Below are 60,948 nucleotides of genomic sequence, written 5' to 3' on the forward strand. Positions count from 1 at the left end.
CAAGGTCTCATTAGCTAGTAGAAATAAGCTAATAAGTAATAGTGATTGGCTAACTAGCTCATAAGTAATTTAGAGCACTGCAGCCCCTGTCAGCTCCCTGGCTGCAGTGAGAGGGTATGAATCCAGATGTCTATGGATTGACAGCAATGTCCTTGATCTTTTTTGCTGTATAAATAAGCAAACAAATCACACAGGCACCCTTTCCTTCAGAAAATGAATGGGAATTTTCCACACATGGACAAGGAGCAATCCTCTGCTCAAGATTTACTCCCATGCATGTCCCTAGGACTCCCACATAATATAGGGGCCTGCTCCATCCTCTGCTCACATCTCTGAATCTCCTCTGCCGGGCTCTGCTGCCATATAGCAGCTGCTACTGCTAAGTTACTTTCTGCACCAGTGGCCTTCTCATAGGCAACACAGATATTTCTTTCCTTAGCAACTGAAGATGCAGTGTCTGACTTCAGTCAATTGATTTTGATGGGGATCATATCCACTTGCACAGGGAGGAATTGAATGTGCCATGAGTGTCTCAGTCCCTGAACGAACAATTGTACTAACAGCAAGGATGCAGAGGCAACAGATTTCAGGCTGTTGCAGGTAGCACTAACAGTCAATCACCTGCATGAAGTGACTGTGTTACAGTAAATCCTCTGCCTAGCCTCTTTGAAGTCAAAGCAGCAGCAGCTCATTTCTTGATGAAACTCAGCTGGCCTTTAGTTTCCCATGGGAACATGTTGAATGGTAGCTTGGTAATCCATGATCAAAATGAAGGGACGCAACCTTGGCAAAGCGAGTGCTTTTAGTTGTAAATCCCCCCGGTGCCCACTCACTGTTCTGCACTTTTATTCTGATGCATTGTAAACCCCAAACTGCTTTTGCTGGGTGTATATTTCTGTAGTGGCTTGACTTCTCAGGCAAGACCCCATTCGTGTTGCAAAGCTGTGGCACAGGAGCTCCCAGAAAACAGCCCCACCATCACGTCCCATGCAGTGAAGGTGCCCCCTGTTCTGTGACAGTCGTGCCATGCTGTGAAGGGGTTGCCTGGGCACAGCCACATCCTTGCTGATCAACATATGTCGAGAACTTGGCCATGAGTCTCCTACTGCCCTGTGATGGGTTTCTGGACACTTTTAACCCTAAAAACACAGTGGGTGAAAACAGGAGGCTCTATGAGCAGGGCTGCTGGTTGGGTTCCCTCTTCTCCATCCCTCACCAGCACTGTGGCTTTTTCCTCCCTGATGCAGGAGCAGCAAATGTATTACCCACCATGGCAAATGCCAGACAAATAAACACAAGTGCTTTTCAGGCCCTGCTGGGTTGGGCACATCTCTCTCCAGAGAATAATCTCCTAGAAATTGACATATAACACTGAAAGACAAATGGGAATGAAAAGGCCTCTCAGATTTAATAGCCTCCATGAATTACATTGCCTTTCATCTACATGGACTGTCACTCTTTCCATTAAAAAGTCACTGTCATCAGTAATCCATTTTAAGATTTACAGACGTGGAGATTTACAGACTTACTGTTCTTATCTGCTTTTTCTCCCCATGCATCTTCATGGGCCCCCAAAAGGTGGGATTCTATCCAAAACCTCCACCCTGCATCTGAAAATATAAACCTGTGATGGGATGGCAGGCTTTTGAATTGGATGCCAACAAAAGTAATAATGCTGATAAGGACAGCAAGGATGATAACGTGGCGGGGGGGGGGAAGAGAGGAGAATGACAACAAGGACAAGAACGGATAAAAGATGAGCAGGAGAAAATAGAAGAGGGATAATCCAGGTTTTAATTTATTTTTCACAAATTCTCACTCTATAAATTTCATCATTTCTTGAAAAAAATAATTAGGTTACCTTTCCTCTTTGGTCATTTTTTACTTGAGAGACAAAACTTTGCATCTTTGAAGTGAATATATTCAGATCCAGCTTTTGCATCCAGGAAGGCCACTTTACAATGCTGACAATAAAGAATATACTCAGGTGGGAGTATACTGACATTACAAAGTCTCTTCAAACACCTAGAGGAATTTTAGTACAAATTATCCTCAAGCTACCTGCTTTGCATATTTTTATCTGATTCTAGTGTACTTGCACAGTTTGTTCTGATAGTAATTGAATACCCATATGTGGATTAATACCTCCAGCGCAAAAGAATGTGAATATGTTCATGCTGCTTCAAAATAGTCTGTTTGCATGTGCAACTTGATACCGGGTAAAATTGCAAATACTTACGTGACTTAGAAATCAAAGTGCTATTCAAAATCTTCTAACTCATTCCAAGGCTGATTTTGGGATGTGTGTGTAAGAAACAGATCTACTTATCCTCACTCCATTATTCTATGTATTACGCTGACAGCAGGTAGTGCTCGAGGCAACTCTACAAAGGTAGCATAGGACAAAATTCCTTTGGTAACCTTTAAAATCTCTTTTCCTGCTAAGTACTGCTTGCTATATTTCTACACGCTTGTCTGTAAGGAGAATTAGGACAAATCTTTTTCTTACTTTTTTTGCTGTGTTAAAGCAAGCTGCTATATTTGGTGAGCTACCAAAGAAACTGTTTTGGTATGGTGTAGATTAATGGAAGTCTGTAGGCAACACTACCCATGTATATTAAAAATAAAGCTCTCTTCCCAAATGGAAATTTGCTTAAAGAAGAGTGAACTGTGGGGACTGAATGTGTAATGCATTCTAATTAGCCTCCTTTTAATCACAGCTATTACCACAGGCTATCGTCATATTGGAAGCTGTGCCTGTGCTGATCCTTTACAACATGCACATGTGACAGCTATCAAAGTAATTATCAGCACAAATTTAGCTTCCTATTTGTATTTTCTAGCTCCAGACATACAGAAACTTTAGTGGTGGATTAATTTTGCTGTGCTCTTGGAGATGTTCTAGCTGTGGGTGGGATAGAGTTAATTTTCTTTCTAGTAGCTGGTATAGAGTGCTGTGCTTTGGCTCCAGTCTGAGAACGATGTTGACCACACACTGATGTTTTCAGTTGTTACTGAGTAGTGTTTATACTAAGCCAAGGACTACAGCTTCTCACGCCCTGCCAGCAAGAAGGCTGGAGGGGTACAGGAATATGGGAGAGGACACAGCCAGGAGAGCTGATCCCAACTGCCCAAAGGGATATTCCATACTGTATGATGCCATGTTCAGTATATAAACTGGGGGGCAAGCTGGCTGGGGGCCAATGCTTGGGAACTCGCTGGGTATCGGTGAATGGTGAGCAACTGCATTGTGCATCACTTGTATATTCTAATTATTTTATCATTATTTATTATCATTATTTATTATCATTATTTCCTTCCTTTTCTGTCTCATTTAAACTGTCTTTATCTCAACCCACAAGTTTTCTTACTTTTACTCTTCCAATTCACTCCTCCATCCCACTGCGGGGAATGTGAGTGAGTGGCTGCATGGGGCTCAGTTGCCAGCTGGGGTTAAATCATGACAGAGAAAGGCAGAACAGCACTAGGACTCATTTTAAATCGATCCTATTCAAGCTCTTCAGCAGATAGGGTTATGACCCATGAAGTCAAGAGCTGGCTTCCTGCGCTCTTGTGTGTTATGCAGGATGGTAACCATGAAGCCAAAGCTATTAGTCTCCTCCTTGAACAAATAGTTTCCCGAATAAGTGCCCTGGGCTCGTTGCCTTTAATAATCCCTTAGCTGAATGTCATTAATATGCCTGCATTTTTCTCCCAACAGCATTGTTCTCTTGCAAAACAGTTTCTACACTGGGTCTTTTATGTTTTGCATGTAACAACAGCTATTTGAGAAATAAAAGTCAAAGGGCAGGACTGCAAATGATGGGAGTTCCATGTGCTTACGCTCCTCTTGTCCCATCTTTAAGGTGACACTGAACAGGGGTCATTTCATGGAGTAACAGCATTGCAGAGACCTTGCAAAGAAGTGGGATGCTCAGCTGCAGCCAAATTCTTTCTCTCTGGGAAGTGCATTATGGTATTTTGAGCCCCAAGGGGATGCTTGTGTTGCTCCATGGGCTGCCTGAGAAAATCAGAAAATAGCACAGAGCTTGCTCACCCTTCTAACACTCCTCCTGCATCAGAAAGAGGCCTATCTGCAGTGGCCACCTTGTCCTCTTCTTCTTTCTTCTCCTCCTCTTCCTGCTCCTTCTCCTTCTCTTCCTTCTCCTCCTCCTCTACCTGAAGACTGTTTGAAAGTGCACAAACTGGCAATTAGAACATCTTCTTAAACCCATTGATCTTGCAGATCCAGGAAGAAAGGAGCCATTGTACCTAGAAGCACAGAAGTTGTCTGCAGCTGCTCCAAAGGCTCTTTCCAGGACCTCCAGCTCCTGCATGACCTGCTGCAAATGAGGAGCTCCCCACTGGCCACCCCATTGTGCTGGTAAGGCAGTCAGACGCCGTTGGTGTTCACCACTTGGATCTGTAGCAGCAGAAGAGGCTGGAGCGATACTTTGGCAAACGGCTTCTATCATTCCCCATCTCATTTGCTCCAAATGCCCCAAATCTCCAGGCAGGGCCAGTTGAGCTGGAGACCCAGGGGAGAGGGATGCACACAGGAGGCAGCAGCCTCTACGCCCATGTGAGAGTTTGCAGATTATCAGCACAAAAGGCGGGAGGACCAGGCGGGGTTTAGTCTGGAGAAGAGAAGGCTCACGGAGGACTTTATCGCTCTCTACAACTGCCTCTACAACAAGGAGGATGGAGCTCAGAGGTGGCTGGTCTCTTCTCCCAAGGAACAAGTCATAGGAAAAGAGGTAATGGCCTCAAGCTGTGCCAGAGGAGGTTTAGACTGGATATTAGGAACAATTCCTTACCCAGAGGGTAGTCAGGCATTGGAACAGGCTGCCCAGGGCACTGCTGGAGTCAGCGTCCCTGGAAGTGTTCACAAACCATGTAGATGAGGCCCTCAGTGACATGGGTTAGTGATGGCCCTGGCAGTGCTGGGGTAATGGTTGGACTTGATGATCTTGAAGGTCTTTTCCACCCTAGCTGATTCTGTGATTCTATGAGCATGTGTGATTAGTTATTAAATACATCTGCAAACAAAGCAGGTGATTGCAAATGCCCTTTCGCAGCCTCCTGGCAGCAGTCGCCATGCTGATGGGTAGCAATGCAGCATCAGACAGTGGCAGAGCCCAAAACTCATTTTTCACACACACATCCCCCCTACTTTAGGTAGTGATTTAGAGATCAGAGGAAGGACTTGACAGTTTAATATTTAAACAATTTGTTTCATGTTTAGACTATCATGTTAATGATCTGTGTGTCACAACAATAATCAAGTGGAGTGGAAACTCGCTTGCAATTAGGCACTTCTTCTGTCACAGCATACAGCATATCAGGCCCATGGCTTCTAATTTTAGCCAAATGCTTGCTTTAAAATCTTATTTACATTCTGTTTCCCCACCTCCGGTCCACAAATACTTGTGTTCCCCATGGCTTTGTATATAAAGGCTCCGGATTGACAGGAGATGAGTCTGTGACAGCTCCCGATGCAGAGCGGGTCCCTTCCCTCCTCCCTGGCCATTACAGCTCCTTCTTCCAATCCACAATGCCCAGACAGCTCCAGTCCTCTCCCTGCTGTCCCAAGAGAAAAACATTTCATTTCTGTGTGCCACACTGCCATACCCCTCATGGCTTCTATCCACGCACCATAGAGGATCCTACAAATGTTGAAGGAGGTCACTGTTATTCCAAAAATTTGGGTATCTATTAGGGAAAACAGAGGCAAAGCCATAAAATTACATCTGCAGGCTGTGTTTGAACTATTCAAGTGGTGAGAAAATAGCCTGATGGGTCCTGCTGCTACTCCACAGCCCTTAAGCAAAACCAGATTTTAGCCTCTTGCACTAAAATATCCTCCTCTTGCCTCTTTAGTCTCCCTCTTTAATAATCTGCATTGTGCTGATACTAATCCCAGCCAGAGGCCTGTTGTGCTGGAGACTGTGCTTACAAAGCCCAGACCAGTGCCCTAAAGAGCTTTAAACCTCGCTTTAATTCTCGTGCAAATTATGTAAAACAAAGTGTTTGCAGTACTGTTCAACAAGCTGGGGAATTTCTTCAGGAATTTGTCTTATGTTGAAAAATGGAGTTGGAACTCTTTTTCTTTCTTGCCACTACCAACAGCTTTTACCAACAGTAACCCGCACCATTCTTAAAACAGAAGAGAGTTTTTGACTGATTGTCCTGTGCATATCAAGTCTCAGCTCTGCTGCGGTGGAGACGTGAGTAACATCATCCAGAGCAACACGCTGCCTGCACCTCTTCAACATCCTTACTAATGACGTACAGCCGAGCCCCTGCTGCTCGCTGGCACTTAGCACCAGATTTATGGCTAACTTCCCAGGCCTGTCCCACTACTCTTAATTTATTATAACCACAGTGTTCACACATGAGTGTTTCATGTTAGGGAGAGAGCAGAGCATCCGGTAGCACCACAGCAGATGAAGCCTATCAAAGTCCTACCGGTTTAGGCAGCCAAAGTCTCAGAGATGCAAGTCTTTCCAGCTAACAAGCTGTGAAGCTGCTTTTTTAGCCTTTGCAAAGTGTTCATCACAGCTGTAAAAGAGCAGTTTGCATCTGGCCACTGACTCTTGCGAGGTGTCTGCAGGAGGGTGACACAAAACTGCAATGCAGTTCAAAGGAAGCTAACCCATGGGCAAGGCAACAATAGCAAAGGCCCTGCATGGTTTATCTGCAATTGCATTTTCCAGCTGTATCCAGAACAAAAAAGTCATACGTGTTTTAATATGGCCTAATAACAATCACTCTATGAATCTAAACTGTTTAATAGCAAATGGTCCTTCCCAGTATTTTTTTTTCTGCCATTCTTACAGGATTTCTTTATTAGTAATTTGTTGTTAAATTTGAGACGGTGATAACAAATGGCTATAGAAAAGTATCCAGCTTTATTATAGTCTACAGTACTTTTCCATAAAGGTTAATATGAACCCGCCACTCCTAATAATTAAATGGCAATACCTCTGCTGAGAATATTCAAACCTTATAGTTCTGCCCTTTCAAGAACAATCCTTTGTTTTATGTTTATGTTCTACTCCACTCTTCTTCTGTGGTGTTCCCTATCAATAAGCTACATTTGCAGAAATTTAGGGATATTTTCTTTCTTCCCCAAGTACTACTGGATACACTATGGTAAAATAGAAAATAAAATCTACTGATCAAGATAATTATAAAGCTGTCAACATATTTTGTACCCTAACTGTATATCCAAATAATCTCAAAAGTATTGTAGTCTTCTCTTGGAGTTGATAAGCCATTTAATGTATTATTCTGGTGACAGACAAGCTGGCGTTTGCTACAAGCATTTTTATGATTCAGTAGTTTTCAGAGAGACTAGGAAACCAAGCAGCAGATTTACACTACAACAAAATAAAAGCAGAGATCTCATCTGCCTGATGAATGACTAAAGTGGCTTTCATCTGCAGATTTTCAGCTAGTTTGCCTGAAGGTGGAGAACTTACTGTTTAGGATGTGATAATGGTACCCGCAGGCTATAATCAAATGGCATGTGTTGAAGAAAGTACATATGCAGGGGGTAGAGAGACTGTTAACTCTGGGACAGTTTCCATCTAAGCAAGACATGTAAGTGCAGTAGGTTTAAAAGAAAAAGGAGAGACAAGGAAAAGAGCAATGCTGTATGAATCTATATGGGCTGACATGCACATATGCATGGCTGGCTGCTCTGCTCAGTCAGTTGGCTTTTTGGTAGGGGTGCCGCAGCAGATGTGGCTTCTTTCAGAGAGAAATAAAAGCAAGGACAACCGCAGCTGAAAGGCCATTACATACATAAAATCAGAGATCACACCAGCTGTCCTCCAGCAAAGGCCAACTACAGGGGACAACTTCAGTGGCAAACACTTACACCATGTTTCATGTGGGAAGGCAAGCATGTCAGGTTTCACCCATGCATTCAAAAGGGCACAGCCTGTCTCTCATCCCAACTTCCACTGAGGGTTAACCAGGCTATTTTGAGCTAAAATGCCATAGGTGGTGTGAAAACGATAGAAAATACATACCATCCCAGTGCCCTCTTATTCTGCATCTCCATCACCTCTTTCATCACCATCTTTCACCTCTCTCCGCTAGGACTTCAAATGTACCCTATCAAAAACCCTCTGAAAGTCAGTTCCTCTCACGACAAAACAAATGACCATGAGGACATGCGGCACCGTCAGGTCTGAACTACAGATAAAGTGGACAAACCCAGTGATTGCATTTTCTATGCATGGATATTTTGGTGCTTTCCATATGGTTTTTAAACAGTGAATAATGACAGTTTCTGAAGCTTTGTCCTGTATTTGACCCTTGCTCACAGTCTTCCACTTGCTTAGCTGTGAACACAATTTTAACAAAGCCATTTCAACCTCTTAGTTAATTTGTTTCTGAGGCCTTTCTCTTTCAGAATGTGCAATTAAACTAAAAGAGCCTGGAAAAGCCCCTTACAGTAAATAATTTACAAGTTCCTCCCTGGGGACATTTTTTAATTATAACTCCACTGGTCAGATCTTACTGAATACTTGGAGATAGCATTCCCTGCTGAGATCCTAGAACATAATTAACTTATTCCTTTGGTAATGCTATTTTTCTTTAGCCTATTCATTTCTTATGCAGGGCAGGCAGATTTGTTTATAAACAAAGTAGAGATTGATAGACGTTTTGTCATGAGAACAGCAATAATGGCATTCACTGCAGCAGACAGGGGCATGTCCGTCTGAGGAGAGATGATACTGTTTTGAAGCAATCTTTATAGATGCTACCCTGACAATCCAGCATGGAGAGATAGAAGAAAGCAACCAGGCAGCCCCAGTGCCTCTCCTTCTTGGCAGCCTGCCTTGCTCCCCAAGTGCCATTTTATACATAGCAAACGTAAATAATTCTGATGCACCTACAAACCCCTAACCTCTGTGCCTCAGAACCACTATGTGCTATCAAACTGACAGTGATTTCATGTTATGTGGCAAAGACAAAAACCCTGAGCGACAGCAGCAAGGTTGGGGATGTCAAGTGAAAGCTGTCACATTTATTTAGCTCCGTGATCCTCAAGACAATATGCATAAATACTGTCTTACTATCCCCACCAGCCAAATGTTCAGAGCTTTCTGCATCAGCCAGGGTCCTGCAGCTCCCCCAGCCTAGCTGATGAGCCTGCTATGATCTTCTCCTGACCCAGGAGAGGCTGGCAAGAAACAAAGTGCCATCTCCTCTTGTTACCAATGACACAGTACATTAAATAGCTTCCTCATCCTTTCCCACTGCAGCTGTAGCTAAAAGGGCAGTTTGGAGTGAAAGCAAAAGAGAATGGCTCCACGATGTATTGAAATGTGATTGTGAAATAAGAAGTTTGGGGACACTCACTGCCTCAACTCCTGCAAGCCTGCAAAGCTCACTTGCTTTTCCTATACCAATTAGTTCCAGCAACTTCAGTGAGCCCACAAGGACAAGGTTTGGTGTCTGAATGTGGCTGTGCTGGACAGGGGCCTGTATTATGCATCCAAACTCTTGCTTTTTACTTTTTCCTCCTATTTTGAACTCCCACACAATGAAACATTGACCTTGTCTCTCTCTGAGCACTTTGTTTCTGTACAGTTGTTAACGCTGGTTTCGAAGCCGCTTCATCATATTCTGGACTTTTTGTACACAGCTGTTCATCTGGTTTCATCTGCAGTGAAATCCATATGAGTCAAGCTAGTGGGTAAGCTCAGACAGCAAGATCAAAAGCTAATCCAAAGGGCTGTAAAGTGTTGTGACTAAACTCATATCTAACTGACCAAAGAAGAAGAATAATAATCAAAACCCCCTTTTCTACAAAGAATGCCTCAGAAAAGCAAAGCCACAAGGCGCAGAGGTTTTGGATAAAAAGTTTGCTTACATGGTAGCTGTTTGATTTATGAGGCACAAGGCATCCTAACAAAACAGAGTTAAAAAGCCCCAGTATTTAGCTTTAAAACCAAACATCATGGCTTCCCCTCAGCTTGAATGAAGCAGCAAGAGGTCATCAGCCACTGATAACGTTCTGTTATGCTGAAATGGCCTCTTAATTTTGTGCCTAAAGTAGAACTGGAGCAGCATTCATGCAGTCAGGCCTAACGTCACACTAACCAAAAACATATAAACATGCCCCAGGATCCCAGATAAACCTCCATGGTTAAACCTCGAGGCAGGACACCACTAAAAGCACCCACTGGTTTTGGTGGGGTGGAAGAAGGTAGCTTGTTGAGTGGGGCTGGACTTAATATCTGCATTTAAAACATTCACCAGATTTAGCATCCAGGTTTCCACTGTGAAAAATAGTGGCTTCAGTGTAGCTTTGTTGATGTCCATGGCAGGCCATGCCATATGGCATAATGCTGAGCCTACTGTGGTAGGTGATCAACCTAGGCATAGGTCTGCCACACACAAAGCCTGAGATGAAGAGGTTCATAGGTACTGTAGGCATGGTTTTGTTCACAAAACCACTTATCATTGAGAAAGTCTTCAGGTCATTCTGCTCCGCAGCTGGTCCTGGAGAATTCATGGATTTTTTAATGATGAAACAGAGTAGTTTGGTGAAAATAAACACACTGATTTATTGATTGAGAGAGGAGTTAAACATGTATGGAAAAAGTGAAGTTGCATTGGAAAAGGAACACAAAATGTGACAGTTTGATTGATCCCGATTGGAAATATTGCGGCCTATTACTATGAGGACTATCTCTTAATAGTGAGGTTTTTTCAGAGGAAAACTCACCGTCTTCTTCCCAATTTCCAGGATAGTCTGGAGAACACACAACCTTCCACCCAAGACCTTACTCAATCCATAAAACCTGCTCTCTACAATTCTTAGCATCTATTTATCATTTAACATAGTACCCCTAATTCACACAATATATTTGGATGTTATGAATAACCTGTGTACAAAATTACAGAACTTAGTTTGGAATATTATTTTACATAAAAAGAGCTGTTTTTCTGCAGATAAAGAGCTCACTGACTGCATTCTAGACTATCTTTAGACTATTACAATTTTGTATTTGGATAAAGGAAAGAACCATATACCAAAGTGACAGACATGGACTTTTTTTTTATTAACAGATACTCCCTTTATTTTAAGACAACTTCTTAATACTTCTTTATTTTAAGACAACAAGGAGCCAAGTAAACAATCAGAGTTATTGTCTACACTAAAATCAATTAAGGCTTTTTTCCAATCACCATTTTTTGCCCAGCTTACTATAGGACTTATCTGGCAGTTTCTTATTTTGCTCCTGGATGCACATAATACCTAAGTACTAAGAACTTTTGCCATAATAAGTATCTAATTCCAGAATGGATCAAGAACTGCGATTAGTAGACAGTTCACCTTTAAACTGGAATAATAAAACTGGTAAGTATCAAGAAATTTGTTCCTCAAAAGTATGATGAGAAGAAATGGTCCTTACTGTAATGAACAGTCACACATTCTTGTTTCTATTGATTCTAGAATAAGAATTACAGCAGATACTTGCTAATTAGAAGCAAATCAATGCAATCCTCACTATTACCACATTTACAATGTTGTTTTATTTTTCTTTTGTTCAATAGTGTATTTGTTGTTCCCAAAGTCACATATATGACTACGAAAAAGTTATAACTGATGGATCTGATGTCTTTGGTTGGTCACTCTGGAAGTGGGTTGAAATCAAGATACATTCAACAGCCTTCATAAAGGATTTCATCTACTTGGACGTCATTTTCTGCCACAGGCACTGATTCACAAATCTGCTCCCGAAAAGCCAAGGCAATCGTGTAAGGCTTTCCACTGGGATGTTTCATACATCTTTCAAGGTAGGTGTCATAATATCCTTTCCCTCTTCCCAGTCTGTTGCCTTTTTTGTCAAACCCAAGGCCTGGCATAAAGATAAGGTCAAGACCTCCTGTAGAAAAATGAAATAAACATTAGTAGATGCACTGTGGGTTTCCTGATGGCTGGACTACCTCCGCATAACTTCAGACATTTGCAAAAATGCAAGCTTTGTGTTTTGCAAAATCTCCCTTTGATCAGATGAAAAATACTTTGAATACTAAACCTGTAAATTTACATTTTTATCTATCAATTGCATACTGGATCAGCCACAAGATAATTAGACCTTGAAAAGCTTGAAGGGAAAAAACCTACATTATAACAAATCTATTTTATCATTTTAACCCCACGCTTCCAAATACTAATGATTATGACTCTAAATCCAGGCAGACACTGAACTCAGGGAAATTAAATGCAAGAGGAATCAGAAAAATCAAATGAACTTCAACATCAGATGCAAAAATAGGAAAGGAAAAAAGAATGAAAAGAACACAGAGAGAGAGAGCATCTTCTTGACACTACTGTAAGATGTCATGAACCTTCACTCAACCGCCCAAAACCAAAGAGCCTTGAATGCAATATATTCTGGAAGTGGATATTTGCCCTCTTGTATCAAGATCAAGATTTCAAGAATTGTCTCTTCGTGGTGTCAGGCTCCTCTTCTTGCAAAGGACTTTCTTCCTGAGCTTCCAGCAATTTTCACTGTTGCTCCAGCAGCACACACAGGCATGCTCCTTGTCTGCCCTGAATATCCCTCCTTCTGGAGGGACGTATGGGCTCCCCAAAACTCTTCTGAGATTGCACTTGATTGGAACTCAAAATCCGTTAAAAAACTGAAGCAAGCTGCATAAACTGCTAATCATCTGGACAAAACAGACCTGACCTGCTGGTGAAACCCTGACGAAAGTCCCCACCAACCACCTCCAGGTAAAAAGGTAAGATTAGCTAAGCCCTTTTTTCTTGCTTTGTTATACTCTGTACATGGATGTGGATCAGCATCATGCCAGGTAGCCAGCTACAATTTGCACTTGGCTGCCTACTTGTTTCGGGACTTGATTCACATCACTGCCAGGTAGGCAAAAGAAACTGGCTGCAACCACCAAGCATGGAGGCAGCCAGCCTGCAGGTTCCCATTCCTTATGCAAGGCTTGTTCGTTTAGTGTTAGAAGTCTTACAAGGACATCCTCTAAGCAAATGAGCTTGGCTGGCCTGGTGCTGACCGCTGAACCCAGGAACATCCCACTTACTAGTTTCACAATGCAAAGAAAGTCTTTCATTACTTGCTGCTGTACCAGACAGACACTTAAGGAGAGAAGGGCAGGAACGGTAGTGGAAAGCCAGCACAGACTAAAACACAGCTGACATGAGTCTGGAAAGAAAGCAAATGCTGTGTCTCAGTCCACTGCTTCTTCCGTCTTATAGGAACAGTACTTAGCCTTGAGCAGCTTTTTATAACTAGCTTCTGCTCCTTCACCAGGGCTAAGATGTGTCAGGTATTGCTTCGCTTTTCCTATGTCCAAGCCTACTCTCTCCTGCCACTTGGAATTGAGAGCCACTGATGAGAACACTCATCTATCATGACCTGATGACTTAATCAAAACATTGATATAAAATATGCAAGGCAACACAGTGTGAAATGTTTAGAGAAGATCAGTCTTGCAAATCTGGTATCATACAGCTCCGGCTTTTTTAAAGAGGTCAGGGCAGCAAGAAGAGGGAGTTAGCCAAAGGGCAGGCCACAGAATATTACTGGTTGAAATAATAAGGAGTCTGAGTGTTTTACCATGCTGCAGTCAACTTTTGGCTCATAGGACAGAGAAATGGCAAATGGCAAAGAGGAAACAAGGTACAAGGACAGAGGTATGTTCTGACCTGACAATAGATGCCATTTTTATCATTATCATCATGTACCTCATGTTGGATGTACCATATCACATCTCAGATAGAAACTAGGACCTAGATCTTATCCTCATTAGCAGGTCAAATCCTCCCCAAGTTACTCCTGTGCTCACTACTTATCCTCTAGATAATCTGCCTCACATCAGTTTTGTGTAGGCAGTCAAGTGGCCCAGAAACCAGTATGTACCAAACACTAACAATGCACAGAAAGAAACATACTCTGCCTTATGCTTTTTTTTGAGCTGTTTTCACTCCATGAGACTCTCGTGGCAAAAAGCAGGAAACATTTGCAGTCACTACTGCTGGCAGGTGAGAATGCACACAAGGGGCCAAGCTGCAGCCCAAAGGTGCCATTTCTCCTTACATTTTGTATTACAGACAGGATGAAGACAAGTCAGGGAAAACACTAAGGAAAGAGGGAATTGGCAGGAACAGTAGAGAGAAGAAAGATATTTTCTATATAGTTTAACTGATAGCACCAGGCACACTTGAGTGACTTCAGATATATTAAAGCACCGTGTTTTCTTCTGGGTTCTCTGGAGAAACAGACTGTATTTTAATGAGTCAGCTCCTCTATAATCATGGGGGTTTTATGCTGAGTAACTCAAACAAGCTCGTATAAATCTCAATATGAAAAATTATGCTCTAAATGCTGTAATAGTTACCCTTTTATTTTTCTTCTACTGGAGCACTGCAATAGTGACTGCCTTTGCTCTGACTCACAACACACTGTCTGATATCCATGCAACTCACACCACGCAAGATTTAAGTAAAATGCCAAGCAAGACTTTCAATAGAAAAATGACACAGCTACTCCGCAAGGAGCCCGAGGGCAGTTCAAGCATCATTAGCCCGAATCCTACCCCAGGATCAGAGAATCATAGGATGGTTAGGGTTGGCATCGGAATGAATGATAGAGAGCTGCATGGAGAGAACTCCTTCTCACCACATAACGGGGAGCAACAAAACCTCTTGTGGTGCCTGCGGCAGCACGGGGGAAGAGCTGTCACAGGATGAGAGGTGACACACAGATGAGACCAAGATTGCAGACACAGATGAGACCGAGATTGCAGACACATAAAATTACTATCAGCAATGAAAGTACATCAACAGGATGGCAGGTGAGGGTAAGAACATCTTATCCATCTTGGCACAGGGCCCTCATGCTCCCAGGCCCTTCCAGCCCTGCAGGACCACTGGTTGCCACTCAGGATGCCCTGCAAGCTTGCTCTGTTCTCACATCCTGCTCCCCGTGCTCCTGCAGACCGCTGTGTGAAATGGCATCCTTGTCCCTGATAAGGGAATACAGAGCAGGTACTTGGGCACCAAACACCACATCCATTTTCAGTGCCTCGTAAAACAGGCTAAGGGAGGTCTCACATTTGCCACTTACTTCTATGCCTCTCCTTGTAATGTCTGCTGTCCCCCACGTGTTTGCAGCTGTTAGTTAGTGGTTCTTGTATCCCTGAGGCTCCTGTGACTACAGGAGCCCAGGAAAGCACACCCACAGTCAAGAGGTAATCTGTGCTTCTCCTGGAATACTTGCTTGTGGCCTGCAAATTGCTAAAGGCTAAAAACACCGTCTCAAGCAACAATTTATTGCTTCATCTTCTGTGTAGAGAATATCAATGCTTCTTACACACTTTAACAGCTTCAGAACCTGCTATGTACAGGCACACTCTGCACTGAATTGCATATGCCTACATAGACATACCTTATGTTACACAGAAGCGAAATTATTTACACAAGGGCTCAGGAAATGCAAGATGCAGGTGTGGAAACTGCACGTCCCCTGACTTAACCAGCAGACCAAAACATGAGCATCTCCTCTCTGGTGTTTTAAATAGGAATAGACGGTTTCACTTCCTCTAGGCAGCTGCAGTGAACCTCCTTAGTTTGGCAGTGCATTTCTCATTACCTTCCATGATGATATCAGGTTTGATTTGTTCCCCAGGGAAGGATTTTCTCCTTGCACCTCATTACCGCTCTTCTCCTTAATCTGACGTTCCTATTTGAAATGCCAGCCGGCATTTTAAGAAGTGTTCTTGACAATGGTTAATTATAGAAGAGTCCATCAAACTGCACAGATACAGGTCATGTAAAGACTGCTGGGGACTTGTCCTGCCCTCAGAAGGAGCAGCTAGCATAGCCCTTGTCCTCCTAGGTTTGAAGGGGCTCCACAAGCCCACTGCCACCCACATGTGGGGTCATTCATCTCCCCCTGCACAGCTAGACAGTCCTAATGGAAGATGAAACTGAAACACTTTGGTCATACCAGCTTCTCATCCCTCACTGCCACTCACTTGTGAAGTGCCCGTGACCCATCAAAGTGGGAGCTAGGACTCTTCTGATGCTTGCCTCCCAAGCACTTACAAGAGGAATGAGACAAAGGCCGAGCTGCAGCAACTCCTGTGTCCCTCTAAAGAACAGCAATGTGCTCATAAAAATCATGCTGTCAGCACGGACACCTCCTGAGCTCAAGCCTACAAGAGGTCAACAGCAAACAGCTTTGTATGTCACTGCTGCTGCTCCTTACAGCAGCAGCTGTACAGTTTAAGCTTCTCCTTGAAGCACAGAAGTCTGTGCATCGTTTAGTCTATCACCACAAAGATGACTTGATCCTTCCAGCCTGGTACCTCGGGCAAGAACGAGGTTTTCAGCGGTTGGGTTTCTTCCACGCACAGCTTGCTCTGCGGTGGTAGTCAGGGACTCCCCACTTTGCTCGGATGTCAGTATTACATAAAGCACAGGACCAGAAGAACCAGGGCAAGAACAACTTTCTTTTTAAAGGAAAGGAGTGTGTATGGTGTTATGCACGACATAAACAACGACAGATCAGTCTACGTGCAACTGCTGCAGACCTGACATATTTGAAAGCTGTTCATTTACACAGAATGGAAGCTTACTTTGATCCTTTTCTGATCTAGCAAGGACCACAGTGGAGACAAAAACAAAGCCTTTTGCAGGAAAACCTTTTCAGAGTGAAAAGGGTGCAGTAACCATCATCTTCATCTGTTATCCTGGCACAGAGGAGAAAAATAACTCAAATCACTTGATCCTAACATTTTAAGTATCAGTCTTGGTGACATGCAGGGTATGAGCCAATGAGTTGGAATAACTCAGAAAGTTCTAATTAAGACAGAGTCATTACCATAACTTTAATTACTGTCAGCACCAGCATAGTTAGGCCTCTGGGGTAGGTGTTAACTTGGGTAGGTGTTGACTTCTCAACATGTACTCTGTAGGGCACAGATCATCATCTTGCTCTGTATTTACACAGCACCTAACAACTGTGGTCTGGGTTAATCACCAGACCTCAGGGAAAACAACTCCACAGAAGTAAATATTTCAATTATGCTGCAGCAAAATAAATCCCTTGACCTTTATGACTAGTGCAAAGTCTTCTCCCTAGAATGTCCTGGGTGCCCTCATGCCACTCCTGAGGTTGCTAACAGCTTGGTATTTCCTTCCAGATAAAAATGTTCTGCCCTTTGGAAAAAACCTGTCCTTGGTTTCAAGCACATCATCTCTGCTATTACACACTTGCCTTGGTATAAGGTCAGAAAGGGAAATGCCAGTTCTGTTCACTGCAGGCCTAATCCAAACCCTGCTGAGGTACGTGGTTCCCGGAAAGGCTGGGACTGCTTCCAGAGGAAACCAACTCCTTATCCTGACTAAGCCCTGGAGAAGCCAGATACTGTTATACCCCAATCAAATGAGCAAGGAGACAAAAACATTACCGTTTGCTTCAATTGATAAGCATTTGAAAAAAAGTCATTCATCCAAAATCAATGATGGGACTTCCAGTAACACAGGGGATGGCACACATAAACAGTTACATTGCTTAACTTCATCCAGCCAGTCTGCTAAAATGCAAATGCAATCACTTCAACAGAAATGAAACTCTTTTAAACAAATCCCTAAACGGAAAGGAATCTGGTAATTCCCATTCGCTCACATGATACGGCCTTTGAAAATTAGCATCAGAAGCTTGGCATAAATTCTCATCTCCTAGGAAACCTAAGAAACAACACAAAGGATCAGATCTTCAGTTCCCGTAAGTCAGCATTGCCCCGCTGACTCCCCTCTGCACCAACCTACATGAAACATATCCCAAGTTACTGACACAAGTTTGAGAAAAATAAATTCTTTTATCTTGTAGATATTTGTTGGTGGTTGTTCACCAACAGCTCCCCGTTGGTGCTCACTCTGTAGCCTTCTTACGATCCCAAATAGTTACTTAGCAGGACTAAAAGTTGTGTTTCATATTGGTTTGAAAACCCAGCTCATTTTAAACAGCAGTCAGTAGCTGTTCCTCCAGCTGTTTCCTTTTGTCTGACAGCCTTGTATGAACACCTTTAACTGTGCAGTACCACATCACTTCAGCAGGACTCACTGTTTTCTAACTATTCATAGATAACTGCTGCTTTAGAGGGAAAGCCAGAGGTGCTCGCTTTTTACCCAGCACACACTAGCCAGGCACAGGAATGAAAAATCAAAGTATCACATCCAAATCTCACGGGCTCCATCCATGCTCTCCTGCTATGGTCACATGGTGAGGCCCTCAAGGCTAATGCTCACCTCATCCAGGGAGGAATGCTTTTTTAACACCCAGGGCAATCACTTGCTTTATTTTCATTCCTATTTGTATATGGAATTGCAGGCACCAGGAAAATTTCGTGTCCTTTTGTCTTCTAAAAAGCTCTTTACCCACATCTATGCCCACCCATAACCCACCCATCTACCTTTTACATGCATACAGATGCCAAGCAGACTATCTCCTCTGCAGTCCCTGTGCCCAGGTAACTGGTTCACAAGCATGACTGAGACAGCTTCTGTTATTACTTCAGTAAAATATTTTGCAGAAAATAGAACCATCAGCAGAATCTACAAACAAACACTGAGCAACTCAGCGTTTATCTATCTACTCATCCATGTCGGTGCTTTGTGTCAGCATGAAACATCGGTCTCCACAGTTCACACTTGCCCTTCTGAACTACAGCATAATAAAATATTTATACTTCCCCCTGAGAAGCTACATGATAGCCATCAGTCATACAGGTTTAAAACAACCAAGTGGCAGCCACTGTCCTGCTATTAAACCTGCAAAACACACTAATAGAGCTGCTTGATCATCTCCTGTGTTACTAAGCTGGGATCAAGCAAATACCCTCCTATTTAAAACAAAATCTTATCCATTCAGTGCCAATGCATTCGAAAGGGTAAGTGCACTGCGCAGCACCAGCTGCAGCACGTCAGCCCTGCATAAATGAACCTATCCTGCTCCACAGACAAATATCCTTTCATGTGTCATCAGGGAAGCTACTAAGACTTTCGTTCAAATCTAGCTGGTTTCACAACGTGGGAAGAGTGTGCGAGGCCATAACCATTGCACTCATCTCCCCTGAGGTTTAAGCTAGCTGAGGTCTAGAGTCTCATTTTCAGAATTTGCCAAATGCCTACCCAAAAGAAAATCTGAACAAGTACTTTTCTATTTCACTATTATTCATCAAGTCTGTGTAAGCCCCATAAATAAACCAAAACCACTCAATGCCACCTACAAAAATGTCTGGGTTTGCAAATTCAGAGTAAAGGAAATAATTACTTAGAAATGTTTTAGGTATTAGTCTGAGAAAAATGACTTATCTGCTCCTGATATTCAGATATGTGAGCAGAGTTAGAACAGTCCGATTGGGAAAACAAGGGCAATGAAAAATGCCTAGTTCAAAGGCTTGCACCTGGGTTCTCCTGTGATTTTAAACCACCAAAATACTCTGAAACAAGATGTACCAAGGAGCAATTCCAAAGAGAGGACAAACGACATTAGAGCCACTTTAGAGCACATCAACACATCTTGTAAAATCAGCAAATGCTGACTGCAAATCTGCTCCTTTAGAGAGACTCTCAAGGCACTGGTGCTTGAACTCTTTCTGTTGGGATTGTCCTAACATTGTTGCAGCCTAAAATACAAGGATCTTTGTGTATCTTTCTGTGGTTTTATATTGCATTCTTTAAGATCTTACCAGCTACACTTCCTATAGTGTTTATCTGAGAACTTACTTAAATACTTCCACTTGATACATGTGCATGTGCACTACTTCATTTCTTCATTTCTTCTTGATCCTCTTTTGCATGCTGCTGTCTGGATATTTTTAAGTCAAAATATAACAGAAGTGAATCATTCGGGGATTTTTTCAGTAAATGCATCACTATCAGCATTTCCAATGCCCTTTGACTCACTCAGCCTATCATGAGATAGACAGAATTGCTTGTGAAATATAAATGGTTAAGACATCAACTTCCTTGTCAGTGTGTAAACCTGACTCCTGTAGGGACTTACACCGCTTGATGGGAACATTAGGCATGTTTACAGGGAGGGTTTATTGAACACGGAGAGTCAGCTGGTTTGGAGGTGATGGTACCTTCACTGTTAGTGTCCAATGTGTTAACATCACAACAGCTGAGAAATCCTGCTTCTTCTATCACTAGATTTTCTTTTATCTTTTTAAGCTTGCACTGCTGATAAACCCCAACTCTCCCTGGAATTCTGCACCTCCTTCACTCCAACTCCTGATTTTTTGGAAACATTAGGCTGGAGAACTTGTTCTCCTGTGTGCGTGAGTACAATGCCTGGATGAGATTTTAATTACAGGATTAAATTACACCAATGCTCCATAGCAAATGTATGGAATACTGACACCTGCCGGCAAAGGGCTTCATGTCACTCCTGGACAGGAATTTGACCTCCACCTACAGCCCAAAAGCTGATACCCATCTCAAATGCACAACAGCCAGCACAGGCAAGAACTGAGTCCAGTTATGATGCCAAACATGAAGACCAAGAGCTATCCTTACATCGTGGAACAGCAGCACGAGTCTCCTGCTCCCTGAAAGCCAGTGGCTCTCAGCCAGGTCCAAGGAATTTCCCACTGTACCGGGGAAATGACAGTGTATTTTAAATCTCAGCAAAGACAGCAGGGATTAACTGTGCCAGGAAGAGAAATCTTTTGTAGCTGGAAAAGTGCTGACCTGATTTAATAGCCCACTAAGCTGGCAGAAAACCAATCCCAGGAAAAAGAAAGAAAATAAAGTAGTGATTTTATGCCAGATTCATGAGCTGCATCTGCTCAGCAGTGACTACCAGAGATGGCTCTGGGGTTGGGAGGATAAGGAAAGCACAGAGCTGGATAAGAGCATCAGGACTGTCCCTTCTGGCACCAGCCAGCTGCTAGCAGGGCTCAGGCCTCCCATCAAACTGCACCTTAAATCCACATTACCCTACACAGGTTGGCAGCAGCAAAAAGCTCCCTCTCTTGTTCTTGGGATTGTCCAGGTTATGTGCACAAAGGCACTGGGATGACCTTGGTCCTGGCTCTTCCTTTCCAAAAATGAAAACAAAGGGAGACAAAAGTGTCTGCTTGGATTAATTACCGCAGCCAGAGACAGTTGCATGTTTGCATTTCCCCTGTATGAGTTTGTTGTACAGACTCACGCCATCCTCCAGAAATTAACCTAACCTCTTACTTGCTTTTGAGAGACTCCTGTCTCTAGGAAACAGTATGAAGAAAATGACAGTGCTACTGTTCATACTCAGTGTAGCGAAATTAAGCCCTCTTTGAAACAAAACACTTGAGAGTCACTTGCAGTGGATTTATAGTGCTTGCCTATGTCGCTTTCACTTCTCTTTAAACTTTAATTGATTACAGCAGAAGTAATCTTTTTAGTTGTTTTGCTGAGTGGAAGGGGAATGTTTTCTGCAAGAAGGCAAACATGGATGTGACACTTCAGATGATTACAAGGAAAAGCACTCTTTAAAAGCCTTAATGAACTTTATGAAAGCAAAGAGCTGTAGTGTTCCAGAGCTCTCCGCCCTCCAGGTTCACTGCAGGATAACCTGGCACAGGCAGTATTCAAATTAAACCACACTGTGTCCACAGTTTCGTCTGCACCAAGGTAATTCAGGACGTAAGACATCAAAGGGCATTACAAAGTGATGCCACATAAACACATCGACTTCTGCATTTCAGAGCATTTTTTAAAAGCCTTTCAAAGAAAGGGGCTCCATGTCATCGTGCCATAGCTGTCACTGAACAACAGCATGGGGAGAAGCTCAGCCAAAAGCCTCTGCATTCACCTAGCAAATTGGGTGCTGATTGCTATGAAGCTGTTTCAGAGAGTTGTGGAAGCTGGTGCAGACATCAGGGGGAAGGGCAGACAACAGCTGCAGGGGAGAACAATCCCAGCACTGGTGATGGAGTCCTATGTCTTTCAACTGAAGGCTGGGATGCAGAAAAACCCGGAGCAAAACTTGTTATCACAGCTGGGTCCAACACCTGAAATATTTAATTTCCAAGCAAGCATTTTCCAACTCTACCTGTTACGGAGCATGCCAGGCAGAATAATGCAAAATTATTTTATGGATCTTTAACACTGGGACAGGCATTTTTGTAATGATGCATCATTATGGGATACTTGTGTGGAAACCAGTAGAAAAGATCTGCCTGGTGAGCTGGTTTGAAAAGCAGTGTTATGGTATATACAGAAAGAATTAACATTTACAGTGCTGCTACTCATATTTCACAGTATCTCTTTACTTGGGCATAACATTTTCTCTCAGGCATCTTTTCTCCAAAATAACATCAGAGAGATTGCAAAAGAAAAGAAAGAGCACTGGTCGGGACTATTACAGATCTAGAAAAGCTTCTACATGAGAATAAAAAACCACACAAAGTTTGAGAGAAAAAAATACAATAGATATAATACAGCTTTAACTGAACAATGAATAATGGAAAGAAATCAAACATCCTTATTTACTTTTCATCACAGAAGAACGAGGTATCACTTGAACTGAAAGCAGCAGATTTATAATGAATACAAGGAACACAGTATTTCACACACTGTAGGAACATAATGTAATATTAACATAATAAGGAACATAATATTTCACATTACGACTAACTAACCAGTACAACTCACAGCTGCCAGAAGGCAGCAGAGCCAAGGGCTCAATACAAGTAAAATGAGATGCTTAGAGCGACGCTCGGAATGCCCACAGGTAAACAGAAACCAGAACCTGCCTGTAAGGGGATGAGCCAGGACTGCAGCTGCAGAGGTGAGAAGGAATTTCAGGTATTGCTACATAGCTGCAAGTTGTGAGATCTGACTCTTGTAAAACACATGACACTGGATTGCATGCCCAGTGCTTTGATCCTGCACTGTGTGAGGGGAAGCATCCTCTCTTCACGAGAAGACTCATCACCAGAATGTTAATGCCTCCCTTGCACTGAATTTGTCCTCCTTTGCATATCAAAATACTATGGCTCATTGTCTCCAAGCAGAAGTTCATTCCAAACTTTAAATCATTTCATTAAAAAATAAATTACATTAGGAGCTAAGCCTTGATTTTCAATTTTGTTTCATGCCATGCTCTCAGGTTTTCTTTTTTATGACCAGTGTAAAAAGATTTTAAATTATAATCTATCCCTTGACATATTTTGTACTGTAAGTTTTAATCAAGTTTCCCAGAGGAAAAGAAAATCTAATAGTGCCCTCAATCACTTTACAATCTCGTTTGGGGTACTTTTGTTTTTTTCCTAAGCAGTAATATTTAACATCTCCGCTTTTCTCACACCCATGTTTCATTACATCCAGATACATTCCAATCTGCATAGATCTCATTTAAATATTCGGCTACCCCAAGCATTATTTACTACATGTCTTTTATCAGAATGATTAGCATCATTTTGTATGGTCCCATTGTGCCTTCATGGACAGCCACACAACATTTAATGGAGCCAAAGTAGCATATTAGAACTTCTCTGTGCTTCAAGACCCAACATTTTCTCCTCACACTGTTTTTTATTTCCAAACTGTAATGTGTCTCATTTTTCAAACCCTCCCATTTCTCTTGCATCTTTTTTTTGGGCGGGGGAGCAGGGGCAACCCATTATTTTTTTGTACATCCCACTTTATTTCACAGCTGTAAATTAAACCTATTCCTCTCAAGACTGTACTGCCACCACTTCAGTCACACTCCTAAAGAACTGTGCTAAAATTTGGAATAATGAAGACTGCTGGCATCACAAGGCCATCAGTCCTGGCAGCAAATGCAGCCTCTTTGAATGTATGAATAAATAGCAGGAGTTTAAAGATGGATGAAAAACTGTTTCTGTGGACTAAAATGTTTCTGCGGACTAAAATGTTTCTGCAGGGCAAATCCCAGTGGCAAAGTTTAAAACAGGGCTAATGGTCACTCATACTACTTGAGGTTGCTTCAAACTGCAGCCTAGAGGTAGCCAGCATTTTCCTTGCAAGAGGATCACACTTCCCAGCAAAAGTAGCCTTTATAAACCAAATACAATCTACAGCAAGTAAGCTGTCCCTGCCTGCTTCTGCTGTATGTTGTAATTTAAGCTACAGCAAATCTCAAGGTGTTCTGGAAGTTATAAGGGCAGAAAGATATAACTATCCCCAATCTTAAAAGCTAATGTTCAAAAGGTTATATAAAAATGAAGCTGCAAGAGGTTGCTGCTAGACATACATTAGTATTTCCTCACTTTGTTTGAAACTTGTATCTTTCCTTATTGCTAATGACAGATGTACTGTTATTGAAAGAATGGATTATCTTGTTAATATTTCACTAATTATCCTGAAGGTACAACACAAATATTGTGATCAGCCACCAAAGTCTCCAGTACTGAAAATGCCAGGAGTCTCCAAACTAAATTACAAGTAGAGTTCTTAATACCTTCATTTCTGGAAGCAAAAATACATTAAGCTTTGTAGAGTAGTAGCAGATTATTCAGCATACCCCATTAAACTATTTAACAGTGAAGGAGTTTTTCTAAGCCAGTGAAAAAGAGAAAGAAGCCAGCACAGTGGGGAAGGAAATGAGTAAACTGGGATGGGGAATCTCGTGTGCGTGGAAGCGGACAAGTGAAAGAAGACAAAAGCACATGATCTCCTCCCTTTTGGCAGGGGCAAGTTATCCGTGTTGGCCACAAAATGACAGGCTGGGACTGAGAGCAGGGGGAAATGGTGAACATGGTCAGAAAGGCCAGAGAAGGACACTTGGAGAGGGAGATTCAGACAGAATGGGCAAAGAGCAGAAGGATGGAAAGGGGCATTGTGGGGGCAGAGAAATTAAGCTGGGAAATGGGGTCTAGCCCAATGATGAGGCAAGTCTGAGAAATGGTCATTTCAGAGGGAACATAGAAGAAACCATAATGTTTGGAAAAACAGGCAAAAGAGTCTGTATTCAGTTGGGGCAGATCCTTTGCACAACTCAGGCTGGAATCAGGATCCTGAGCCTCTGCTGCTTCTCCACCAGCAAATACTGGTTAATATCTTTAAGTCATTGAACACTGTAGTGATAAACAGCCCATACAGAAATGAAGAACTCTGTCTCCATACCAAGGATTGAATAATGCATGGTAGTAAAGGCCTGCAGCTCTAACTTGAACAGAGAGAAAGCAAATGACTGAGCACATACTACTTAGTAGCATTCACGAACAGCAAGCAGTGTTCATCTCCTGCATCTTTAAAAGAGCCCGTATCACCACATCTGGGTTCATCTTTGAATGGGCCCAGATCTGATAGGCAAAGACTATGTAATAATGTACTTAAAGGCCAGGGCAGAATTTACACAGAAAAAGAGGCTGATTTAAGTTTGTACACATAATCCCATTTGTTACGTTTCTTAGGAGAGTGGCTCACAGTCCATCAGAGTAACCAGATCCAGAGCTGTAATTTCTAATGACTCTTTATTTTTCGGCTAAGGAAAAATATCTAGGCCAAACCCCTTCTCCCCATTACCTAGGTGAATGTTTTAAAAGTTGTCTGTAATTCACTGTACACCTTCAAGTATTAGTCAGTAGTTCAGTTACGAACACTTAAGTATAATATTTGCTCAAGTCCAAGACTTCTAGCTGAAATTCTTCAGTCCAAAGTCGGCCACCTGCCTTCCCTTCAAAGAAGCCACCTCCAAGAATTTTACCATATGGAGGTAACTCAATCCAGTCTTTTGAGTCCCAGCTTTTTGCCCACAGTTCTCAGAGCAGGTTTAAGTAATAATAAATGTCATTACAAGTTAGGAAACCTATGTCCGGCTGGCTGAATCACACCGCCTCCCTAAACCACACTGAAATTAGAACTGCTGGGGAAATGTCCTTTTAAATTTCTGTAGGAGTCATGATAAAAAGCAAACAGGGAGCATGGTTTTATCTTATTTACTCCTTCCAAAGTTGTGCAAGGTATTTACACTCCTGTAAACAATGACTGCAACCCACCTGAACTTTCATCAAAAGCATTACCTTGGGCAAAATCTGATACCAGTGCACATTTATAGTGCTGATGGGCAAGGATACAAATGAGAATTGGTACGTATTAAGAAAATGTACCACTGGATTGCTCCAGAAGTTGTCTAAATCTTTCAGTAGGTATAGCTGGAAATGAACCAAGTCATACACCTACATACATCCCTACTCCAAACAAAATATCTGAACTTCTTTCACCTTTGCTCTTTTACTGTGTCCATTTAGCCTAAAGAAAGCAACTTTTCATATGAGGATTACTGTCACCCGTGCGCAGTAAAGATAACAGACTTTCTACTACCAAAACTGCAGAGATCTTTGTTTATGCCAACAAGGTGTATGTAGTGTACTGCCAAGATGAAAATAGGTAAACCCTGATCCAACAGCAAATGGGCTGTCTTCAAGAAGAGGGTCTATTCAAAAGGAGGGGTTCACATCTATTAGCCACTGCCTGAGCCCTACCAAAGCCCGGGAAACTCTATGCAAAAATTATACCTACTCTAATGTTTGAGCTACTCTTCACAATAACCATGCCTGAAGTTTTAAGGACTGTGTGAATTTAAGCTTTTTGTCATGCAAAATGAATACACTCAGAAATGACATGACTTATTTATGTACCTGCAGGGTATTTCTTGGAAATTACATAGCAACTTATGCCAGCGATGGGAACATTACTAACGTAACACCGTGTTATCTCCTTATAACAATGTAAATGCCTCAGATCACCACAGTATTTGATAACATCACAGAGATAAATGTTTCATCCATGCATAATGCCAAGAATGGAGGATGGATGTAGTAGCAAGGCAATTTGCATTCCTGCAAATGTACCCAAGTTCAAAAAAATATAACTGACATAAAAAAATACAGCAAAAGGAATTTAAAGACACATTGAGATGCAGTGTGTGTTTCTGTGGGAACAAAGTCTGATTATGCAATACTGAAACAAACCTAACCTTATTCTCTAATCTACAAAAACTGTCCAAGGTCTGACATCCAATCCAAACCAAATTATTCCTAAGTTACTGAGTACAGACTGAAATTGAGCTTCAGGCAGAACAAGTTTGCTGTGGACACACACCAGTTGTTACAACTGCTCTCTTGGCATCTCTTTGTAGACTGCAGTAGCTCTTTTGGCATTGCTCTCTGCCCATATCCATATCCTGGTGCAGACAATGGAACAGCAGCTCTAGAACTAGCCAGGTACCAAAGCTTGCTCCTGCCTTCCTCCATCACCTTCACCACCTGGCACCTGGGCTGCCCCAACAGCTACATCTTAGTGCACTCTACACCAGGTACTCCTTGCTCCCATCATACCTAAAACTGTTGTGTGTTTACTCTGTGATCTCTGCAACAGACTTGTTTCATTCAATGAACAGCAGTTCATCAGTAGCAGAACAGCTTGTCCCAAGTGCCTGAACCCTGGACATTTTAAGGGTTACCTTCAAAAGCCCCCCACATCCCACCAATATACACAATTTTTTGTCAAAAATTAGGAAAACAAGTTACAGTGCTAAATATTAAATGTAAAGAAGATGGTTGTATGAAGCACTGAAATTCCTTGCTAGCTAACAGGTCAACACAGAAATGATTCTGAAATAGGAAAGAGGTATAGATCAAAAATAAAAGAGAAACAAACACAGTTAAGTGTTCTGGTAAAAAGTACGCTGGCATCCTGAAGCAAATACAGACCCAAGTTCAACCAACCAGAGTCATATAAAAGTTATGTTCCTCTACCAAGCATAAAAACGCTGGTAAGTCTGTGAGGTGTGGAAGCTATCTGCATGGTTAATTTCCACCCAGAGAAAATTTTCCTAGACTGTTTCAAGCTCGAGTTCAACATGAGTTTTCCATTAATGACATTAAACATTTCTTCAGATGTTTCAAGAAGATATTAATGTCTTCACAAAAAAGAATGCAAATATTGAATGCAGACACAGAAGTAAGTTTGTTTACATGTTTGTAGAAGTTGGGTAATTTTAGGCTAAGACAGAGAGAGGTTATTTTGGGACTAAAACACACATGCCACTAGCTAGATAGATCTAAACCAACCTTACTTTTCAACCCTATGAAGAATCCAGTGCCTGAGACAGCATTATAAAATCAAAATGTAAGAGAAGAATGACGGAAAAGATTTGCAATATTCATCCAGGCCTACAGGAAAGTCTTTTTATTTTCAGACAAAGGTCTCAGTCTCGAGAGATGTTCTGCATGGGCAGGCTCCGTATCAGCACTGTGATTCATCCATGCAATACAATTTGCAGGATCAAAGATTTCAGAGAATTCTCATGTCAGCCTACAGGCACCACCTGAAAAGTTCGCCACCTTTCAGGCAGCGCAAACTAAAGTTCTCAGAGTGCATCCTAAAACTGTGAATCCCTGTGACTTTCAATGGCAGCCTAAGCCACTCCTGGCAAGCCCATCTCCTTCATGAGCCTCTATGTTATGCTTGCTGAGACTGTGCTGAAGATATCCATGAGGTGATTTCCAAGGATATCCAAGAAGCTGATTTATTTGCAGGGTTGAGTTTCTTTCAGTTGGATCAACTGTGCAGTCTTGTTCCTGCCCTGCTGACACATCACGGGGGCACAGGCTAGAGAAAAACAGGCAAGAGAAAAAAGCATCTGCTTACATTGACTTAAGCACCTCTACAACATGTAAAACCAAAGTGTAGCATCTCATTTCACTCTTCCTATCAATTTCCTACAGGCCTCCAGGCTACTCCTGCTTAACATCCGCACAATAAGGAAGAAAACACTCACCACCAGCAAGAGCTTCCTCTCTTGCGCTGTCACCATCACTAGGCTGAAGAATATTCCAGGATGTCAAAGTAAGTGATGAAATGTCTTCAGCTGATGATAACTTCAGCATGTCCATGTGATTGCTGTGAGGCTTGTAACGTGGGATGAAACACTCTTTGCCTTGCTTAAAAATGTCCTTAATGATTTCTTCTGTCTGGATTTCATCTGGCATACTTAGGAAGATTGCAATTCTTTTGGATTCTTGATACTTGGGATGGCCAATCACCTACATGGGAAATTGGTGCAATCTGTTTATGAAAAGTTTATGGAAAGTACTTTTCTTAATTAAACACACAACTGGAGCAAAATATCCATTGAAAAGGGTAGAGATACAAACTACCATGCATCATAAAAAGAAGAAATTGACTTTGTTTCCTACTCCAACATTTCCATCATCAGCATAATGAAAATAGGTTAAGTTTTTGCACCTAGTGAACAAAACATTGTAACACAGGTTTGGGCCAGCAAAAAAAAACCAATTTAGGAGACAATCTCCTAATCCTTTAAATGTTTGTGCCATACAGTGCAGACATCCTCAAATGCCCAACATCACCGGATAAAGATACAGCAGGTCAGAACTACCAGCTTATGCAAGACACGAGGTTTTTGCATTCCTTTTCTTCCACCCTTTTTACACGCTGCATCTCTCACCCAGGCCTAGGTAGAACGAGAAGTTTAACAATGATAATAACTCCAAAGAAAATTAGCATCAGAGTAGATGACTGCAGAGCACAAAATCTTCCAAGGCCAGGTCCCTCTTTCTTTCTTTTAACCTGAAACGCCTTCCCTGCAGCAAGTTTAAATACATGACTTCAAACATCACCAGCTTCTAACAGGGGATCTTATTACTGCACATTTTTCAGAGCTTGAAGGAAAAATGGCCTTGCCATTTTTTGATTTTCATGATATTCTCTGGGCTGGGCTTATAAAAGCGTGAATATGGGAAGGAAAACAACACTTCTATGGTGAAAAAGTGTTAGTGGATCTATTCCTCATTGTCTCTGCCCCATTCCAGTTTGAATTCCACATTAAAATTTTAGAGGAGGTTTTTAAATGTTTGTCTTCTCATTCTCTAGTAGCATACATAGTTTGTTACTTACATCTGGTCAAAACAAATACAAATGTGTTCTTTCTCATTTAAATGTGATTTATTTTTACTCCACACTTGCAAAAATCTGTCCAAAGTATCAGACAATGGAGAAACTGTGCTTATCTATCTGTGGAAGAGAGAGCATCATATCCTCTGCTCTATGTTTGTGTAACTGCAGGGTAACTTGCTCTTCTGAGCTTTAGCCTTTGCCCTGGCCTGAGAGATCAATAATTGCCCCTGTCCAAGCTGAGACAGGCTTATCACTCCTTTTTTTCCTTTCTTTCCAGCACAGCAGTGAAAAGCCCAGGCAAAATATTCAGAAGATGGATATATCTTTGTAAGGCAAAAAAACCCCAAACCTTACTGCAGACCAAATTATGGTAATGTGTTGCTGGTTGGCCATAGAAACGTCTTCACAATTCAAACCCATATTTTACTTCCTTTTGTAATTTGCCCAACATTACACATGGATTTTTCCACATAAGTGATTGAGCTTTTAAACAACAGAATTTCCATAGTAGCTTTTGTTTGAAAGAAGGGCTATTTAGTCAAATTGCAGACTCCAGACAGTGCCTCTGATTCATGTTGTTGAGGGCCTCCAGAGCCGAATCTTCTCATGGTTTTGGAGAAGAGAGAAACTGAGACATGAAACTCTTCTCTTTCAAAGTGGTGCTGTGGGCCCCACACAGGTCCAATCTGCTCTGACATGTCCAGTAACACATTGATTATGCCGTGTAGAAAAAAAAAAAGAGGTTGAAGATGTCAAACCACACAGGAAGACACAATTTCGGATGTTTTCAGAACTGTGAAGATGAAGCCACTATGACTCGGAGCATTTTCTGAGAAGGGTGAAAGATTTTCCACTCTTAGCAAATATTACCTGCCCTTTGCTCACCAACTGATGGCTATTTTTGCAGAATCAGACCATGCAAACAGCATGACGTTAATCATGAACATTAAAAAAGAATAATCACCCAGAAGCTAATGAAATACCTGTGGCTGGGTCAGCCCATGAAACTGCTTCGCTTTGAATTTAAAGATCACTTTGAGATGAGATTTTACAACTAAAAATATTGTTCAGGTGTTATAAAATAACCTACTCACTTTTATTAGCTGCAAGCAGTGATATATGTTATAAAGCTACATTTTCGGCCTTATAGTATTCCAAGTGGTTTTTTAGCACTTTCAATAAATTCTTCATGTCTGCAGTACTACTGCCCTGTACAGAAGCTGACTCTACTTTCTGCCATTTGCACACCACCACTCTGTCTCAAGCAAGCTCAGGACTTCCAAGTTGTGTCAGAATATTAAAATAGCAAGATAACACCAATTTATATGTCATATTTCCCGATGCCTTCTTTTAAGCAAAACAAAAGCTGTATCTTTTAGTGTGCTCTCACAAACAGAAGTGCTCTGTTGCTGAGTTTAGACAAAGGCTGAGGGCTCCTAAAACCTGGTTCTACATGGGCTAGATGCTTATAAAGTTGGCTGAGGACTCTGCAGTTTGGAAGAGGATGCATGCCAGTATTTTCTAAAAACAGAGATTTTAGTCTTGGATGTGTGATTACTAAAATGCAGAAACATGATAGGACATTACATACATATATTTAAAAAAAAAACATTCCCAATTAAAAAAAAAAAGGGTTACATGAACTCCTATTAAGCTTCCTATGACCTGAAGTTCCCGTGCTGCCACATCCCTCTCATTAAGTGGCTACACATTAGTATTAAGTCTATAAAATGATTTGCGATCGTCTGGCAGGAAAATAACAATACAAATGTAGATCATCTCGAAATACCCGCTGGTGCTGCAAAAAGCAAAAACGAGGACTGTGCTCTATGACATGCAGTAACTGCAGAAGAAAATTTTATTGTGTTTATTAAAATGATAAAATACATCCATATAAAAACTTTGTGATCCAAAAGCAAACAGGGCTTTTCAAAAGTACATGCCAATACCATGCTGTGCTAGGATACCGGTTAGATAAACCCCGCTTGGTATCTTTTAAAGTGTAAGAATTAGGTTAGAAATAAAACTGAATGGAAGAAATACCATGGAAACATACAGAAGGGGAACGACAGCCAAATGGAGAGGCCAAACGAGAGGCCAAATGGACACACCTGCTGAATATTCATCTGTATTGCTAGGAGCTGGCCACAAAGCCGCGCTCCCATAAGGAACCCAGAGAACCCCCTCCTGCTTTACACACACCCCATGCTTCCACTCGCTGATGGCCAGCACCAAAGCCACCAGCCCGGCTCCCCGGCGCTCATTAGGAGCGGTGAGGGGAGCAGGCCGGGGCCGAGGCGGAGCTTCCCCGCCCGCTCCCCGCAGGGGCCCGGGAAGGCCGGGGCAGCGCTTGAGGAGCTCAGCGGGTCCCCTGAGTCACCGCCTCGTCCCCCAGCGCCGCCTGGAAAGTCCCCGCCGGGCTTCCCCGCGCAGGGCCGGGGCCCGGCCCGGCTCCTCGCCGCTCCCCCCGCCGCCCCCGGGCCACTCTTCCTGGAAGCCGGGCGCGGTCGCACCCACCTCGCAAGCGAGCAGGCGGGACTGGCGCTGCTTCTCCGCCGCGCCCAGCGCCCGCAGCCGCTGCCGCAGCTCCCCGCGCAGCGCCCGCTTAGCGGCGCGCAGCGCCGCCGCCGCCATCTCGCCGCCCTCCCCCGGCCGCTCCATGCGCCGAGTGAGCCAGGCCCAAGCGCCGGCCTCGCCCTCTCGGGGGCGGCCCGCTGCCGGGGCTGGGTGTCAGCCGGAGCAGGGCCGCTGCTGTGGGGCGTGGGTGGCAGCCATGTCCCGTCGCCCTTGGGGGTGTTGGAGACCACCTTGGGCCCTGCCAACCCCCTAGCGAGGCCTTTCGGCATTGTTTTGTGTGGTAAAGGTTACGAAGAGTCTTCCCCGTTCGGAATTTTGCTGTAAAAAGGGAAATTACGTGTTGGTGGGATATTTTACCACCGTCTACCAGACGGTTTCATTTCCCTACAGCATTGGCCGGTGGGCTGTGAGGGGGGTGATGTGAAAGAAGTGCTGTGATTGTGGGGCTGTGTCCAGAGGGAGACACTGAAGGCTGATTTTTGGGACGTTTAATGATCCATTTTAAGTGCAGAAAGGAGTGCTTCTATAGCAGCACAGTTGCTTTCATAGATCTGTTCTTCATGGCATTTGATGACATCTCAATTTAGCTACTGTGCGCATTAATGAAGACATGAGCTGTCCCACTCTGTGGCACTTTGACCTCATCTTCTGCTTTAGAAACAGCACTGTGTTCTCTTGTGTATCGCCTGACCGCTGCAAGGATCACTTAAGCAGCGGTGCCCCAGGACCTGGGACACTACTCAGTGCCATGTGTAGATAACTATGACAGTTAACAAAGTGTATCTGTACTATTTTATAAGACTTCGCTAATAGCACTGTTATTTTTAGACATTCTGTTATGTTTAGAATCTGGGCAGTATTTCTCATTACTGCTTTTCTTGCCCTTAAATGCAGAGCAAATGGAGGCCTTGTCCTGGTGAAGATAATCTGGAGCCCACTGGGCCAATAATGATCCAGGCTTCTTTTGTTTAAACCCAGGCCTTACCATGAAGGCGAGTTCTAAAATTATTGCATCAACTACATTTTGAAAAGGTTAGGTTAGCCTTTTATATCTAATTAAAAAATTGTACTCCCCAGTATAAAATGCACCAGCTTAGTGGAAAAGGAAGTGAATGTGGTATTAATAGACTGATGTTAGTCACTACAGTATGTGCTTACAGTAGTGCACAAAAAGGAACTGAGTAAGAATTGCTGTTCTTATCATGAAGACTTAGACTGCAAATAAATAAATATATGTCAAAATATATATTTTAAAATGTTTTTCCTGGCAGGAACTTCCATAGGTATTTTGGAAGTGGGCATTTTCCTTTAGCTGCCCTTTGCCCTCAGGATGCTGCCATCTTTTCTTCAACAGCAACAAAATTCTCAGGAGTCATGCTAAATATCTTTCTTGTTTTCATTGGGGAGGGAGAGGGAGAGAGAAAAGGGAAAGAAAAAGAAGAGGGAGAGGGAAGAGGGAAAGAAAAAAGAGAGAGGGATGGGGAGAGGGAAAGGAAAAGGAAGAGGAAAAGGAAAAGAGAGAGGGAGAGAGCACTACAGGTTCTGTCAAATGTTAACATCTCTTGGTGTTATGTAGTTAAAGCCTAAACAAAGTTAGACCATAGAGTCACACAACAACCCAGGTTTTAAGGGGCTGTGAAAGAGCATTTGGTCCAACCTTTTATGGGAAAGGCAGCCTAGATGAAATTAGCCCTTTGTTCAGTCACATTTTGAAAACCTCTGGTTATGGTGGTTCTGGCACGTTCATTAGGAGGTTGTTCCATAAATGATTGTTCTTACTGTAAAAAATTTCTTATGTCAAGATGAAAGATGGAGAACCCGTTGCCAGAAGGATGAAAGATGGAGAATCCATTACCAGAAGGATGAAAGATAGATAATCCATTACCAGAAGGATGAATGATGAAGAATCCATTACCAGAAGGAGGCTGCTTCATTCTCCCGGTACCGTAAAGCCTTGATTGTCTAGAGGATTTGTCTTAGAGAATAATGTTGTTGTGTGCCACAGGCAACCACTGCCTCAGTTTGGTTCATCTCCCAGCATGTCTACAAAAGAGTGTTTAGACCCAGCCTTAGTTCCCTAATGTAGGAGTCACTACAGCTAAAGAAAACCCTTCTAGAATGAGTTCTTGAAGAACTACTATTTAACCTTTGAAAGCAAATGGAATTTGAGTCAAAACAGTAGTTGCCTCAGACTACAAAAGCCTGGAAGTCTGCTCCTGAATTTGCTGAGATTTGCAGTATATCCCAAAAAACCAATTGCTGTCATCAGAGCAGATTCAGTTCATTTATTTTGTTGCAAAATATCTCTTTATTATACAAACTATGGGATAATACTTAAGAAGTAGTACAGAAAATTAACATCTTGGCATCCTTGGACTTCAGGTCAAACCCATATACTACTTGGATTGTCCAGCAGCACTGTGATAGGTTTTCTAGGAGTCATCTTACTCAGGTAGACCTTTTCCCATCCAATTTTTCTGAAAGAAATGAGACCAATCATAAGACCTTCAAATACATATTTTAATGTCTTTTTTGAAAATATTAGTGTATTTACACAAATTTCTCATTTAAAAATATTTTGTACTTGCCTATTTTAAAACACCTGGTTTAAAAAAAAAAAGTTCATCCAGATGATTACATTACACAGATTTGAAAGAACTTTGACTGTAGATATGAGCACTTAAAAAATACAGCAAAGAAACACATACCATTGCATAAACACTAAGTCAGTGCACATTTTTAAGTTGCTGGCTTCTACAAATTGTTCTTTCCATAAAAATTGCGTAGTCTGTGTCAGTAACTTTTACGTTGGAATTTCCGTTTCCTTTTTCCTCACAGAATCCACCCCCCCCGTCTTATACAAAGGTTGCAATAAAATGCATTACGGTAGTATTCCATTTACAAAGCAAATGACATTAAAACTTGTTTCTTAACCCATTGGATTGTATTTCAGTAAAACAAAGTCCTTTCATGGAGGTGCAGCAGAGATGACAAGAGCTGTCTGGATGTGGAGAATGATCTCTCTTTTGAAGCAGTCCTGCCTGGAAAGGTTGAGTTGAATTGGTGCATGATGCTGTGTCGATTCCTTATTGGAGGGATCGTATCTTCAGGTTTGGCAATTAGGATAATATGTTAAACATTGTATTTAGTCAAAATAAATACATATAAGTTAAAAAAATATGGAAGAAAATTATTTTCTTGTTGATATTGCTTGGAGGAAAGCTTAGCAATGAAGCTTGTGGCAATATCTAGATTAGACATGACTGGCAGGTCCATTTGTTTCAATAGTACTCTCTGAACAAGGTGAAAACAGCTATGAACATGGCTGTAATTTTGGAGAAAGACAGTAGTGATCTTCTTTCAAACTTCATTAGGAAGCCATTTTCCTATGGAAAGGAACGTGCAGAGTTAGGGACAGCTTAAAAATAACATGTAGGAAAAATGCACCACTCTACTGGTATCAGGTGAAACGAGTGCGACACCATTGTGCATAAAGGGACAGGTTTTCCAAGCTCTACCTCCAAAAGATGAATAGGGCTTTAAAAACAGTAGCTGAAAATAGCTGCACCTTGCTGAATGTTTATTTCCAAGTCAAGACTGTGCCCTGCCTGTGTAAATAGAAAATGAATGTGAACTGCATCATTTGGGCCCATATCTTCAAGGAAGATACAAGTACTATGTTTCTGATGTAGTAATATATTTGTGAGTATCTTCCTTTAAGCCTTCTTATTCTACTGTGATGAGACAGTAGAATATGACAGAATGTTTCCAGGAGTTGATACTTCTGTTAAATAAAATTGATTCTATTTGAAGGAGATGGAGAGAGAACCCTTTACAGTAAATCTGATGCATCAGAGATCCACTATCACCTTTTTTTTACTGCTACTAGACAGAGAAGGGTCAAAACAAGCAAAAATAAAAAAGGAAAAGCAAGACACTAGAAAATAAATGATGGGAAAAGTAGTAGCAAATAGGAAATGGAAGAGAAGTGGAATGAGAAAGGGGTGGAAAGAGAAAGTAACATTTACATATAAAGAAAGGAAAAAAGTACAGGGAAATAACTGACAATGATGTCACTGATTCGCAGCTTCCCCTAACTTCAAATCAAAACAAAATACTGGCATGATGAAACTCTGCAAAGCAAAAGAGACCTCCCCTTCACTGCCAGAAGGGAATTTCAGCAGCTTGGCAGAATAATCCACAGATCGAAAATGCTTTCCTCAGCATTGACTGTTGATAGATGGAAGTTGTAGGATTATCTCAGTCCAGACAGAAAAGACTTAACCCTGATTGCACTTACCTGTAAATTTAAGTAAAACTGATTTGGGGGATTAAATAATGGCTTTGCAAAAGTACTGAGTTCAGCTGCGAGGATCACACATGTATTCTTCCCTTACTTTGAACTCCAGTATTTTTGGACCAACTCCTCCATGGAAGAAGAGTTGCTGCACTAGCCTTAGGGTACCACTTAAGTTTAGATTTAATAATGGGATTTTTCATGCCATGCAGGCATTAACCTGCTTTGAGCAGGAGACTGGATCAGATGATTTCCTAAGGTCCCTCTCAACCTGAATTATCATGTGATCCTATGATTCGAGGCTAACACTGTGATTTTGCTGTTACAGGTACAGAAAGTGCCATTTTAAAAAGAAAGCTGTCTTTAGCATTGTTCTATTTAAAGCAGAAGCAAAGCTTTCACTGTATGTCTCGAAACATTCCAGACATCAAATATTAAAACCACCAAATAAAACCTTAAAAATGGTTTTGATGGCGTCTGTGACAATAGTTTCTTTCCCTTAATGAAACAAAATCTCCTAATCTAGACTTTAGTGGAAAATGAGAAACTTACCCAGCCACCATTTGCATCTATCCATTCGGCTTTGTTGTTTATTATGTACTCTGTGATGAAATAAGAAATCTGCTCCTTTTCCTCTCCAGTGAGCTGAACTCCATGCTCTTGGAGCTTCTTAGTGAGAAGACCTCCAAATGTAAATATGGTCATAATTCGTCCCCAGTTAGTATTTCCATCAGCAAATTTTTCTTCCATGACACCATTGAAAATTCTCTTGGCTACAGCTACAGAGGTAATGTCAATCCTGTCCAGGAATGGTCTGAGAGCCTCCTCGGTTTGATCTTGCAGTGAAGATGCAATGTTTCGCAAGACATGAGCAACTCTGGTTTGAGCTGGTCCAAGATGTGACTCCTGAAGCACATACTGCAGATAATCTTGAGCTAAGTAATAAACGTAGTAGAAGTCAGCAGTTTCCATTTAGAACAAAATGCAGAGAGCAGTGCACCACTCTTGATCAGGGTCAATAATGAGCAGGCACAAGACGTGCACACAGCTTTGTATCGTCTAGTTTTGGTGGAATTTTTTTTGACTTAACAATAGTGTGGGTTGTGGAATATGTCACAGCGGAAATGAAAGAAAAAGTGTGTGCTCAAGGGGAGAAACATGTCTTCCTGAGAGATTTATTAGTTCTCTAAATAGACCAGCTTTTACCATATTCTTTAGCAGCATAAATTGGCATTTCCTAGGGACTTTTGCTATGTAACACTAGCAAAAATTTGGCATTTGGCTTACAGAATTCCAAGAATGGTGTATGCTAGCAAAGGTTTGGCATTTGGCTTACAGAATTCTGAGAATGGTGTATGCTAGCAAAGGTTTGGCATTTGGCTTACAGAATTCTGAGAATGGTGTATGCTAGCAAAGGTTTGGCATTTGGCTTGAAAAAACATACCTAAAAAATATATGCTATAGGAGCATGCAGCCCCCTCTCCCTCCCACCTTCCCTTACCCTAATCTCTTCACTGCTAGGGGTTAAAGTTGCAATCTGTATTTCAGGTTAATGGGTTATTTCTGGTTCACAGCTTTTTGAAGATACTGATAGGTATTTCCAATGGCATGGGAGAATGGATAAAGTTTCTTCAGCATTCAGGAAGCTTTGCATGACTGCAAGAAGTGGTACAAGTATGGATGGAAAAAAGGAGAAAGCCAGCTTTATAGCATTATCCTGTTCCAGACTTTCCCACACTCTCTTGGTGAGTACTCTTCAAGATTTGAATGGGTAGTTTCAAAGATTCCCCCCTACCACAGGGACTTCTGCTGTGAAAAACAGTATGACAGACAATGCTAATGCAGTCAGCATGTCAGAACATGGGCTGGAAAATACGGGGCCAAGGTAGTGATGTGTCATACTATTTGAATCTTTCTTTGCAGGTACAAGTATCATGATACCTACAACAACTGCTCTTTGATTAACATTTTCAAGCGGTTATTTAGGGGGAGAAGGGGCAGGGGTATCTAGCCCGTTCTTTCCTTGCAGACCTCTTCTCCTGAGGCAACCTGATCTTGCTAAGGGGTCAGGATGTATCTGCAGAGAACCTCAACCCACTGCAAAGGGTTGCTTAGAGCAAACTGATACGCTTTGCACATACTGGCATCAGTATAGTGCTAACCCTAGCTAGCCCCACCCCATTCCCCAAAAGGGCATGCTGCTGCTCTAACATCAGAGTTTTGCAGAAAACCCTTGAGCAGACCAGGGTGGTTTCCAGTTCCTTCTTAGGGTTTTTCGCTGTGTGGTGAGTGACTCAGAATGACACAGTAGTCTTCCATCCACGGCAGGGTTTGAAACCTCAAGCTATCGCCAGCTTCACAGACATCAATCACTTCAGCGATGCTGGAAATCGCTTCCCTCACTTTCTCTTGGAAGCAAAGAAAGAAGCTGCTTGGTGCTGTGTTCACCTTTGGGAGAGAATGGGTTTAGGAGGGCAGTGTGAGCTGGAAAAACTCGTCTTAGATGGTACCTTCAGGAAAGGACTGGGAATGGGCTGGGGGTGGGAAGCTAGGTCTCCCCTCTTCTGTACACACGCGCATTCTTGCCCAAGCTCAGTTTCAAAGTTCAGAGGTGTCCTCTATCCAGCACCTGCAGCTGCTGCTCTGGTAGAGCTGAGGCTGGCTTTGCCTTTGTTATGTTCAGTGATTTCAGCAAACTGCCAACGTTTTATGAGGAATGCAAATGAAAAAATGAAAAAAAAAAAAGATGTGACAGTCTTTAACTCTTCCCAACTCAGCTAAATCTGGGCAGAAATTTCTGGGGCAGAGGGAAGGCATTGCTCTACCCAGACCACTTCTCTCCAGTCAGATGCTTGCTGCAAACAGGACTGAGAAAGGTACTCGAGGAAAGAAATCACAAGCATCTTTTTTCTGTGTAGCACAGGCTGTGAAGTTAGAGATCACGCCTGGCTCTCTTAATAAGTGATTAATGAAAACGTTTTGTATTCTTTGTGAATATAAGTAATAGTTGAATATGAGAACAGTGAACAGTACCTAAGGAGAAAAGTTTTGGTTTTTTCACCATCAACAGAGGCAGAAGCAGATACTTCTTCATTAGTGGAACATTTTGGATTCTGAGAAGGGTGACGAAAAAAGCCTATGAATATGTCACCATTATTGAAAGAAATCAATGTTAATATCTTGGCAATCTTGGTGCAAATGCTGTCACATACAGTCTCTTGATCTCTTCAAGGGCTCTAAGGTGAAGCTCAGTGCACAGCTTCCAGAAGGGGGTGGCAGCTCTGAGCAGGCATCTCTAGCAGCAAGCTGTGACCCTGGTGACCAGAGCTCAGGATGTGGCTGTTGAAGTTGCCCCAGGTCTATCTCCTTCAATGTTAGACACATTTGCTTTTCAATAGCATGTAGTGGAGGGTGCAATTCCAAGTATTGGATGCTGAGGTTTACAGGTGTGTAAAGGTTGGAACAACTGATCCTTGAGGTCCTTTCCAGTCTGGTATTTTATGATTCTATGAGTAGCAGTGGCAGTTTATGTATCTATATATACACATAAAGAGTTGGACCAGAGTGCATAGCCCAGTCTTCCCAAGCTCTAATGGTCAACTTCGAGCACTGTAAGAAATGGCCTTTGGGATCTTTTCCCTGTATTGTGCCACTGTAACACTCTGATTCTCATTTTCTGCATCAGGCAGTGTTTTCCGTTCTCTTACCAAACTTTATTCATGTTTTGTAGTTGTAAGTGAATACCTTCAACTTAATGAACCTCTACTTATCTTCCTACCTGCTCTTATCTCCCCAGTGCCGCATGGACTGCAGTCTCTCATACACTGCATTGCTTCTTCCCTATTTTCCTCTTTTCTGTATACACTTTGTCTTTTATAAATTATAAGTATTAATAAAAGGTTTGAAACAGAAACCAGCTTGGCACAGAAACTCAAATGCAAACCCTCCCCTCCCTACCCGGCAATAGCAAGGGGCTTCCAATGCTTTAATTTAAAACTGCGCTTTGTGGATTTGATTCCACATCATACTCTAACCTGAACAAGCTTATTTTCCAGAACAGATGGGAACTCAGTTGACAGATCCTCATAAAATTGACTTGTGAGAGACAATGTTATCTCATCATGTTTGAAGCAAAACTAAGCCAAAATGACAAAAGCTTTGTTGAGCTATTGGTGCTGCATCTGCCTTGCCAGAGTTGTTCCAGTTCCAGGTGAATGTGGGCACTGTGAGCTTTGTCTGGAGGAGCAGTCTGAGGCCTTGAGAAAATTATCACAGATTTTTTCTGGTGTTTTTCCTTTTTTGATATCCAAAGCAGGATGATTTTTGGGTGGTTTGGTTGGATTTCATTGCAAAAGAACGGCTCAGTTCACTTGTAGCTTTCCAGCTGTCCTGCACAGCCCTGATACAAGGCTTTCTGAGGCGCTGTTGACTTTTATTTACCCTCTATTTTCCCATAAATCGGAATATGCAAGCTGGCTTTCCTGAGAGCTGGGATGGTTGGTTGGTAGTGAATCCAGAGGCTTGGTTGCCCAGTGGAGTGCTGCCACCTAGTCGCAGCCGGCCTGGATGCACGCAGAGAAACCCGTTACCTCCAATACAAGTTCAAGTCTGTGCTTTGAGGTTCTTTATGCAGCAAAGAACTAAAATACAACAGGATTGGGACTCATTCACGGTAATAATCTAAATTAATAGATGATACGTTGTTTCACAAAGAATTCCGTCAGCTGGGGAGCATCAGCCTCCTGTCCAGAGCTTGGAAAGGTCATCTCCATAAGAAGTTTTAGGAGCGGTTCATTCTAAATCACTTCAGTCCATCTCCTAATGTTTATAGGATGTAGCCTAAATAGCAGGATCCTGCATCTCAAATTCTGTGGCAACTGAAACAGACACTTAGAGTCATCTTATATTCTGGGTGTCTCAGAGATACACAGAAGACAAGCTCAAGGAAGGATAGGAGGATGATGAGGTTGTGTATCTTCTGGGCCAATTGAAATATTCTGGGCCAACTGGAGAGCCAAAGTGGTCCCCAATGTAAACTAAAGCAAGTAGCTACTCCAGCTTACTGTTGAGCTGGGGTGCAGTCCAGAATGAGGGCTGAGCAACATGGCATAAATTCTCTCCTGCTCCCAGAAATACCACGCAGCAAAGTCTGGGAGGATGGATCATATGAAGATACACACTCCATCGGCTCAAGCATGAGAAGAATTCTCCAAGAGGCCATTCTGCTCACCTTATGACTCCTCTGTAGCACTCCAGTGACATACGGGGAGCACAGGAAGGGCCCAGTCGGGCTGTGTTACTCAGGGTCCAGCTGCTGCCTCGTCACTTCCTCTGATAACTCAGAACTTGGCAGCTTCTGCATCCCAGCTCCTCTCATCATCACGAGTCAAGGGAGCAGCCAAACACACCGCTCCACTGTGCATGTGCCATGTGTCATCATATGCTTGTGTGTTCTACACACATGTTCTACATTCTCATAAGCCTGACCAAGTGTTTATCTGGGATTAGGAGAATTTGGACTTGTAGTCATAGCTGTCAGCAGTGAGCCACAGAAATGTAAGGCTACCTGAGCTTCCCAGACAACAGAGCATGAACAAGTAAGGTCTTGGTAGAAGCTTAGCAAGATCTTGCAGATGCCAGCAGAAACACTGTCTGCTGGAGCCAGCTTCATTGCTGAAAATATTTGCTCCCAGAAGGAAAAACCCCAAAAGATCTGCTTGTGAGTATTCGTGAAATAAGAAGTCAGGAGCTGATGTCTCAATATGATAACCAAAACCTTGTGTCTCCCTCGCACCCACAAGTCAAGGGTGGTCTTGACTGTTGGTTCATTCTGCTATGGCAGGTGCAATGCTAACATGTGCAAACTTCATTTGTATATTGATCTGCAGCGTTGGTTCAGCTCTGCATCTTCCAAAGGCATAACGCCATCGGGAGAGACAGGCATTCAACATCAGCTGCACCAGTGTTTTAAAGCTACTTTAAACTGTGGTGATATTAAAAATGCGGTGAGACAGCATTTCAGCAACATATCTGAGCCTTACTTAGCATACAGAGTCCCACTGGATGTGAGTTTCAAAATATGATCAAGATTCAGGTAACAAGTTTCCACTGAGCATGAATGGAATATAGATGCACAGTTCCTTTAGGGGCTTTCAAAAAAACCTGCAGCTATTCAGTAACGCTGCCAACAGTTTAAAGTCGGTTATTCTTTTAAATTCTTCGCTATTTGATTTTCTGAGGGAAACTTCTGTATGTCATAGGTTTAGAATAAATCACTTCAGAATTTGGGCTCACTTCAGGTACAATTTACCTGGATGCCTCAGAGGTTTGCAGACCTCTACATTAGCCCTCCCAGGAGCGAGCTTGGTTCTGTGCTCCCCCCGCATTTAAATCAGGCCTGCATCTGCTTCTGTACTTCTCTTTTACTTAAAACAAGCCTGGATCCGCTCCTGTTACTACTAGAAACCTTTGTGCTGGGTCAAGTGTTAGTGATTCACAGATTAAATATCTTCCCTTTAGCAGATAATGTATTCTTTTAATAAATCATTTTACCCCCCTTTTATGATATCCCCTCTGTTGATGACCCTATAAAAGAGGGTTATAACAACACTAGTATTTCTACTATAAAACACTCTTCATGAAGGTTCATAATTCATCTTTTGTTTTATATGCAGGGTTCGCATCTGGGGGCACATTTGTTTTTATTCCCTTTTCAAATTGTTTTGAGTTATTTTAAGTTATTAAAAAAGGACAAAAATACAAATGTACAGTATACAGGTATTTTCCTCTTTTATAATAAACCCAGATCTTTGAATAGTAATTATGCTTAAGGAAATTAATGTGTAAAGTGGTTTCAGTAATTTTCATAGAATCATAGAATAGTTTGGGTTGGAAGGGACCTTCAAAGCTCATCTAGTTCAAACCCGCCTGCAATGAGCAGGAACATCTTCAACTAGATCAGGTTGCCCAGAACCACATCCAGCCTGGCCTTGAATGTTTCCAGGGATGGGGCATCTCCCACCTCTCTGGGCAACCTGTGCCAGTGTTTCACCTCCCTCACTGTAAACAATTTCTTCCTCACATCCATCTGTAACCTCCCCTCTTTTAGTTTAAAACCATCACCCCTTGTCCTGTCGCAACAGGCTCTGCTGAAGAGTCTCCTCATCTTTCTTACAGGCCCCTTTTAAGAACTGAAAGGCTGCAATAAGGTCTCCCCAGAGTCTTCTCCAGGCTGAACAACCCCAACTCTCAGCCTTTCTTCATAGGAGAGGTGTTCTATCCTCTGATCATTTCTGTGGCCCTCCTCTGGACCCACTCTGACAGGTCCGTGTCTTTCCTGGGCTGAGGACTCCCGAGCTGGATGCAGTGCTCCAGGTGGGGTCTCACCAGAGCAGAGTAGCTGGAAATAGATATGTATATTAGAACACATTTCTGAACCTGAATTCAGTAATTTTGCTAAAATTTTATTTACCTTCTCAAATGTAATGTCTGTTTGCATCAAAATGTGGTGCTAGTGCCTACTGCTTACAGCCTTTATTCAAACAAACAAATAGCTCTGCATCTAACACAGGAGGAAAACAAAGACTACAGTGCCATTAGGTAGGACTTTTCTGAAGCCTAAAAGCAGTTGCTATGAAACTCATTCCATCCACCTATAGCCTAAGAAATTGTATTGCTTATGGTAGAATAAAATCTGCATAAGTCAACTGCAAGGAAGAACTGGCGAAGATAATATCCCCAGCAGTCCTTCTGGAGGGGTTTTTTAATCCAAACAGCATTTTTCATCCTTGTGATTTGCCCCATTTCAGCAGTCAGTGCTGTTGACACTGTGTGGTATTTTCAAACCCACAATGAGTACGTGTAAATTGCTGCAAATTATAGCAAGAAATTAGCTATAACTCCCATGGTATATTTTTATCCTTGTGTTTATTATGATTTTCTGATCTTTCAAGAAAGCACGCTGAGGTGGCATTTCTGTGCTCCTAGGAGAAGGCTGTGAGCAGAAATAGCTAACTCATCTGTCTCCCCAGGTATTTATACCACATTCATCACTGTGCTGTCTGAACATTTAATACTAGCCCCTCAATCTTTCTATGTGAAATGATGTCCCATTAAAGAAGTGTGAAGGAAGCTGATGCTACCATGACTAGTTACCCAAACCTGCCACCATTCTTTAACTAAAGCAGAAATAAGTTTGCTTTTGAGCTCCTTTTTTGATTATATAACTTTATAGTACTCTGTGTGTAGAGCCCCTGGTTCATCTAGGGAATCAAGCCTGTAAGTGTTGTAGTAATGGTGCTAATACTTGTGGCTGCTCAGGCCCTAAAATGCTGTGTCTTTCAGAAAACCAAATTCTTTTAGGCCCTTTTGAATAATCTCAATGCAAAGCACTTATCTGTACTGACAGTTACAGGCGATAAAGCAACACCGAAATGCCCCAGTCGGGAGCAGGGATTCTCTTGTGCTGGGTGTTTCACCCATTAAACCCAGTGAGGATGACTGCATTTAATATGTGAGGCATTTTCATGGCTATCGGTAGCAACAGCAAGCAAACTCCATACCAGCAGTTCAGTGTAGGTAGTTTTGAGTTTTCACAATAAACCCCCAGAATACCCATTCATCCTTGGCAGACTTGCCTTTGTATCAATTTGGGTCTAGATTCTTGGCACGCCAGGGAATTATGCATCATAATGACTTAAGCAAGGGCTTTCATAGTGTATTCTAGAGCTGAGAAACCTTTCTAAACCCAAATGCAGATGGAAGCCTGGACCCAGCATGAAGTGCTTTGCTCATGAAGTTAGAGGAGCTCTGCACAGACTGACCCCCTGTGCCTCAGCAAAGCTCTATTGATTTTGGTAACTTCATCTGTGTAGGGATGTGAATTTATCTACAGGGAGCTAAATGAAGCCTAAAGTTATTGATTTTCAAGAGAAAAGAACTTTAGTTAAAGATCTCTTATGTTTTCTTAATTATTCCAGATTTTGAAACATGACATCACAGCAACAATATTAAAGAGGGACAATAAATAAAACAGCCCGTTTCACATGATTTAATGAAGCACGACCAGAGAGAAGGGGATTGACTGAGTTAGACAAGGTTTTTATTTGCTCTTTGTGCTGGATAACTGTTAATCACTCAATGAGAAACACATTTCCAATGGCCAGTGCTCAGGCAGCATAAATAATAGCAACATCCTTGTTTCTCCTTTGCCCTGAATCTCGTTTTGGAGGCTTGACAATAAACAGCCATTCCCAAAGCATTTTGCAACTCAGAACCCAGATCCAAAAAGCCCCCATCAAGTGTAATTAGTTTGTTTTACATCCCTCCTTTATATTCCTGAGCTAATAAACAGCCACTGCAGTTCCAGAGGGAGCTCATTTTTCTGGCTGCCTATAGGGGATAGAGAGTTGTCACACTTGAGTACACCTCAGGCATTAGCTGGGTGTACTGTCAGGGACCAGTGCTCTCTACAAAAGGGGGCAAGCCACAAAATCTGGAGTCCTTATATTCAGTAAAAAACTTGGTGTTCCTATGGCCTGGCAATCCCCTTCAGCTCACTGAGTGTTGGTTTCCCCATCTATTGGATGGGCTTCTCCAAAGGATTTGCTCACTCAGCAAATATGACTTGATTTTCTACTTATACCGCAGATTTCCTCTATGACCTTGAGAAAACTCCTGGTCTCCCTGTGACTCAGTTCCCCACTTCTAAAGTAGAGGAAATTAGAGAATTACACTCAGGTGTAATTACTTTTGCCTATATTTAGCAGTCTTCCCAAGAAGGCATGTTAAGGGGAGTCGATGTGTGTGTTTCAGGTGGTTTTGTTCATGCTGGGATGTCTTAGCCCAGGCTGTTGATGACAATAACTCTATGGCCACAAGCCAAATGGAGCTGAAGCAGGTAAGAGCTGACTCAAAGGCGCATAACTCCAGTCATTTACCATCTGTGTGTGAGTCAGAGCCCTAATATTTGTTTTCTTCTCTCCTTTGTTGGCAGTCAGTGGAGCTGTTTATTTGTACAGCAGTTAGCACTTTGGGATCTTGATCTCAGCCAGGCCTAGGTGCTAGTTTTAATACATAGCCTAATGTAGCATGTTATATAGAGTGAGATGCTGGCTTTAGCATTTATGTATGTATGTGTGTGTCTCTTGGGTCGCATTTTTCTCCCACATGGCACTGTGGCTAGCAGGTAGATCTGCCTTAGAGATGCCAGAGATGTACAACTTGTAATTCTTTGGACATATGTTTTGGTTAAGCCACCAAAGTCTGAGTGCTTGTGAGGCAATCTGAAAAACAGCTTTATCAAGTTCATCTCTCCAAATCATTTTTCTTTCACAGTATGCCTTGCTAGCTGTAAAATTATTCTATTAAACTGTGTTACCACACTCTGAGGCAATTTGTTCTCTTGTGCATTGATCTTTGATCTAAGGTACTTGTTCCTGAAAACATTTTTCCTTTTTAACCACTTAGAAGCTAATTTTGTATAATCTAGAAATTGATGTAGAACAACATTTCTTTTGTAAGTCTGTCCTTTGTTATTTATCACTTTTTCTAGATAGTCAATTTGAGTGGATTCCTATTCAGTCACGGTCAGATACTTTAGTGTTTAGTGTACTAAATTAATTTGTTGTGTAGCTCTCCAAAATAGCTTAAAATTACAGATTTCATAAAAGGATAAAAATCTCATTTTAAAATGAAGCAATAGTTTTGTCAGTATGTAATGTTTTGCAAATGGAAAATTGGAAATAATTGTAATAACAGTAAAGTACATTTATAGTTAATTAACTTGTAATCTAATGGAAAACTAATCTCCCTTAGAAGGTAAAGGCATGATGTAGTCAGGTTTTCTGTTCATGGTGTCCAGCTGGATGCCCAACAAAGAAAATAAATGGGGTTTTATTGTAGTAATTCCTTGCCAAATAACACTCTCTGTTAACCATGGCCTTCTGTGAAATCAGGAGGTGTTTTAGATGCACTGGGGCTCTGTAGCTCTTGTGTCGCTTTGAGATATTGCTTTTATCTTAAAACATCCATGCAATCCAGTCCTCCCCTTCCTTTCTGCAGGTATAAAGCCCTGCACCTCACATACACATGTATAAGTTTTACTGAAGGCGCATCCTCCTGCATGGAGGGAAGTTGTACGCAGCTGTAGGATCCAACTTGTAAAGCTACCATCTCATTTCTAAGGAGTTATGAACACTTCTGTCATCTGAGGAGGCAGGGCTGGATAACAAGTACGGTCCAGAAGCTCACACGCTGCAATAGGGTTCAGTTTTAGCAAACATATTCCTTGATTGCTGGTGATACTGACAAGATAGGAGTGCTGAGACATTTACAACCCCAGTAATACACTGACAGTGGTGTTCTGCTGTGAAAACTGACTCCGTAGAAGTGTCGCTTCCAAGCTGCAGGATTATTGGCTCTCACTGAGTCCAGACAAAATGTGCTCAATTTACAAGCAAAGATATAATATCTGTTTCTTAGCTGCCAGACATAAAAAGGGGTTATGATCTAGGTTGGTTGCCCTATAGCCTGTGTAGTTGTTTCCCCAGGTAGGGGTTGCAGTCATGACTTGGTAGTGGTTTACCTCTGCTTTCTATTTACACTACCCAGGTTGCAACTAGATATGAGTAAGATCAGAATAGGTTCCTTCCTTCTGATAAATGTAGGGCTATTTGAATGAGGTAATCTGTAGTCTACCCTCTTTGATAACACAAATCATGGAATTTCAGTTAGTTCCTTCTTGCATGTAACTCATAACTCCAAGCTAAGCCAGGATCTGCAAGCTAGAGGAATCCCACACAGCTTTATCCCTTCATTCCTTTTAGTGGTTTTGCAGAGATCTAACAATCCAGAACAGGTGCTCTGATTCACACATGCTGATGACTTGCCTTCCAACAACTGCAGTAGCTCCTTCTCCCAGAAGTCATTCCCTACCACCTTCCACTCCTCCTGCCCTGTCCCTCCTGTGAAGACAGCTCGGCTGTTCATCAAGCAGAATCTGAACTGCTGCAAGCTGGAACTCAGGAGGTCAAGGAGGACAAACACCAATTTCAATTGTCCTTAATGCCCTGGGTCTCTGTAGCAATAAAGTAGCTTTGAGGGGAGCTGAGCCATCCTTATGGCAGAGGCAAACCTCTCTTGCTGCCTTACTGTAAATCAATCCCACTCATCCATCAGAGCTTTCAGTAGGCGATTCTTGTGTGTGACTCTGGAGCTGTCTGAATGGTGGTGCAGTAATGTTTTAAACCTTTTTTCTCCCCTGAGGCACTTGTATAATATTCGGTGAAAGTTTGTTCTGTACCATTGGTATGTTTTGCAGCAGGTTCAGTGGTTAAACAACCAAGTGATAGTTAAGACGTTCACTGTTAAAGATAGAAAAACACCACCAGTGAAGGTATTTGACAATGTTCCTATATGTCCCTGTACTTATTTGTGTTAGGATATGGTGATAAGATATTCTGTCATCATTAACGCTACACAAACTAATGCTGATGCCTCTCATTGCCATCCTTCCCTTTAATAAAGTTTGGGATTTTGGTGCCTTCTGGCATATGTAAATTAGGAAGAATGCTGAGTTAGCACAGGCTGTCCCTTATGATTGTGCATAAATGATCGCATCAGGCAGTGTTGGCTCCAAAGGAATTTGTAGAAATTTATTTCCAGAGAGCAATTGAGTTTTCAGCCTACAAAGGACTGATCAATAGCAATTGGTTTCAGCTATCACAGTGCTTTTAATTTGGCGCATTGTCCTTTTGTCATGCAACATCAAAGGGTTTCTTCTGGCTTGTGGAACCTGAAGAAAGGGAATATTGACTTTTGAGTGATTAAAATCTGGGATGCTTTACTTTCAGTTTGTCTATAGCATCTCTGGATAGACAGAACAAACTGTTGAAGTTAAAAAGATGATTAAGGCAATACCATGCAGGGACGTTTTAGTGCAGCAATTTAGTTATGTATGTCTGGTCGTATTAATGCTAAATCCCTGTGCACCCTGCTAAATAATTTGCCTAATGATTTTGGTTAAGCATGGAAAACAAATACCATCTGAAACTGGTTGACATACTATGCTTGATGCATGGGAGCTGGAGAGAAAATACAGCACTGCAATGTGAATACCTCAGTTCCCTGTTCTGTAAGTGAGGGGAGGAGACTGCTATTAAAATAAAGATGTCCTGAGACATCAGTGCTTACTATGATGGATCCAAAGCTTGTACCATGAATCCAGCTTGTATCCCGCTGCTAGGAGTGCACCTTTCTGACCCTAAGTCTTAAAAGTCCAGTGGGGCAACTTTTGACTGAGTTGGGCTCCTGGCTTGAAATAATCTGCAAAGAATTTGGCATTAGATTAAATTTGGACACAAACTGCTACTTCTATACTGAATTTTTCCCTTATCTTCCCGTTAAGTGAGATTTCAGCTTTGGTGTATGCTGTTTTGGTACTTCCCATCTGCTTTTGGCAGAAACTTTTAAGGGAAGTTCTGATCAGTTGCCTTGCCTTGTGGTACAGTTCCATTCATATAATGATAGGTTACATAGGCAATATGATATGGACAGTCTGTAAGGATCTGCTATTTCAGGATAATAACTAATTCCTTCCATAATTATATATAGCAACACAATGAATTAATAAAAATGACATAATAGAAGAATTTCTTACCTTCCCCATATTCAACTCAGATCTTCCTATCCTTCAAGTATTTGTGGTAGAGCCAGCCCGAAATCAGAAGTTAGAGCAGACTGTGGGGAATGCACTAATCATGCATCTCTAAGTCCAGTAGACTGATGGATATCCTCCTACCACATCTAGGAAAGGTTCACTGTCTGTTAAATAGTGTGGTATTAACTGTGTTACAACTCAGACATCAGCAAAGCTCCTACGCATCCCTGGCTGAAGGTTGCCTGTCATGCACCATCCCACGCATATCGTGTTTGGGCTGCGGTGAGTAAAGCTGTGTATGCTCAAGTTCTAAGCCAAGGGGAGCTGGGCTTCACAAGTCACTGGACTTCTTAGGAAGTGCTTCAGAGAAACTCATGTGCTGCTAGAAATGAAGCTTTCGGTGCCCAAGTCACAGTCCTGTCCCTGAGCTCAGTTGGAAACACTGTGCTGAGTGTGGTGACGGAGAACCTATTGCTGGAAGTGCCGTCACACACAAGTGATGAAATGACCCCAAAATACTTTGGGACGTATTTTTACAAGTAGCAGCATATCAGCTCTTATGTCCTCATCAGATTCCAAATCAAGTAATTAGACTGCAATTTCAAATGGCAATGTTATTGTCTGCTTCATTACCTACTGCACTTGCTAATGCTGTTTGTGCAGGATGGTCACTATTTCTCCAGCTTAGCAGCAGGTACATTTTAGCAATGAGGAAAAAGAGCAATTATCAGCCTCCACAGCACCTGGGTTCTCTTCAGGATGAATGGTGCAATACAAATGTAGAGGATTATTTAAAAACCCATTGCAAACACTTCTAGCATATTAGCCATAATAATAGTCTGACTGAACTGGCAATAATCCAGTTCCTTCATCAAGACGTACTACCTGGTGCATGTGTTCATAGACCAACCGACTGGCTCATAAAATAGCAGGATGGCAAAAACATCAGGAAAAACAATGTTGTGTGTTTATGTTGCTGTAAGTTATGGATGTGTAATAAAAGGGGGACAGGAAGTTCTTGAGCCAGTAAGGATAAAGGTGAGGGTTTTACAACAGCTATCAATTCTGAAGTGTGTGTTTAAGACTGGATGATCTTTAGCTTCCTAGCCTGATTCTTGTGTACCGGACTAATGACAGTAAATGCAAACTAGATAATTTATGAATTGGAAAGTGTAGCAAAGCAATGTTTTCTTTGAGATCACTGAGCAAAGGAAGATGATGTGAAATGATTCAAATCAAAAGTAAAAATGTAAGTGCCTCCACAAGAGCACAAATGATGCATTGGTCTGAATTCACTTCACATGTAGCTTATTTGAAATCTGTGGAGGTATCAAGAGAAAAGTTCACTTCTTGGTTATTGTGGGAATGTTGTTTAAATATAACAGATGTAGTTTCTATGAGACACAGCTTTTAATCTAGTGCTTATTAATGCATCTGCAGCCATTCTACAAAGCATGTCTCCAAGGGGAGATGGAGGCGGTGCACAGTGCTGGCATTGACAACAGCAGATACATGTCATCTAATTGGCATCTCCAATATATATGTTAATGTTGATAATACTCATTGGTATTACCCAAATAACATCCTGAACAAATGATGTCTGGGCATCTATGCAACTTGTTGAATGCTTAAACTTTAGTTTTCCATCAAACATTCATGTAACATTAAAAAACTCCCTGATTCAGGATTCAGTAAATCCTGATATTCAGGATTTACTGAATATCACTGTCAGTGATTACTGACAAGTTTGGGTGTTGGTATGCTGTATGTGCTCAAGGCTGGCAGAACTTCTACAAATGAGGTTTATATTGGGCTACAAAACTTGGCTCAGTTCTGGAGCAGAGTGTCTTAGACTTAAGTACAAAACTTTATGAAGCATCTCCATAAAAGTACCATGAATTCTTCACCCTCTCTGTTGCTGATTCAGAGTTAAGCATGGAAGAGGGCTAGGTGGTTCTCCATAACCTTGCCAGCTGCTCAGGAGAGCTTGACAGCTGAGAAAGTCTCAACTCCCAAATTTTCCTCAGTTCCTGCTCCTTTGTTCCTAAAGGAAAGCCTGGAGAGAATCAGATCAGTAACTGATCCCGGTATCTACATCTAGTTAAGAGATGCATCAGGCATAGATATAATCAGCTAAGCCTTAGGGCACCTCTGTGCTGAGGATGCTGCCTATCTTTTCAGTCTCTACAGGGGGTTCAGTCATTCACCTTCTGTGAACTACAGAGTTTCTTCCTTTACAAATAGTGTCACTGGAGAAGAAAATGTTACTCAACATGAGTAAATGTGGCAGCAGCTCGGTCTATAGTTAAGTCTAATCTGCTCTGAAGTGGGAACTGAAGTAGGCCTAACCCTGCTGGATGAGTCAGTGGCAGAATCAGGGCAAGAACAAGAATCCCTTATTACCAGCTCTGCGATATAAACACATGCCTTCCCTCGCTGGCTTCCCAACCATCCATTAACACAGCGGTAGCAGTTAGTTTCAGTTCATTTTTTTTCCTTGGGGTCAACTTTCACCTATTTTTGAGGTAGGCAGGAATCCTTCCTCCCCTCGCTCCTCATCAGCTTTCTCTGCTACCATAAAACACCAGGAGTATCAGGCTCCTTGTGTTTGCCAGCATTAAACAAAGCTTGCTGGCAGATACAAAACCCTTCATGTTTGCTTGGTTGCCCTGTACCTGGGTACAGCTCTTGCAGTTCATTCTTCATGGGACACTGCAGCCCCATAAAAGCTGTGAGTCAGGCCTCCAAGAAAAGTCATGCATGACTTAAAATCACAAGGATGATCAAAAACAATAAAATGCATATTTTCAGCTTGCCTTTGGGTTTCCTAAGGTTGTGAGGCACACCCATTTCAGGTCTTAAAGCTCTTCTTTGCAACCATTAAGGCTAGAAATTCAGGGCATTCATTTTTCATGAGCTACACACAATTTCCTGTTTTCAGAAAGACAGGGAATATTGTAAGACCTAATACCCAGAACTGTCAACACTGGTGCTATCACTGAATGTACTTGGTGAAACTAAATGTGTGATTTCTTTCCTTTTCCATCTAGAACAAAGATTTTGCTTCTCACATCAGCACAATGACTTAGTGTTTGGATATGTCAAACTATTTGAGAAAGTATAGATTGCTTTTGCTGAGATTTATTAGAAATTGTATCACCGGGTTGGTGTTGGATGAAAGTCACAGGGGGGTGGACTGTCCCCTGAGATAACATTTTCAGCCTACTGTCACCAATTTCTCTTGGACTTGGCATATTCATTTCATCTCCTCACCTTCACACAGCTTGGTGCAGTTAGACTGAATATCATTCTGAATTTTCTTCTTCCAAGCCTTCTCTTCATTTCTTTTTCTCAGAGTAAATTTTGAGTGTAACAGGAAGATGCTCAAGGCTGGTCTTGGCATACCCCATCATCTGGACCTTCAGACCAAGCACTTAGGCTGGCATCCGCATCCCTTGGGTAAATGGGATTCTGCAAAATGACAGTGCAGCTTGTGCGGGCAGGGGACAGGCCCCATCCCAAAGTAAGTAATTAATTCCCTCAGGGCCTCATGGCTGTTGCAAACATCACCATCTTCTGCTTCCTGTGCTAGATGCAATTCCTAGAGCTTGTGTTCTTGGATACAAAGAGAGCGCTAATAGTACCTGCCAAGACATGCGGTCCTTCCCTTGAAAAAAAGGATGAGAAAACAAACTACATATGATAGATGTTAGTCATGTTGCTTATTGCACTGTTGGCATAATCTCCCCCTGGGGCTCCTATACTCACATCCAGGATTTGGGGATGAGTCAGACATACTGCATGTGTACTTATGGATGATCTGAGCATACACAGAATATAATGGGAATTTCATGATGTCCCGACTTGCTTTTGCTTCCCTCTGTGCCATGAGATGTTTGTAAATCCTAGATAGAGTCCTCCTTCTCTGAGGCAAGGTTGCTGGATGGAAAAACATAGGGAACTGCATGTGTGGGAGCATCAGTTAGTTTGCTATAATTGAATAGACTAATGATGTTAAATCTTATGATATTACTGCTGGCCATGTGGCCTTGGTGCTGATTTCCTGAAATCTCTAGATTCTGGAGTCATGTTAACTCAATCTCTATTAAACAAAGTTTTCAGCCTCCACATTTTTAAGATAAAGCTGTTTCCTGTGATTCCTCAGCATATCAAAATGTGAAGGCAAGTAAGAACACACTGAACCTGTATTTTGAAAACCAAAAGTCTGTAAATGCATCACATGGCTTTGGGGGACCTGAACATTTATTTCTGAACAGTTTGTTATGGCAACTTGATAATTTTCCTTTAATAGTTATGTCTGTGCTTGTGTGGTTTGGCTTCCTACACCTTCTGTAATAAAACTATCAATGTTGTTTTGTATATATTAAACTTTGGTTTATTTTTACTTTGAGTTTCTGAAGCTGCTAACAGGCGAGATAGTGTTATATGCGAGGCAATTATTCAGGTATTATAAGATTAAAACACAGAATATATTTCCTTGGGAAATAAAGTTTACAGACAGTTTTTTTCTATGTATAGAAAAGGGCTAAAAGCTTAAATGCTGCCTGTTCTGGTTCCCTGCTTCTAGCAAAAGAAAGGTTGGGGGTTTTCTTTCTTTCTTCAAAGCTGAAAGCTTGTTTAAAAACAAGGATCCAAAACTGGAATTAGATAAAAAAGGCATGGAGCTAATGTAACATGTTGAATGGAGGATGTTTCTTAAGCCTCAGTGTCTCACTTCCATGAGGCTGTTTTACTGCAGGAAAAACACAACATAGCAATGAATAAAATATTAAATGCTGCTTGGACTTTTATGAGGACATTTTTATAGTTCTGCCAGGTGCAGTGGCATTCTTTTAATTACCTGGACATGACAAAGAGTGCTGCAATGCTGAAGTGTTGATTCTCTGGTATACATAAGGCAATAAAGGTAACAGCCAGGGAAGGGAACTCAACTGCAGGTAGAAGATACTTGTCCATGCACAGAAATGGTCAGTGGTGTTTGCTCTGATCTGTCCATAGTCATGACACTGTTAACAGGTGAAAATCACTTTAAAGGATATAAAACCCACTCATAAAAAATGCCACTTGATTTAGCCATTGGATGAATTCGAAGTACTGGTGCTGGCACTCTCCAGTGTTTCCCATTGTGTGTTATTCAATTTACTATACATAATGCTGTAAGGAGTAACATGCCCAGCCATCTGCTAGTGCTCTCCCCTGTCTTCTTCGTCATTATGTACTTAGACTCTTCACCACCAAGGACCCCTACACTGGTGCAGCCCCTGCACATCTGATAACTGCTCTGTCTTGCTGAACAACAAAAGCTTGTGCAGGATCATTTGTCACCCCATTGTCCACAGGACCCTGACCCATTAGAAGTTGTACTCAAACTTTTCCCAAGACCTTACCAGGAACTCCTCCCTTGGGAGAAGGATTAGTCCTACACTGAAATAGTTTCTACAAGTGTTACCAATGGGAAATCAAATACATTTTAAATCAGACAATTTTTTTTGCAATGAATCAATTTGTCTACTGAGTATAAAGAGTGTAAATACTTGCCTCTACATTAAACCTGCTCCCTGTATGTTGATTAGAGACTGAGGCTGACTGACTGATACCTGCAATGCCCTCAGCTCCTACTGGTTCTAAGGACAAGTGAACTCATCCCATTTTTATATGCCTTATTCAGGTCCTCTCCCTTCTTCAAACCCTGATAATCCTATCTAATAAATACTCTTTGACACTCAGCAACTAGCAAAATGAGCTATTATAAGGGAAGTATTATCTAACAGCGCAGCGAAGCTACGCATCTTGCCCAAGATCTTGCAGAAAATTCATTGTAGCACTGGAGAAAAAAAAACCTGGAGAAGTAACTTGTGTTAGATATGGACTAATACATAAGTCTTTAATGTTTATGAGTTCCCCTGTTTTACTTATTGCTTTAATTTCTCTGATTTACTGAAGACTCGTACTGATTTTGAACTACACTGAGATGTTCTGTTAGTAAAACTTTCTGTTTTATGGTTTCCACTTCTCCCAATTCCTCTCTTCCAAAGGCAAGGGCTCTGGAAGGCCAGCTCCAGCACATTTAGCAGTAGTTTTGTAAACGATCAGTGCTCCTCCCAGTATGTTCTACTGAATGTTATTGACACTAGCATAAAAGTAGCACAAAAGGTGGTGTATCTGTACTGCCGTTCATAATCCAGCATTTTAGCACCAACACGTCTCCATCACTCCTTTAAGCTGTAAAATGGGCCATATGAATTATAAACTAGGTTACCATCCCATTCTCTCACCCCTACCACAAAGGTGGAAACTTCTCATGGAGAATATGGGCACAGACAGAGGGGATGATGAAACCTTATCCTTCTGTGGCTAAGCTCATCTGCCAGAGCCACAACTCAAGGCTGTGATCACTGCTGTGTAGGTAGATACACTGGGCAAGGTCTTATTACCAGTAGCACTCTAGTTGTTAAAACCAGAGTTTGGTACAAGCTAGTGACTCTAAGTCAATAAATAGTATTTTGATTGGTTTTGCAGTCCATGTGGCTTAGCAATAGCTACTACATTGGTTAGCAGTGTCTGAGCTTCATTTTAAAGTGGTTTGGGTACATCTGTATTACATAACAGCCACATCAATGCCTGTCATGTAGACATAACTTAACGCTGACATATTCAACTATATAATTAGGTATGTCAGCAAATTAACAGCAGTATAGTAAGCACTATTCTTTGTGAGAGCTTGTGAGCTTGGTGTGGGGTGTTTAAATATCACTTTGTCCCAGTAAGGACAAGAAATCACGTAAAATTCATATTCCCAAACAGATTGAAGAGAATGAAGAGAATGCTACATACAAGAGCAAAGCACAGTGGAAAGCAGATTTTATAAGACAGTGTTTACGAAGAACTTGAATTACTTACACACCCCAACTTTCTCATGGCTGAAGCACACAGGAACCCATCGTACCTTCACATGTGGGATGTTATACTCTAGGCGGTGTGACTTTCAGAAATACCAGAGTTTTGCTAAGTGAAATAAATAAATTCAGCTGCAGTCTGGAGCTGTGAACTCTGGTGTGTTGCTCTCCTTCTGCAGAACTTGTTTATTGTGGCAACTCTGATTATAAGCAATTTTCCAAAGGAGGGAAAACTTTGCAAGCCTGTAAGATGTCAAAATACTGTCAAATGGCCGTTACTGTGAAAAGACTGTATCATGCATTCATTCTGAAGATTGACGAGTGAGGGGGCATAAATTTATTACCACGATTCTAGAATGTTTAAAGACAAGGATAAAATCACCTCCTACAAGAGGACTGACTGGGAGCAGAGAGATTGGGAAAAGATGCTTCCTTCTAATGTCACGATTTTCCTCTTTCCTTTAGGAGATCAGTAGAAAGGGAAGAAAGAAGCAGAGAGAAGTACACTGGGAGGGAGGTGTGATTTATTGCTCTGATGTCATAATTTCCCAGTTTATCAGCTATGTCATAATCCCACTACTCAGGAGTACTTCAGAGGGCAGCAGAAGGGAGGAATGTGAAGAGCAGAGAGGGAGAAAGATGAAGAGGGGAAGGAATCGTAGGGAAGAAAGGAGGAATTGGAAACCTCTGAAGTTCCAAGTCAACTGATGTGCATTGAGAAACATTAGCTAAGCATTTACAGCAGGAACACAAATGTTCCTGTGACTGTAATATTAAGAAAAAACCTCTCTTCAACCTTCGACCATAGACCTGTCAGTGATCCAAATTCTCAGTCTTGCTCTACGTGTACTTTTGCTCAGGAAGTCCACCGGGCATTTACTGTGTTTAACTCTGGTAAGTTGCTAATATGTCTTTTTAATATGTCTTGAATAGTGCACAGGACATTAAAAGATAGTATAGGGAATTGGGCACCAGACTTTCTTCAGGTTAAGTGAAATTAAATAATATCTGGTTTTATAAAATGTAGCAGGGATGTGGTGGGAATATGGATGGATAGGCCTCTGCTGTCCCTGATTCCTTATGTCACTGTAGTCCTCACACAGGCTATGGCTGCATAGGAGCTGCTCACATGTGGTGGTACCCAAAGGATTTCAATCTGTTACAGGAGAACAGGAAGATGATACCTCTTTCTCTGGCCCTTTCTTCTTATGTAGAGAGTGCAGGGAGTGTGGTCTGTAACTTAGGTTCGCTAGCAATTCCCTGGGAAACTGCCAGCATGGAGGTGAGAGATGGATAGACTCTGTCCCTCCAGATGCGATACAACAATGAGTAAAGTACACTTCAGAAGGGCAGTAAGGATATGTCATATTTCTGGCTAGAAAGACTTAGGGATTTCTGCGATTGCTTTAGGATCCCTCTTTGAAAGGTACTACCCAAAAGCAGGCAGAGCAATCAATTTTCCAACAGGCTTCTTTCCTAAGATAGCATACCAGGACAACAGTCATCCCACTTCAGCTTGATGTCCCCCACCAAAGTTTATGAGAGCTCAAAGCTGATCATGACAAAATACTTGGCTATTATGGGACAAAAATCTGTGCTCTAGGTATACTAAAAGTCTAAGCTTCAAATTTCCAAAAGAAAGCACGTCAAATCTCAAATGCGTTATGAACATCTGTGAAGCTATAGAAATGTCCTGGTTTATTACTGTCTCCACTAAAACACTTTATTGTTTTTAAATCCACCAAAATCTGATGACATTTTGACAGCGCAGATTAATTGTCTCACTTAAAGAAACACTGATCAGATCTGCTTTGCTGTAAAACTTTTTATTGGCTGCCAATTTCAAGTCATTCCAGTACCCGAGACTGCTTTAGAAAAAGACATGAGGCATTATGATTTTACAAGAAATGAATAACTGCTTGGAGATTTTTGCAAAACGAATGCTTGCTTCTAAGCAATCAAAGCGATGTTTTAGCTTCTTTAATGAGGTAGTTCCCTCAAGGAGCTGGAGAACACTGACACCAGATATTCCCTCTGTTGTTGCAGCAGATTTCTCTGGCGTTGACAAACAGCCTATCTGAACTAGCAAGGTCAGATGGACAGTAACAGAACAAACAAGAGCGTCAAACCCATAATAGTCCAGTGCTCTTGGCATTCCTAAGCAGGCAGGTAGATGGATGAACAGACATTTTTGTCATTTGGAACATTTATATCTAGATCCTTGACAGATGCTTCGAGCAAACTGTTTGCTTTCTAGGCACCAGGATGTGCCTGGCTCCAAGATTATTTACACAAACAGCCCTCTAAATCCAAGAATCCAGGGACACAGTGTGAGCCAAGAGCTCTGCTAGTTGCAGTGGGGGCAACATAAGTTGCAAAAGCAAAAATTGGCCCAGAGCACCCTCAGGGATGCACTAAATTCTGCTGGCTTTTAAAGGCCTCCAAAAGAGTGCTGCTAAAAGTCCCTGGAGAGGGGCCTTTTACAAGGGCATGTAGTGATAGGACAAGGGGGGATGGCTGTAAACTGAAAGAGGGTAGATTAAATTAGACATTAGGAAGAAATTCTTCACTATGAGGGCGGTGAGACACTGGAACAAGTTGCCCAGAGAAGCTGTGGCTACCCCGTCCCTAGCAGGGTTCAAGGCCAGGTTGGAGGGGGCTTGGAGTAACCTGGTCTAATGGAAGGTGTCCCTGTAGGGGCTTGGAACTGGATGAGCTTTAAGGTCACTTCCAACCCTAAACATTCTATGATTCTATGATTAATGGATCACCAAGCAGTGCTGCCCTGACAACAGGGTCTTTGCTTCCCTTAGATTGCAAGGACCAGAGCACAGTCAGATAGGGCCAGCTTTCTTGTGTGCATGGAGACTTTTCAGTGGCTGAAGTTGTCATGTTGGAGTATCTCTGGTCCCTTTATACTCATAATTTAGCACCTGGTTGCCAGAACTGTTGGTAGCCTCTGGGCTTTCTGTACAGTGCCCTATTTCATAGAATCACAATCGCAAGGGTTTATGCAAGTATGGTATATGGATACTTTAATGTTACAGAGTTTAGGACTCCAGATTTTAGTTGTAAATAGTGATTAATGCTAAAACCCTGTTTGTGCAGTAGGGTGAAAGGCAAGCATAAACAGAAGGCACTATGTGTAAAGATACTACTGTTATGGGTAGGACTGAGGAGCACAGAGAGGCTCTCAGCGAGACTGGAGTTCACTGTGTTGATGACTAGACACGCATAGCATGAGCCACTCCTTGGCTGAAAGACTTTACTGTCTACACAGACAAAGCAGATGCAGAAGAAAAGGCACAGAGGTACAAAGTAATTTCTTTGCCTAAAGTTACTCATGGGGTGACAATGGCACACTGTTCTGAATACCAGGCCATGCTCAATGAACGATTTAACATGGATATTAAAAGCTTAAGTAGGGAGTCGTTAAGGCTTTAAAAGGCCCCAGCCCAGATTTCTAAACAAGGCTATCTAGGAGGAAGCTCCCAGATTTGTAACCGCCTGGCAAAACAATCTGCCTCATTTGAAAAGACGCTGAGCA

General features: G+C 41.9%; 2 protein-coding genes and 1 long non-coding RNA gene across 7 annotated transcripts; 1 reads left to right on the forward strand and 2 right to left on the reverse strand.

Moving 5' to 3' along the window:
- Nucleotides 1-10,569: 10,569 nt before the first annotated feature.
- LOC115612537 (5-formyltetrahydrofolate cyclo-ligase-like) lies at nt 10,570-32,703 on the reverse strand. 3 transcript variants are annotated; one of them, XM_030496856.1, is made up of 3 exons: nt 32,471-32,703; nt 28,815-29,079; nt 10,570-11,915 (listed from the first exon to the last, which is right to left on the reverse strand). In XM_030496856.1, the coding sequence occupies exons 1-3, from the start codon at nt 32,612-32,614 to the stop codon at nt 11,692-11,694; spliced, it is 633 nt and encodes a 210-aa protein (XP_030352716.1). In that variant the 5' UTR covers nt 32,615-32,703; the 3' UTR covers nt 10,570-11,691. The 3 variants fall into 3 exon arrangements, with proteins under 3 accessions (XP_030352716.1, XP_030352719.1, XP_030352718.1); XM_030496859.1 differs by having other exon boundaries at nt 28,815-29,101; nt 32,471-32,536; XM_030496858.1 differs by lacking the exon at nt 10,570-11,915 and adding an exon at nt 22,309-28,619.
- Nucleotides 32,704-32,748: 45 nt separating this feature from the next.
- Nucleotides 32,749-57,553, forward strand: LOC115612539. 2 transcript variants are annotated; one of them, XR_003993065.1, is made up of 6 exons: nt 32,749-33,562; nt 34,333-34,471; nt 35,484-35,640; nt 37,607-38,572; nt 53,840-54,007; nt 57,310-57,553. It is a non-coding gene; the product is annotated as an uncharacterized LOC115612539 (long non-coding RNA). The 2 variants fall into 2 exon arrangements; XR_003993064.1 differs by having other exon boundaries at nt 35,484-38,572; nt 57,310-57,543.
- Nucleotides 34,801-37,880, reverse strand: BCL2A1 (BCL2 related protein A1). Of its 2 annotated transcripts, XM_030496860.1 has the most exons (3): nt 37,380-37,880; nt 35,239-35,916; nt 34,828-35,007 (listed from the first exon to the last, which is right to left on the reverse strand). In XM_030496860.1, exons 1-2 carry the CDS (start codon nt 37,797-37,799, stop codon nt 35,812-35,814), a joined length of 525 nt encoding a protein of 174 aa, XP_030352720.1. In that variant the 5' UTR covers nt 37,800-37,880; the 3' UTR covers nt 34,828-35,007; nt 35,239-35,811. The 2 variants fall into 2 exon arrangements, with proteins under 2 accessions (XP_030352721.1, XP_030352720.1); XM_030496861.1 differs by lacking the exon at nt 35,239-35,916 and having other exon boundaries at nt 34,801-35,007; nt 37,380-37,821.
- Nucleotides 57,554-60,948: the final 3,395 nt, after the last annotated feature.

Source organism: Strigops habroptila, chromosome 9 (genome assembly GCF_004027225.2).
Source record: "Strigops habroptila isolate Jane chromosome 9, bStrHab1.2.pri, whole genome shotgun sequence".
Classification (NCBI taxonomy): Eukaryota; Metazoa; Chordata; class Aves; order Psittaciformes; family Psittacidae; genus Strigops; species Strigops habroptila.

Coding starts and splice junctions, on each gene's coding strand:
- BCL2A1 (XM_030496860.1), bottom strand. CDS start 37,799: ATGGAAACTGCTGACTTCTACTACGTTTATTACTTAGCTCAAGATTAT. Junction 35,917..37,379: donor TAGATGCAAATGGTGGCTGG/GTAAGTTTCTCA, acceptor TCCTTTCCATAG/GAAAATGGCTTCCTAATGAA.
- LOC115612537 (XM_030496856.1), bottom strand. CDS start 32,614: ATGGAGCGGCCGGGGGAGGGCGGCGAGATGGCGGCGGCGGCGCTGCGC. Junction 29,080..32,470: donor CCCGCCTGCTCGCTTGCGAG/GTGGGTGCGACC, acceptor TTTCCCATGTAG/GTGATTGGCCATCCCAAGTA. Junction 11,916..28,814: donor AGAGGAAGCTCTTGCTGGTG/GTGAGTGTTTTC, acceptor ATTTTTCTACAG/GAGGTCTTGACCTTATCTTT.